Source organism: Lolium rigidum, chromosome 7 (assembly GCF_022539505.1).
Source record: "Lolium rigidum isolate FL_2022 chromosome 7, APGP_CSIRO_Lrig_0.1, whole genome shotgun sequence".
Classification (NCBI taxonomy): domain Eukaryota; kingdom Viridiplantae; phylum Streptophyta; class Magnoliopsida; order Poales; family Poaceae; genus Lolium; species Lolium rigidum.
Genome location: NC_061514.1, coordinates 30,202,280 through 30,274,368, shown reverse-complemented (window position 1 = coordinate 30,274,368; position 72,089 = coordinate 30,202,280). Strand labels below are relative to the sequence as shown.

Sequence of the window (72,089 nt, the reverse complement as noted above, 5' to 3'; positions counted from 1 at the left end):
GATCACTTTGCGTCGTCCCGCTGGAGGTGGTGCTAGACGCGTTTCCGGTCCACGCGGATGCAAACGGTCGCTCAGCGTCCGTTTGCGTCGCGCCGCTGGAGATGCCCTCACCACCGACCACCACACCTTCCTCGTAACCATAGCCAGAGCACGCTGCTCATTGCGCCGCTCAATAGTCTCCGTCTGTCAGTCAGTTGCCTGTTTGTCCCATTCGTGTAGAACAGCTGAGACGTGTTAGGCCAGAGATACAGGCACTAAGTGCAAGTTTAATAGCATAGCCAGCTGCTGGCTATAAGCCATGTGCCATATCATTTGTAGCTAACATAGAGCCAACATGTATAATAGTGAGCTATAATCATGTACTACTTTATCAATGGATGACCCACATTTCACTCTCACAAATTGTTAGGAGCACGTGCTAGAGCTGGCTCTTGCATGAGAGCCCACTCCTTTTCTCTCTCCTCCTCTCTCTCCTCCAACTAAGCATGAATATATTATTTTAACCCTTATAGCCAGCTGATTAGGACTTATTATACTTGATCTAACGGGCATGGTCAGTTCAACGGGCTGAAAAGAGACCAACCCGAACTGAAGAGCTGGCCACTTGCTGCACAAGGTTTTTATTTTAAAAAATGACTTGCAGCACAAGTTGATTGCAGAATGCCTAATAAACGCCGTTTAAACGGCCGTCATTCTTCCGGGCGGGGAAATCAAAACCACCTGCCGGTGGTGGGGACAGAGGAGTACTATACGCATTTAATTATGAAGTCTCTTTTTTAGGGATATTTATGAAGTCTCTTTATTGCAGAATGCTGCGGTTTTCACGGGCGGGCACCTGAGTCGCCGTACGTACTGCACGTACCTGCACGCTTGCTCATCACAGTAGTGCACGTATAAACGTAGAGACGTACGTTATTTTGTTGGATACGAACATAGTAGTCCTGGGCAAACAATTCATTTCAACACACAAAATTTCATACTCGTCGCTTGGCTCATCGAGGTGTACTAGTTGTCGTGGAATCGTGGTGGACGCGTCAACAGGGACGACGCTAGAAACAAATTTCACTGAGTTCATCACTCTAATCTCTCTATTGCATTGGTGTCATCCTCTACAAATTAACACTAGCTAGTACTCTAATTAGTAAAGGATTTTGCACTTCCCACTGGGTCAGCTGACCCCAATGCTACAAGGCAACTCCGTCCCCGCGCGTCAATGTGCTGTACGCCTTTTTTTTTTTTTTGAGCCATCTGTAAAACTTTATTCATCATGAATCATAGAGTCTACAGCAAATGATAAGCCCTCAGGGAGGGTAGCTAGCCAAACATGGCGCCCTACCGATAACGTAGTCGCCATCCGAGCCAACGTGTGCGCTTCGCCATTCGATCGCCGACCTTCATGGCGAAAGAAACAACCTCCTCGGTGTTGCACTGTTTCTTTGATCTCCCGAGTAATGTGGCTGAAGCGTCCCATGCATGGACCCTTGAGACTCTGCACCACCTCGGCGCAGTCCGAAGCCACCATGACCTCGCCAATGTGTAGATCAGCCGCCAGCGCTAGGCTCTCCCGACAGGCCATCGCCTCTAGGCAGCCAGGGTCAGTAACGCCATCGAAGACCACTGCCGACGCCCCCAGGTACTCCCCTGTTTGCGAACGGCAAACTGCTCCAACAGCACCCCTCCGGCTTGTTTTTGCCACTGCACCATCAACATTGATTTTACAGCAGCCCAAAGGTGGAGGTAACCATCGAGGTGTCGCCGCTGCCACTCCTCCTCGTGGCTGCACCCTCGGCTGTTTGCTTTCACCCAGATCCCTGACAAAAGCCTCAACAAATAGGTGAGTTGCCAACGGGCTCTGGTAGATTTCTTCATGGATCACCTTGCGCCTGGCGTGCCAGATTGCCCACATAGTGATCGTCATCCTGCTGAATGCCGCATGATCCATCGTCTTCAGCATTAAGAACAGCCATTGTCTCGCCGATGGTTCGGTCGCTAGGCACATATGCTCAACAATAACTGGATCTGCCAACGCCCACACGCAGCGCGACATATTACATTCTATCAGGGAGTGGCGCCAGGAGTCTGCATGGCCGCACACCGAGCAGCTTGATGACGGTGCCATATTCCGTCTCTGACGAACATCCCCTGTAGGCAGCGAGCATTGGGCCAGCCGCCACAGAAATACCCGCACCTTGGAGGGTACCTTACACTTCCAGAGTTTCGACCACTCCTTGCTTTCAGCTGGTGTGCTCGAAGCCGCTGATCTACTCTCCAAATAGTCCTCTCTGGTTTTCTTCACCGACACCAGAGCCCTATACGCTGATCGTACTGTGAACACTCCAGATTTTTCGAAATGCCAGGCCCAGAAATCATCCTGTACCCGCGTACATAATGGGATCCCTCTGATCACCTCCACATCCATGGGGAGAAAAAACTCCTCCAGCTTCTCCAAATTCCATGTAGCTGAGGTCATGTCGATATAGGCACTCACCAATTCAGGGGCGTCGGCTTTGATTGGGGCAACCGGGGTTAGCCTCTCATCTCGGGGAAGCCAGTTATCCCTCCATGCTGCGGTCGTAGTGCCATCGCCTATCCTTCTGATCAGGCCTAGTTTCAACGTGTCCCGCCCTTCAATGATCGCCCTCCAAACCTGCGATGGGTGCGACCCCAATTGAGCAGTTAGGAGATCCGAAGAAGGGAAGTATACCGCCTTGAGCACACGTGCACTCAGCGTAGATGGCTCTTGTAGAATACGCCAAGCTTGTCGCGCTAGAAGAGCTAGGTTAAACAATTCAATGTCGCGGAAGCCCAGTCCTCCCATGTATTTAGGTTGAGTCATTGTCTCCCACGAGACCCAGCACGTCCTTCTCTTCCCCTCGTGGCTGCCCCACCAGAACTTTCTTATCATAGCATTGATGTGATCACATAACCCTCGTGGTAATTTGAAGCATGACATCGAGAAGGTTGGTACAGCTTGGGCGACGGATTTGATCAGAACCTCCTTCCCGCCTACCGATAGCAGCATCTCCAGCCAGCCCAACACCTTCTTCCACACCTTATCCTTGAGGTATTTAAACGCCCCATTCTTGGACTTGCCCACCCCCGACGGCATCCCAAGATACTTCTCACTCAAAGTCTCGTTCTGAACCTCAAGTGCATTTTTGATACTCTCCTTGATTGTTACTGGACATTTCTTGCTAAAGAAAATCGAAGATTTGTCCATATTGATCCGCTGACCCGATGCATTACAATACTTCTCGAGTACTGTTTTGACTTCCAAAGCTCCCTCATCACATGCTCTGAAGAACAGCAGGCTATCATCTGCGAAGAGAAGGTGGTTTACAGCCGGGGCTGTGGTGGCCACCTGAATTCCTTGGAGTGCTGATGATTCAACTTGAGATTTTAAAAGGCACGAGAGGCCCTCTGCTGCCAACAAGAACAAATATGGGGAAATGGGGTCGCCCTGACGAATCCCCCTGGATGGTCTAAACTCCTCCTGCGGTGCCCCATTGAGAAGCACTGAGAATGATACCGTCGTCACTAACCGCATTATCAAGGCTACCCAAGAAGGACTGAATCCCAATTTGAGCATAATCGCTTCCAAATACGGCCACTCCACACGATCATAGGCCTTCCTCATGTCCAGTTTCAGCGCACAAAAGCGGTGTTTCTTAGCTTTGTTGCGCTTCATAAAATGAAGACACTCGTAGGCCGTGATTATGTTATCAGTAATAAGCCTCCCTGGCACAAATGCCGACTGTTCCTCGGCAATGATCTCAGGCAGTATCCCCTTCAGCCTGTTCGCAGCAACCTTAGAGGCTATCTTGTAGATTACGTTGCATAGACTGATGGGGCGAAATTCCCCCAATTCCTTAGGGCTGGCCACCTTTGGAATTAGCACAATAAACGTTTTGTTGATGATCTCGGGACTATCCTGTCCCTTGAGAATTCTTAGAACAGCCTCAGTCACCTCCCCACCGCACACATCCCAATGGCGTTGGAAGAAATGTGCAGGGAAACCGTCAGGTCCCGGCGCTTTGGTCGGATACATTTCAAATAGCGCTTCTTTGACTTCCTTTACTGAGAAAGGCGCATCCAGCTTGCTATTCATCTCTGAACTAACCTTCCTTGGAACACAACTCAGGACATGCTCCATGCCTGACACTCCTTCCGAAGAATAAAGATGTTGGTAAAAATCCTTGGCAACCCGACCCATCTCCTCCTCATCTGATGTGGTCGTACCATCCTGCTTAACAAGCTCTGCAATCCTGTTCTTTTTCTTCCGTTGGCTCGCCCGTAGGTGAAAGAACCGTGTGTTCTTGTCCCCTTCCGCCAGCCATTGTATGCGAGACCGTTGACGCCACATAACTTCTTCACAATGCAGCACCTCCGCGAGTTTCTCCACCACTTTAATTTCCGCATATGATGGTTCTACTCTATCTGGCTGAGACCGAAGTTCACTGAGCTCCCGCTGGAGTGCACGAATCTGGTGCTTCACACTGCCAAACGTCTCGGAATTCCATGCCTTCAGCTTGCCAGACATCCCCTGCAACTTATCCTTCAGCTCAGACACATTGTGACTCCTTTCTGTTGCATTCCAGGACTCCCCAATGAAATCCGAGAATGTTTCATGCTTTTCCCACATAACCTCGTATCGAAACAAGCCATGTCGACGCTGCTTCTGTTGGTCACTTCTTGGGTCAAGCTTCACCAAAATCGGCAGATGGTCTGATGTCGCATATGCCGCCAGGTGATGTACCTCCGCCTCAGGGAAGCGGGCGCACCAAGATGGTGTAGCCAAGCCACGATCAAGACGTACCCGGCAGAAGGATCCTCCTGCCACTCTCTTCTCGAAAGTCCATGGAACCCCTCGGTACCCAAGGTCACAAAGGCCGCACACATCTACAACCTCTCTGAACCCAGCGATCTGTGTCCAACTCCGCTCATTGACTCCGACATGCTCTTCCCGATGGAGGACTTCGTTGAAGTCTCCAATGCAAAGCCACGGCAAGTCATTTGATGAACGGATATATTTGAGCATATCCCACGTTTTGTGGCGCTCATCTACCCAGGCCTCTCCATACACCACGGTGAGGCGCCACGGTTCCATCCCCTCTTCCTTCACCACAACATCAATATGGTACTGGGAGTAGGGTAAAATTTCCATCTTTATTGATTCATCATTCCAATACAAACCTAAGCCACCACTGCGGCCTGAGCTACTAACAGCAAAACTTTTATTAAAACCAAACGAACGAGCTAAGGATTCCACCCGGGTCTTATGAAGCTGGGTCTCCACTACGCACAGGACCGAAGGTGAAAGTTTCTCCGCCAAGACACGGAGGTCTCGAATTGCCGCGGGGCCTCCCAGACCACGGCAATTTAAACTAAGGATACTCATTGGGACGGGCGGCTCCCCGAACCGGAGGCCGCCGGATCAGTAACTCCCTTTACCTTCTTTGGAGTAAGCTGTTTTTTCGGACGTTTTTGTTCCCTTGCAGACGGAGGCGGCGGAGGGGTTCCAGAGCATTGTGGGTAGCTCTTCTCCTTCCCTTCACCAGCAAAATCAAGCTGCTTCTTAACACCTCCTCCTCCTTCTTCCTCAATCACCCCAGGTTCCTTCCATGTCAGCAACAGAGGGGGACCTGCATTCTCCTTGACCGGGCTGCACTCTGTCAGCCTGGCCTCAGCCGAAGTCCGTTTACGACTATCCGACTGTGAAGCTTCAGCACCTCGCCCCCGGCCACCAGCCCCCTGACCTCGGCCAGAACGACCACCTCGACCGCCACCCCTACCGAGCGATGGCTCTTGGCGAGAGCCCTGTCCGTCGCCAGCTGGCCGATTCGCTGTTCTGCCATATAATCTTGCGCGGTTCCACGTTGTGTCTGCGAGAAGCCAGTTCCCATAGCCAACTTTCCCCGGCGAGTGAACACCGGACCCGCATTCCTCCTTCTCATGGCCGAGGAGGCCACACACAGCGCAGAACAGCGGTATCTTCTCATACTTAACCTTCATTATCACCTGTTCACCTCCTTCCGGCTTAAAAGATACAAACCGCGTGAGGCTTTGTCGAACATCTAGCCAGATCCTTGCCCTGACGTAGTCGCCTCCCTCAGAGCCAGTATTGTTCATGTCAATCAGGATCACCTCGCCAATCGTCTTGGCCAACTCACTTATCAGGTTCTTCTTCCGGTACAACTCCGGTACCTCCAAGATCCGTACCCATGCGTGGATACGATTTAGCTCCACTGTCGACGCGCGACAGCCACCATCATACTTCTCAATCAGCAGTCCATGGTCCCGAAACAGCCACGGACCCTGTTCCGTGATCTTCTTCCAATCCCCAAGGCAATTTGCCTGGACCAGGAACCTGTTCTCTTCCATATCGCGAAACACAACATCCTGCGCCGGAGCCCATGCAAACAACATGGTTTTCTTCAGAGACGTTGCACTATAGGGTCGCGGTGTCAAAAGCCTCATCACCGCCATCCACCTTGATCCTTCCTTCAGCGCCTCCACTTCGCTCTTAGCGACGAACACTCCTCCGATGTCCTCCCCCTTAAGGTTTAGACTCTGCAGCAGATCCTCCAGAGACGGTTCTGATCCCGCCTGCTCCAATGGTCCACCCGCCACATCCTTCCCCTTAGCCGCCGCCATGTCCAGACCTTCTCCCAAGCCCTAGCGACGAAGCAAAACCCGCCAAGGCCGGGTAGCCGACTGCGTCGACCCCTTAATCAGCCCGAGCGGCTTGCCCGACGAGAGAGGGAGGTAGATCAGACGTGGGAATACGATGCCCTTCCGCCGGAGATGTGCGATCGCCGACGAGGTAGGGAAACCCTAGATCGCTTCTAGGTATTTTTCCTTACTTACAGTACTAGTAGACAGCCAATGTGCGGTGCAGGCGGGCCTCGTAACTGCCTTTCATTTTTGCGCTGCGGCACTGATCCAGTACACGATCGACCTCTACTAGTAGTACTAATAAGGCTCGCCTACATTTAGTGAACGGTTCAAGTCAACAAAGTTTGATCAAATGTACATTCTTTGTCTACAACATTGGTTAGATTAAGTTCATAGGCCTTATTTATTGAACAAAGGTAGTAGTTTTCTTCAAATGTGTGGCTCTAATTTTACTATAATGCATATTTGCTTACATTTTGTTTGGGATGGGCAAAATTAACAGCGGCCATTTTGCCATTATACCTAATCTTCACTTGCTTGCACCTATTTGTCCAGATATTTCTTTACACACCGTGATGACCTCATTTGGGTATCAAGGCGACACGGAGGAGATGGGGTGCTAGTTGTCGTGTGGGAGGCGTGGCGGCCTCGCCAGCGAGCGAAAGGTGCTGGATGACGGGACGGGGAGTGGCGGCGCACTAGTATGGATCAAGAGAGGCTTATGCCGACCAGGAGAGATGGACGGAGGGAGAGAGGGTGGGTGTGGGTGGGTCTATGATAGGTGGGGTCCATAGACACTGTAAATATTGTGAAGAGTTCTTGATTTCTTCCCCGGATTTTAGGAAAATTTGAGAAAAAAATAATAATTTGGAGAAAGGTAGGTGTTATCACCAGATTTTAGACAAATCCAGAGGTGGGCCGGGCTTGGAAGATTACATGTGGAAGATTTCTGAAGCGGCCTGGCACGAAGGGTTTGGGCTGAATTGCCCGTGTATCTTTATTTAGTAGTTTATTATCTTAGATAAGGGTTAGAGTTTGTATCGTGCACGATGGGATATTCCCACGTTAGAAAGTCCCCTGGACTATAAATATGTACCTAGGGTTTATGGAATAAACAACAACTCACGTTCAACCCCAAAACAAACCAATCTCGGCGCATCGCCAACTCCTTCGTCTCGAGGGTTTCTATCGGGTAGCGACATGCTGCCTAGATCGCATCTTGCGATCTAGGCAGCACAAGCCCACGTTGTTCATGCGTTGCTCGTACTGAAGCGCTTTTGATGGCGAGCAACGTAGTTATCATTAGATGTGTTAGGGTTAGCATTGTTCTTCGTTTAAGCATGCTTACGTAGTGCAACCCTTGCATATCTAGCCGCCCTCACGCCTATCTCAGGTGTGGGGGCGGCACCCGCTTGATCATTATTTAGTAGATCTGATCCGTTACGATTGCTCCTTGTTCTACAAGGATTAGTTTAATATACTGCAATAGTTAGGCCTTACAAAGGGGGAGGATCCGGTGGCACGTAGGGTGGCGTTCGCAGGTCCTAAACGGGATGTTCCGAGGATCAACTTCATGTTGGTTTTTAGGCCTTGTTTAGGATCGGCTTACGAGCACCGTGCGTGGCCGCGAGGCCCAACCTGGAGTAGGATGATCCGATTATGCGGTGAAAACCCTAAATCGTCGTAGATCTCATTAGCTTCATCTTGATCAAGCGGGACCACCAAGTATTCGTGCACCCCGTACGAATCATGGGTGGATCGGCTCTTTGAGCCGATTCACGGGATAACCCGAGAGCCGATCGAGGCTCGTATTTAATGTTTACATGTATGCCCTGCGAGGAAACTAAGCGAGGCATCCCCATCACCTTCCCGACCGGGTATAGGTCAGGTGGCACGCCCTTGCACTTCGCATCGCCGCGTGTGACCGGAAGAGCATTGCGGGCCGTCGCTCGGAGGGGTCTCAGCCAGCCGCAGCTCTAGGCTCTTCCCGGCTCTACGGTGTTGACAAGGCCGCTGCCCGCCGGTGGGTTTTGGCGATCAACACATTCCGGCACGCCCGGTGGGACAATCGTCTACATCAACCACATCGCCATCTACATCTGAGATGGCGGACGGCACGCCGGTCACCTACGAGGATCTGCCTGACGACCTCAAGAAGCAATACAACGAGATCAAGGCCACCCTCGAAGCCGACCTCATCGGCTCTTTTCAGAGAACCCGTTCCCATGGCATCAGATGGAAGGGGTTCTCACCGCAAGGTGCGCTCGATGGGATAGACCTCTCTACCCCGTCGGAGGAACGCACCGGGGGTCCGCGGCGGAGATCAACTACACGGTGGCTCACTCGCTACACCGCCACTCGAGAACTTGGTCAACGTGTTGGAGCGTGTCGCTCCGCGCGTGATCCAGGAGATCATGAGCCACCAGTACTCGCCGTCAGGACCAGCTCTCGGGACTCATCAAGGAGAGTTGCCACTCCAGTCCCGTCCACCGCTGCCATATGCGTTGGCAGCACCTGCTGAAGTGCCGACTACACCGGCATTCCTCGTCTACGGGATTGGTGGCGACCCTAGTGACTACCAGTTCTTAATGGAGGCGCCTAAGGAGATCCCTCAAGGATACGCGTGCATGTATGTGCCGGATGGTGGTGACTGGGCACTCACAAACCAGGCCACAACATCGGGGACTCCGGCGAAGACGGGAGGAACGTCGGCGACGAGCTTGAGAAGCGGACGTGGCTAACTAAATACGCCACACCGACGAAACTCCCGAGCCCAGCTCCTGCAGTTGGCTCAGAGCTGGAAAAGCAAACATGGCTGGCCAAGTACGCCACCCCGGCGAATCTTCAGAGTGCAACTCCTACGGCCAGCACAGCGGATCATATCAGTACCATACGAGAGACCGGTTCGGCATGATGCCGAAAAGAAGGGCCGTCGGCTATTCCAAGCCGTACCCCGACGATTACGAGATGATCCCGCTGCCACCTAAATATCGGCTCCCGACTTCTCCAAATTCGGTGGATCAGATGGCTCCAGCTCCATCGAGCACGTCGGCCGATATTTGGCTCAACTAGGACCGGCTTCGGTGTCGGATCAGCTACGCGTGAGGCTCTTTTCACGGTCCCTCACGGGATCGGCTTTTGGATGGTACACCTCTTTGCCAGCAAACTCCATCCGAGTCTTGGAAGCAATTGGAAGAACAGTTCCATATGCAATACCATTCAGAAGCTTCCGAGTCTGGCATTGCCGATCTAGCACAGCTACGTCAGAAGCGCGGGGAAACGGTGACAGAATACATCCAGCGCTTCAGGAATCTTAGGAACCGATGTTATTCGGTTCGTATAAGCGAAAAGGAAGCGATCGAGTTGGCAGTAGCGAGCCTTGCAACACAGCTCAAGGACATGGCCTCCCAAGCAGATTATCCCTCGCTGGCGCACATGGTTCAGAAATTATCAGCATATGAACAGCGCCACCCCGACCTGTACCAAGACAAGTTCAAGCGTGCAGTAGTTATGGTCGATACAGAGGAAGATGAAGTGCCTGCGGGATACCAAGAAATAGCAGTGGCTGAGTGGACTCGGGGAGGAACCCCCGTGGCCTGCAAATGGGTAAAGCAACCAGGGCCGCCCAGGGGATTTGATTTTGACGTGACCAAGACTGAACAAATCTTCGACCTCCTGCTCAAGGAGAAACAGTTGACGGTTCCTAAAGGTCTCAAGTTCCCCACGGCGAAGGAGCTAAACGGAAAGCCGCATGCGCAAATTCCACAACTCGCTTTCCCATGCCACCAACGACTGCCGGGTGTGGCGTCGGCACATCCAAGCGGCGATAGAGAAGGGGCGGCTAATTTTCAACCGAGTACGCCATGAAGGTCGACACCCAACCCTTCCCCGCCGTTAACATGGTGGAAATCACCTACCCCGAAGGTTGCCAGCCGGGTCCCTCGTTCAGCATCAACATGGTAGGACCCGGAAACCACTGCGGCAAAGATGGAGATGAGGGCAGCTGCTCTCATAGCAAGGATACGAGAGGAGGCCGCTCCACGCGATCGGCTCCGTCATGATGGCAAGCGCTATGTCACGGAGGGAGAGGTGAAGAATATAAGATATCGGCGACCCCTCTCGATCACCTCCTCAACAAATATGTGAGTCGGTATGACCAACGCCGACGGTCCAATTACGATGATAGAGGAGATCGTCCGGCTAGAGAAGCCGGAAGATATCGTCGGCGAGGATCGCGATGAGGAGGAGCACGAGCGCTGTGCCACGGAAGCATCAAGGGAGCAAGATGACAACGCCGGACATTGGGACTGCCCCTTCTTCGGACACCTGCTCGGGATTCAGGAATGAGCCGATTGCCCACAATCGGCAGTTGCCCGAATGCAATCGAAAAAGAAGGAGGCAGCCAACGTGTCCGTGTTCGAGCGCCTAGGGCCTCTCCCGCCACAAAGCAAACGCGCCGAGTCACCTCGTTGGGCAGATCTTGAGGATTCGGAAGACGAGGGAGAAGTGGAAGAAGACAGGTACCACCGGCCAAGGTGGTGCCCCGACGGACTCAGCCGTTCCCAAAAGCGCAGGGTTCAGCGATTGCGCGGCCCGGAGGAAGCCGAAAGGTTGTACCCGCATACGCTAAGGAAGGCACGGCCTGATCCGGCTGCAAAGGTTCAGCGAACCCTGGATGAAGAGGGTCGTCCACGGAAAATGGAGTGGCGCCCCAAACAGAGGAAAGCCGATGATGAGACATCGGCTGGCACAAACATGGTACTCGTCTTGCCGACGAGCTTAGTGCTCCACGACTCTACGGAGCACTCAAGGTGGACGACAGACAAGCGCATCAAGTCAGAGGTCGGGTTGGTTTTATCCAGCCTGACCAAGTAGCAAGATCAAACCAATGAGCAAACCAGGAGAGGCTGATCCTTGTGATCGGCCCCAAAAAATTTATGAAGGGAACTTACAAAACCTTCAACGAGCAAGCAACGTGGAGGCCGATTCCAGCAATCGGCCAAAATTATCCTCACCCACCATTCTGCTTGGGTTCAACATGTTATCCAACAGAGCCGATACCATCAATTCTCTTGACAGAATCGGCTCGGGGGGCACCCAGGTAGATAAAATACGAGGATATGCAACGGAAGCATCTCATCTTCTGGTATTGGAATATGGGGGCCGATGCACAGGTCGGCCGTAAAAAAAAAATATAAATAAAAAGTGAAAATTCGAAATTTTTCGAGCACAGCCGATGCAGCAGGCATCGACTTAAGGATATGAAAGCCGATGCATGGCCATCGACTCAAGAGGAGTAACTGTTACGATCAGAGGGTCAATGGAGCACAAAAGGGAGATTTTTTATGAAGGAACTCCTCGCAGTTTGGAAGCTCAGATCCTCTCTTCAAGAACAATATCAGGAGCAGCATGGGCGGACGGATCAGGTCAAGGATGGATGACATTAGATTCACCAAAGGAAAGGAGCCTATCCGGCCGGCAGGAACTGAAGAAACTCGGGGGGCAACAAGCCTGGAAGGTGCCCTGTGTTTAATAGCCGATTAGAGTCACCTCGGCTGCGGCTGCGTCATGATCGTCTCAGGGAGGAACTGGGAAGGAAAAGCCGTCGTCCAGTACAGGGCTTGGACTGTGCTTGTTGCTGCAAGAAAAGGAAAGGGACTCGGATTCTCAAAATAGCCGATGAAGTTGTTGTCGGCTAAGGAATTGTGAAGAATTTTGGTCAGATATCTAATCGCAGCCTAAATTGAGAAGCTCTTAGCCTACGAGCTAATTAGAATCCGGTTTCCTCGGCGTTCAAAAGGAAAGAAGTCCGACGCGTTACTATCGGTCTTAGCATGACAAACGGAAGGAATGAAATTGGAGCGATTAAAGGATGAATGGAAAGAACAATTTCATTAATTCCAAGGAGCGGCTTTACAAGAAAGAGCCGATGGCTCTCAAAAGAGGGATCTGGTGCCTAGTGCACTACTACTACTAGTCCTATACTACTAGTCGTCGCTGTCCTCATCATCGCCGCCGTCGACGTCGTCGGCGCTGCTCCCAGGGAGCTCCTCGTCGCTGCTGCCCCAGCCCTTGGCCGGAGCCTCTTCCTCCTCGTCATCATCATCATCCTCGCTGTCCGCCCAGGAGCGGAAGCGCTTGGTCGGCGGATACCCGATGGAGGAGGAGGAATCATCCTCCTCCTCTTCCTCTTCGTCATCATCTTCGTCCTCGCTGTCCGCCCACATGCGGGGGCGCTTCTTCGGCGGGAGCTTGGCGGAGGGGAGGCCTTGGCCTTCGCCGCTTCTCCTTCTTTCTCCTCCTTGTCGGAGGAGAAGGGATTCACTGCGGGGTGGAGGCTGTCCTCGTTCTTCTTCTTCGGCGAAGATTGGGGGAAGAGTTTTGAGAAGGAAGAGGAAGAGGAAGACATTGCTACAGGAGGAGAGGGTTTTTTGGTGCCGATAGCTGGGATGGAATAGAGGATAAAGAGAGCTAACCAGTCGGCACGGTTAAATAATGAGAAGTCTGGTGAAATTTAATGCCATTACAGCTTCCAAGGGATCGATGCCAAAGCTGTCAGAATTTCTAGAGAAACTGAGAAGACAGGGCATAATGATGACGGATGCTGTAACGGCTCTGCTCTGCCACGACATGACCCTTCGAAGGGAAAGCATAATGATTTTGGAAATGTTATTTCCAAAACCAGGGGGCATGTGTTATCACCAGATTTTAGACAAATCCGAGAGGTGGGCCGGGCTTGGAAGATTACATGTGGAAGATTTCGAAGCGGCCTGGCACGAAGGGTTTGGGCTGAATTGCCCGTGTATCTTTATTTAGTAGTTTATTATCTTAGATAAGGGTTAGAGTTTGTATCGTGCACGATGGGATATTCCCACGTTAGAAAGTCCCCTGGACTATAAATATGTACCTAGGGTTTATGGAATAAACAACAACTCACGTTCAACCCCAAAACAAACCAATCTCGGCGCATCGCCAACTCCTTCGTCTCGAGGGTTTCTATCGGGTAGCGACATGCTGCCTAGATCGCATCTTGCGATCTAGGCAGCACAAGCCCCACGTTGTTCATGCGTTGCTCGTACTCGAAGCGCTTTTGATGGCGAGCAACGTAGTTATCATTAGATGTGTTAGGGTTAGCATTGTTCTTCGTTTAAGCATGCTTACGTAGTGCAACCCTTGCATATCTAGCCGCCCTCACGCCTATCTCAGGTGTGGGGGCGGCACCCCGCTTGATCATTATTTAGTAGATCTGATCCGTTACGATTGCTCCTTGTTCTACAAGGATTAGTTTAATATCTGCAATAGTTAGGCCTTACAAAGGGGGAGGATCCGGTGGCACGTAGGGTGGCGTTCGCAGGTCCTAAACGGGATGTTCCGAGGATCAACTTCATGTTGGTTTTTAGGCCTTGTTTAGGATCGGCTTACGAGCACCGTGCGTGGCCGCGAGGCCCAACACTGGAGTAGGATGATCCGATTATGCGGTGAAAACCCTAAATCGTCGTAGATCTCATTAGCTTCATCTTGATCAAGCAGGACCACCAAGTATTCGTGCACCCCGTACGAATCATGGGTGGATCGGCTCTTTGAGCCGATTCACAGGATAACCTGAGAGCCGATCGAGGCTCGTATTTAATGTTTACATGTATGCCCCGCAGAAACTAAGCGAGGCATCCCCATCACCTTCCCGACCGGGTATAGGTCAGGTGGCACGCCCTGCACTTCGCATCGCCGCGTGTGACCAGAAGAGCATTGCGGGCCGTCGCTCGGAGGGGTCTCAGCCAGCCGCAGCTCTAGGCTCTTCCCGGCTCTACGGTGTTGACAAGGCCGCTGCCCGCCGGTGGGTTTTGGCAGTCAACAGTAGGACAATTGAGGAGCATTGTTGGGTGCGGATTTTATATGGTTTTCCACATGCAGACAAATGATGATTATTGTTAGGTCAATTTTCTAGATAACTAGCAAGGTGGCCCTCGCAGTGCAAGGGCATCACTTGTTGCATAGACAATATTATGCATGCCAGCTTCATATTATTTAAGTTAAAATAATTTTTTCCTGTAATTTATTTACCTAATTAAAAATTACATGTTTGTTTAGAAATCAGCACATTTATATATCTTTTTACCTCTTAGTAAGACGATGGTTTTAAAGTTTGGGATATTCGAAGGGCCGAGCGTGCAAGCGTTTACCCCGTGGTGTGACGGAGAACGTAACTTGAAAGGGTATTTTTCATATGGGAGGGGTGATAACTTTTTTTTATTATTTTGTGGAAAAGTATACCGCCATGCAGATTTAAAGGAGCGTCCTAGATCATGCCGCGCCGCTGTGCTAGAACTCTCACGTTTGCCATATATCATGGTCCTAAGTTTAAATTAGTCATGTATATATTTATTTCTAAAAACCCCAATTAAATTATCAATATTCAATAAGTTTGTTTTATTGGCATATTTGCCGAAGAAAGATCTTGTTATGGCCAAGATTGATGTGATATATATACTTGGTGAAATTCACTAACGATCTTTTGTTACAAAATGAGAGTTGTTTATTAGTTTGTAAATCTAGAACTCACTCACATCTACATGTGTTACAATCATATTTTTTAGAGCATGTGAGATGAAAGATACTTTGTTGTTATTTAAAAGATGTGCACGAAGTGTGGGCACGGATGGGAGGCAATGATTATTAATTAAATAGCATGATGGAAGTAGATTGAGAAAATCAACCGTATTGTAAAAATGAGAATAGATGTATTTCCTCCGTTCCAGAAACACGTTTTAGATTTATCTAAATTTAGATGTCTCTAGTTCATATTTTTTCGAGCTGGTATTTTTGATATTTTGGCGGAAACTGTTTTTACTGGTTACTATCGAAAACAAATAATACCGAATGAAATTCTCCGGTATTCAAATAATTTTCTCAACTTTTTTCATAAAGTTTTGACAAAACAGTAAATTTGTTTGACAAATCTTGGCTGATATTTAGACGGTATTTATGGGAAATATCGTTACCCACATGTATTTTTTGCCTACCAAGAAAAATCCATAATCAATATGCTAAATAATGTCATGATATATCTAATTTTAGACAAATCTAAGACATATTCCATAGGATGGGTAGACTGCAATATATGACAGTTTTCTTATTTTTTGAAGATACTAGGATTTTTTCTTTTGTGTCCATGGAGTTGATGCCATTCATAATATGGTTGGGTCGGTCTCCTTCTCACGTGTTATAGTCCAAATCTCTTATTTTAACAGATGAAGCTTCTTTTATTTTGATCCATACACGTTCTTTAAATGTTTTTTAAAACAGACGAAGCTTCTTTTCTTTTGATCTAATGGAGGCATACAACTCACGTTTCCAGCCATTTTTCTTGCAACTATCATAGTACACGTTTTTTTGTTTTGTTAACAAACGTGGCAGTTTAATTTCGATCTGAAGTAGTCCATGCGTAAGATAAGACACCAAATCAATTTTGCTTTTCCTACCAAATAACAAATAACAATATGGATCCACCAACGTGATAGGTTTGTACATCTAAAATAATATGGGCATGTACATGTTACGTAAAACCGTGAAATCCTAGCCATAAATTTTAAATCTAACTGATAAAATAATTAGAATGATGTGGTTTAACGTGGTGCATCTATTTCAGAACCACGTATTGTGCTTTTAGTATATAATAGATAGATGAAATGTTTTTACATATAACTTTTCAAACTTAGCAAATTTTGAATTGACCATGTCTTATATGCGAATTAATATGAATCAAAGGTAGTACAAATTAATCAAATGTCGATATCCTCTAAGTACGTCCATTGTTTTAGGAAACAAAATATGACTATTTTCGATGCAAAACTATTATTGCTAGATTTAACATAAATACATTTTCATAATCTATTTATTTAATGTTGTACATGTTATATTTTTTATTTATATATTTGATCAAATCTAGTAAGATTTAACTTTTGATTAAACTTATATGCATTATTGATAGGAAAGGAAATAATACTTAATATTATAAAAGTACAGATGAATAAACACAATCTCAAATTCAATGGAGAGCCGATTTGAAACACTGTTCGTGCGCGGAGTATGCAGGTTTTGAAACAGAATACCACACGGCTGGCTTAACTAACCGTTAAATCAATCCAATTAGGTTTGTTCAAAAAAAAATCCAATTAGGCCATTACATGCATGCACGTAGGCCATGCACGTGTGCATATAGACGTGTGGGTACACGTGAGCATTTAAATATCTAAAGTAAATTGAAATACTTCCGAGCATGGATATGGATATCTGGATGTGAGCTAAAATACTATTAAAAACGAGACTCACTGGTAGCCCGAGTCTACACACAATCTGTATCTGTTCTGGTACATGTTGACCGTAGCTAAGTTGGGATGAGATTTTGGCATGTGCTTCACAGTCCGGGTTTATTGTATATGCTGAGTTGAGATGTTGTTTTGTGGGTTGATATATGTTCTGAGGCTTATGTCCAGAAATATGAAATTACCCTGAGGTCCAAATTTTACACAAAGGCCCTTAAATAGAAAACAAAAAAGCAATTAGGTCCTTAGATCCCCATTAAGACGAAGCTCGGCCCAATTCCGACCAGTATTCGATCTACTGTGGTGGCGAGCTTGGGACAGATCTCGTGGTCGGGTCCAGTAGTGGAGGAGTGCAACGGCGAGGAAGGTCGTGGCTGCGGAGTTCGGGGGTTTGTAATGGAGGCGTGCTAGGGCACCGACGGCCGAGCGAGAAAGGCAGGGGATGGCAACCCAGGGTGACGAGGAGGGCGGGGGAGCTCGAGGTGCGCTCGATGGGGGTGCCAGTGGCGAGGTAGAGGCAGAGGCGCGGGGGAGAGCCTAGGAAAGAGAGGGGTGCGGGGGAGAAATGATATTCTTCATTTGTGCGGGGTTGTGACCCGTAACGGGTTGTCTTCCCCACACTTAGTTTTTTTTTCCTGAATGGACTCAGCTATGCTGAGTTGAGAAGTTTGAATTGAGATTTTAAACTCGGCAAGGCTGAGATTCCTTTTTCGTATGAGATGACAAGTGCTCAATTGGCCTAACCCGACCTACCAAACAAATAAAACTTGTAATATCTGAGATGACGTGCAAAAATCCATGTTCACCCAGTCTACCAGACACATCCTTAGACACATCCTTACTGACTGACATGCACAAATTATTAAAATACTCGCAATGATCTAACTCACCTTGTCGTCTTCCTAACCTTTCCCAACTCCAGTCTTCGTCAACCCTAACACCTCGCGTTGTCGGCCTTGTCTTACGGATGTCGTTGTTCGCCCCGAATAAGGAGAAGGTTTCGCTCCTTGTCCAAAAGAAGGGTAAGGCGCCACTCCTCGTCGCCAAGAAGGAGAAGGAGGCAATGCCTCCGTCGCCACCATGGGGTGCCTTTCTTTCCGGCCCACCAACAAGAAGATGCCACCGCCGCCGAAGAAGGTGAACCCGGATCCGAAGTACAAATGGATGAAAGGTCTATAGCTATATGTGGTGTTGCGTGCGATGACCCGACCGACTCACCGGGGCTTAGCCAAACTCTCCGCAAGTTCACAAATGTTGCGTTGGTTCTTTGGGGTCTTAGCACGATGACTTCCGTCTGTCTACTACAACAAGATGTAATACGACAACCTTTGCCCGACTTCGGTGATGGAGGGGCGAGGACGGCGGGGCACCTTCGGCCCGCACTAGTGTTTGTAGTCGTCGCTAGGTGATTCAATATTCTATTTGTATTTTTTATTACTTTTAGGGTTGTTTGTTCTGCTGTTGTCCTGTTTGTCAATGGTGGAACGGAACAACTATGATGTATCGTGTTTCCGTTTGGCCCTTGCGTGCTACTAATAATCATCCTTGACTATACGTGGTTAATGCAGAATACTTGACTATTGATCTAACATCACATAATCAGCAAGATAAAGAGCGATATAAAATTTGTACTTCGGCAAGATAGCTTACATAGCTTAATCATAATTTCCACAAAATAAAATGATTAAGAAAATCTTACAAACAAGTAATATTTTATTTAGGATAACATTTTCGGTAACTATAGAAACATATTATTTTCTAATCATATAACAAAAAAATCAAAAATCAAAAACTTCTTTCTCAAAGAGGCGTTGCACACTAACTATGATGCCCTCGCATTTACGAGGGCCACTGTGCTAGTTAAAGAGAAACAATAAAGCAACATGCAGCTCAACGATAAACTCTTAAGACTAGTTCTAGTGGGCAGTTTCATAAAGCATTATCATGCACATGATACCACATCTATAATGCATTGTGTCATGTAGTAGTATCATAATTTTCTTATATTTATTGATTTGTAGTATCTCAAGGTAAATATGTGTACACAATTCATTTGAAATTTACTTTTCTTTTCTAATTCTACGTGTCATGATACTTTATCTACCTATGATACCACTAGGATCTCTCTCAGTATTAATTGTAGTGACACATCAACGTTTTGATGCATTTCATGCATGATACTACTATAATACTCCCATTGCGGTAGCTTAATAGACACCTCATACACTCTAGATTGTTTTTTGGTTGTACATAAGAATAGACCAAAAAGGGGTATACCTTGTGCTTTAAAATTTTATACCAATATAATGAAGGATATATGTGCCCACATACACAGTTATGTGGTTTTCAAGAATTCATTTGCGGATGCATGCCTTTAATTTTAAATTACTATTATTATGAAATACAAGATTAATTGGTTTAATGATCTTTTTAGAGAATTACTTCTCTAAAAGCTAAAGACTAACATAACTTTTGTTACAAAATATGTTTTGAATCTAGCACAATAAAAGTACATTTTTTAGTGGCCCAAGGTAGAACTGTATTGCAATGGACGACAATGATATTTAATTAGCAAGAGCAATACTATGTGGGTACCGGTGCAAATTATGCTATAGAGTAATGCACCTGATAATATTGTAGCGTGAAAGAATAATTGTAATTATCTATGAAATTAGTTATAAAATTATAGTGTAAAATCCATTTATTTTAAACGAAAGAAATGGTAATGCCCGCTTGCAAAAGGACCAGCATATATGTCATCTAGATTTCATCACCAAATCCACCAGAAGTATATATTACCAAATGCTCGATTCACAGGCATCAGGGATGATCTAAACAATATGATGTAGGAAGACAAAACCAGACACATACAACGATAGACATCCATGTACCAAAACACAGCAAAAACACAGCAGTTCGGCGTAGCATGAAAGGCCCAAACAGATCGACAACACTACTAGAGTTCACGATACAGAGATCCACCGCAGATTAACTAGACTACGAAGAAGAGAGCGAGAACAGAACCAGAAAAGGATGGTAGTAGAAGTCCACGTTGGCCGCCGCGTCGGAGTTGAAGCAGGTTGGCGTGCTCCTTCGGCGAGGCCCCGTCCGCTCGACTCGTGGGCAAGGCCACCGGCGCTGCATCTCCCTCAGCCGCCACTACCGCATCATCGACGTGCTCGTCCGCCGCTGCGTCGTCGACGTACTCGTACACCTCCGCTGCGCCCTCGACGTAGTCGACGTCGTCATCCTCGCCCTGGATGTTCCCGCCCTCCGCCGCTGCGTTCTCGCCCAGGCCAGCGAATGTTAGATTATTAGGCAATATTTGAGTGAGTTTAATTACCGAAAACAACATTACAGATGCACTAACATACTTAACCATACACATCAGACTAAGCACATGCATCAAATCTGAACATGGAACCAGTAGCAGTGCAAGATAGGAGAGGGAAAACATGTGCATCGCGACCGGGAAGGTCGCACCAGCAGCAGCACCATGGCCATCGTTGATGCCGCCCATGGTGTAGTCGGATTTGTCGAGTTAGCAGTCAAACCGGCAAAGTAGAACACGAACAACAGCGAGCAGTCACGCCGAGACACTCCACAAAAACCTTATCACCCGTCTCCCGGTGCAGGGTCTCGACGGACGGGGTTTCGGAGGCCTGCTCTCCCGGACGGATGTGCACGCAGTAGCCCGGATGAGGAAGACTAGAGAGTAGCACATGAAAATGAACTTTTTTTTTCGTGAGAGAGGCAGACTAGAGACTTCTGTGTGTGAGAGTTCATATCTGTTCTGTCTCCTGGTATAGCCTGGGAGGAGAGCCGACCCGACCGCGTTGCCACGCGTAGGAAGTCAGGGACACGCGACGAGCATACACATGCACGGTTGATACGTACCCAACTCAGTTGGTGCACCAAGCAAAAATATAGGCTTCCTGAAAGGTGACTCGAACTCAAACTCGAGTCACGAAACGCGACGTGCGTGCGTGGCGAGGCGAGGGGGGGGGGGGGCGGAGGAGGAGGAGTGCGCGAGGGCTCCTTCTCTTCTCACTCACTTGGAAGGACTAGAAGAGCAACCCTTATATACCACTTCCAATTCCCTCCCAACTAGCAATGTGGGACTAAACTTTGTCCCCCAAGGCTGTCCCCAAGCTGCCAACGTGATGGGCCTTGAGATTTCAGAAATTGTAGGCTACATGGGCTACCTTACTGGCCTGCAGCCCATCTACATCCAACAGTCCCCCACCAGATCTCAGAGGCACATCATATGCAACATTAGTTCCATTCACTCTTTAATATACATGCACTTCAGTGGAGACTGTTAAGTTGAACTTTCACCTAGGCAAGAAGCTACACTTAACTACAACTGAACAATGGACTATGCCTTGAATTGTCACCCTTGTGCAGTAAGTTTTACTCAATGTCGGCACGGTACTAGGCTACCACAGCCTTCCCCTCTGGTGGAGCTTATAAGTCATACTCCTCGGCCCTTCATGAGCTTACTAGATGTTCACCCAAATCTCCCACACTATGATCAGCAGTGTCACTCATATAGGAGTGCTCTTTAAAGATTGCCCTGTAGAATGGCGTCTTCGCTCATCAAGAGCCGCACAGAACACATTAAGACATTGTCAACCTGCCTTACAATAACTATGAGAGAATTTGCATCTGCAGCGAAATGGGAGTATGTAAATTTTCTCTCAACTCAGTTGTTCTAGTTTGTTTTTCGAGGTCCTAGTTCACGGGATCTCCGGTTGCATAGGTTGGGTTACCCCCTCGGCAACTCACGTGGGTATCAAACCCATCTCCCTAGATGTGTTTCTTGATAGTTCTTTTGTGAAAGAATTTGACAGATTCTTAGCACTTTGGACATAATCCAATGCTATCTCACCAGAGTTTTTCAGTTTTCTGACAAACTTCAATCTCCTCTTGACATGTTTAGAACTTTTCATATTATCCTTAGAACTTTTCACTTTAATAATCACAGTTTGATTATCACAGTTCATGAGCATAGCCGGTATTGGTTTTTCAACCAAAGGCAAGTCCGTCAAGAGCTCACGAAGACATTCCGCTTCGACAGTAGATGTATCTAGTGGTGTGAGTTCTGCTTCCATAGTTGACCTCGTTAAGATGATCTGCTGGCAAGACTTCTAGGAAACAGCGCCACCACCAAGAGTGAAAACATATCCACACTTGTGGCCTTCATTTTAGCATCTGAAATTCCAATTGGAATCACTAGACCCTTTCAGTCCTCTTGGATACCCGGTTGAAAGTGCATGGAGCCCCATGTGTGGTTTTGATAATTTATGAAAATCCCTATTTTATATTTGTAGGAGTTGTTCATAGGCAATTATTAAACCATATGTTGGCTTCAAGGTTGCAATAAGAAGAAATTGGTGAAGAATATAAAGTGTCAAGTATGTCTTGAAGATGAATATGAATTGAGCCCTCAAAGTTAACTTCAAGACATCAACATGATGAAGAATGAAGAAATGAAGTGCAAGTTCAAGATGAGCCAACTCGAAGAGATCATATGCTTGAAGCTTGCCATCCGTATGGTGATCATAGATATGTGAAGATGCGCCGAATAAGAAGCTCTCCCATGGTGGATTATGGGGAAGCAATCTGTAAGACTTCATCAAGCAAGCACAATCAAGAAATGCGTTCCATCTTGTTGCGGTCAAGATCGTTATCATCGAGCTCAGAACGCGCAAGGTTAAGGTTTTCTCTTGATAGGGTTTCTTTTTTACCGGTCTCATGGTGTAGTTGGAGACCGGTTTATAGTTTAGTTGCGGTACTATCAAGAGGGCTCTCGAGTGAGTAACTCGGCCGTATCCTTCGGAGAGAGCTCAAACCTTTGCACCCTTGCATCATCTTTCTTGGTTGTTATTTGTTTCTTATCCATGTGGTGTCTTAGAGCTTGTGAGCTTGTGCTTATTCTCATGACAAGCTCTAGTTCATCAAAAACGGATTTGGCATGTGACATAGGTATGCTGGCCAGACATGTCGAATAAAGTACCCTGGGTCTACAGGGAAGCATGAATCCCATAGACTCGAAGCTTGGGAGGCCTAGAAGGTTGAAGGCTTTCGGGTTAGGAAAGTAGAGTTGTAATAGGAAACTTGTATCAATATATGAAAAGCCCAATGCATCCCGACAATTTATAACTTGTACGACACGGAAAAGCCTCAGCTTCGCCTCCTATATAAAAGGGAAGCCAAGGGAGACAGATCGAAATCATTGTAACCCTAGCCACCATAATTTTGAGTTGATCCCCTTTGTTCGACTGAAACCTTCGAGATCTACTTGCCTCTAGTTCTTACGAAATCCTAAGTCTACAATACGTAGGCATTGCCGAGTTAATCCCTCGTCAATTGGCGCCGTCTGTGGGGATTGGAGGCTGCAAGGTCCTGATCTCGATGGCATCTTGATGGTGCTTATCGTAACGCCGACTTCACACTGTTGGGGAACCCCAAGAGGAAGGTATGATGAGCACAATAGCAAGTTTTCCCTCGGTAAGAATCCAATGTTTAATCGACCAGTAAGAGAAAGGCGTGACTTCTAAAGGTGTTGCTGGCTGACTAGTGGCAGAGCACACTATCGGCATCAGCAACAACGCGAAACTTGCACACAACACAACCAAAGTACTTTGCCCCAACTTGCAGTGAGGTTGTCAATCTCACCAGTTTGCTGAAGACGAAGGATTAGACGTATCGAATGGAAGGAGATATTTGCAAAAAGTAAACAGAACATGATTGCAGTTGAATTTATCAGTAAAGGAAATAGGACCGTGGTCCGCATGTCACTAGAGGTGTCTCTCCATAAAGAAAATAGCATGTTGGGTAAACAAATTACAGCTGGGCAATTGGTAGAATATCGATCGATACATGACAAGATGATTACTATGATAATTTGGTATTGGGCATTACAACATAATACATAGACCGTAATCCAACTGCGTCTATGACTAATAATCCATCTTCAGGTTAGCGTCCGCACCCCTTCCAGTATAAAGTTGCAAGCAACAAACTATCGCATTAAGCAATGTGTGTAAAGTAAACAATAGAATTACCCTTGGATAAAACATTGTTGGGTTATCCCTAGTAGCAACAACACATCTACAACATTAGTAGTTATGAAGTCACTCTCCCAGGAAACTAGAGGCATGAACCTACTATCGAGCATATATATCCCCATCTTGGAGTCACAAGTATCCACTTGGCCAGAGTTTCTACTAGCAATGGAGAGCATGCAAGATCACAAATAACATATGACATGAATATGTAATCAATCTTAACATAGTACACAATATTCATTGGATCTCAGCAAACCAAACATATAGGATTACATAAAGATGATCTTGATCATGTAGGGCAGCTCACAAGATCGATACATGAAGCACGAGGTGGAGAAGACAACCATCTAGCTACTGCTATGGACCCATAGTCCAGAGATGAACTACTGATGCATCACTTCGGAGGCGGCCATGACGATGTAGATGCCTCCGGCGATGATTTCCCCCTCCGGCTGGGTGCCGGGAAGAGTTTTAGAACCCCCCGAGATGAGTTCTGCGATGGCGGCCGCGGCGGGACTTTTCGTGGATGGAGGCTCGGGTATCCAGGGTTTTCCCGAGAAGATGTATAAATAGGCGGAGGATTCAGGTCGGTGGGGCGCCTGTGGGCCCCACACCTACCCTAGGTCAAATTACTCCTCATAGTCAAAACTTTCCACCCGGGTCACCCATCCTTCACCCCTAGCACGCTTAACATATTCGTTTCTTCCTGTTGAGTTTCCATCTTCTTCATGAAACATGGCTGATAATACTATCATATCAATCCTATTAACACTTAGATCGTGATATCAGAACTCTTTATTATTTTGAATTTTAGACAATTATTTAAATAAACATCAATGGTTAAGTAATAAGAATCTCTACCGAGGATGCAATTATTAATTTATTTTTAATAAAAAAATATAAAATATATAATCTTGAATTTCTGGTAAAAACTAAAATCTTCCCGCTTTTATATTCATTTGGAATTTTGAGAATTTAAAAACTGTCTAACCGGGTAAGCCCGGTGAATTCGGATGTAACCTTTTCCACGATCATTTTGATATATTATACATTTTTTCCGACTTCGAATGCAACCAGAAAACCCGTTTTACCGATGCATGACGCAATTTTGCAAAAATGATGGAAATTCATTTTGTTAAATTATGTTGCAACTTGGTGACATAACACATGGTCATCTCGAAGGATTTTATTTTCTAAAAAAATTATCATTTTCCGGGGGTGGTGCGTGTAGGGAAAAAATTCAAACGCTATGCCGAGGGTGGCCATTGGCGTAGTAAAAAAAAAGAAGAGAAGGCTATGCCGAGGGTGGTCGTTCGCATAGCAGTGACGCAGTGACAGCACCGTCACGGTCCAAGTTTGGTGGGTTGCATGCACAGGCCTACGCCTACGGCCCGCGATATGCCAAGGGCAGCCGTTGGCGCAGCGTTTTCTACGTCGAGGGCATCGCTACGTCGATGGCCCTTTTAGCGGGCTGGTCTGAATGCCCATACGCCAAGGGTCCCAACTTTTGGCCGTCGGGGCAGCGCGCCATTCCTATAGTGGAAAACCAGCTGACCGGACTTGCACCGAGGTAGAACACAACTCCACTAGTGCTCTTCCGATCATCGATGTCTCCATCCATATCACTGTCGTTGTACCCACACATGCGACGAGGAACACCATCTTGCTTTGGGTAAAAGCAACTAAACTTGTCCCACTAATATACTCAGAATGTGCTTTACTGCTGCCTAATGTTCAGTAGTAGGTTTCTCCATAAACCTACTAACAATTCCAACCGAATAAGTGATATCAGGACGAGCGTGTACCAAGTACCTTAGGCTTCTGACCAACCTTCTGTACATGGTAGCATGAACGGTCGGGCTGCTGCTCTGTTTACTGAAGCGCAGTCTTGCTTCCATTGGAGTCTGACCCTGGTGGGATTGCAATCTTGCATGCCACTCTTCTGAAGAATTCTGGCTGCGTATGACTCATTGATTGAGACGCCTTCTTTGGTTTGCTTCACCTGAATACCTAAATAGTAGCCTAACAGTCCCAAGTCACTCATACTGAACATGCTTTTCCTTTGAGCTTTGAATTCTTCAGTTTCCTGTGCACTTGGTCCTGTGATGACCAAATCATCAACATAAACCCCTACAATAAGCTTTCATCCCGGTACACAGCATGCTCAAGGGGCATCTCTCAAATCCTATTGAGACCAGTGTACTATCCAACTTAGCATTCCAAGCACGGGGGCCTGTCGCAGAACGTACAACGCCTTGTGCAGTTTCAGAACTTTTTCTTCTTGCCCTTCAACCGCAAACCCCAGTGATTGTGAGACATAAACTTCCCCACTTAAATCTCCATTTAAGAATGCTTACTTGACGTCCATATGGTGTACTTCCCATCGTTCTTGCGCTGCAATTGCAATCAACAATCGGACAGTCTCCAATCGAGCCACCGGCGCAAACACTTCATCAAATCTATGCTTTGCCTCTGAACATAGCCTTTAGCAACCAACCTCGCTTTGTACTTCATTGCCGGATGGATCCTTCTTAAGCTTATAGACCCATTTTATCCAAATTTCTCTCTGGCCGGCTGGCAGTTTGGACAGCTCCCAAGTGCCATTTTCTTCAATCGAGTCAAGTTCTGCTTGCATTGCTTTCTTCCAGGCAGTACTCTGTTTAGCTTCTGCAAATGTGCTCGCTTCTTCCATTCCAAGCAGACATAAGCTGGACATACCCTCAATTCTTTCTAGATGACTCATCATAGATGTCCTCAAGCAGACGGTACTGTGGTGTGCCATCTTCAGTTGGTGGTGTCGAGGCGTTGCTTGGTGGTGACACAAAACGTGTAGCTGCAAGGACTGCTGCTCTTGCCGGTGTTACTGGTGTAAGCTCACCTCCTTGAGTGTGTGAAAATGACTTGGGCTCTAGTGTATGAGATGCCGCCAGGGTGGCTGGCTCGACCACTGCCTCAATCGAATGTCTGTCAGCTGCAGCATCAATATGTGCAGTGTACTATACAGAGAAGATCTGAGGGTGAGCATGCATATTTTCTACATTTTTTGAATCCCAGTTCCATTGTATTCCTTTTTCAAACACAACATCTCGGGACACCACAAGGTTCCTCGATGATGGGTCAAACATTTTGTATGCTTTACTGTTCTGCTCATATCCAATGAAAACCATCAATGAGCTCTTGTCTGCTAGCTTCGCAAGATGAGCACCCACCTTCTTGAATGCCCCAAACAGCCAAACGTCTCAAGATGCTCGACATTAGGCTTTTTCTTGTAGAGTGCTTCATATGGCGTCAAGTCGCACACACTTTTTGTTGGTGCACGATTTAACTGATACACTGCTGTTGACACTGCTTCTCCCCAAAAAAAAGCCCAGGCATTCCTTTACTTTTCAGCGGGCTTCTAGGTATGCCAATTACAGTCTGATTTCTCCGCTCAACTACTCCGTTTTGTTGAGGAGAATAAGGTGCTGTGAGATAATGTTTGATGCCCAGACTGCCACATAACTCAACAAATTTCTTTGAGGTGAACTCACCGCCTCTGTCAGTTCTAAGAGCTCTGACTTGCAGGTTCAGCTATATTTCCATCGAGGCCCTTATTTTATTTAGTGCATCAAGTGCTTCATCTTTGCTTTTGATGAACACACACCACATGTACCTTGTGTGATAGTCCACAACAAGTCGAAAATAATTCTTTCCAGAGAATGTGGTCGGCGATATTGGTCCACACAAATCACCGTGGAGCAGCTGCAGTGCCTCATCCGCACGGTAGTTTGCTTGAGTAGGAAATGGCCTCCGGCGTTGCTTGCTACAACACTCACAGATCCTGTCAACCTGATCAATCAGAGGCAAATCAGTGACCCATTCTCCTTTTGCCATCTGCTTGAGTGCATGGAAGTTGATATGCCCGAACCTAGCATGCCACAGCCACGGTTCATCTTCCTTGTGAGCTAGCAAACACACCGGTTGTGTAGGCTCAGTTTTCAGCACATACAACCTATTTCTTGTACGTGGCACTCTGGCTAGCAGCTTCCTGTCACGGTCCAGCACCTCCATAACACCATCTTCTGCTGAGTTCTTACAGCCTATTTCATCTAGCTGCCCCAAGCTTATAATATTACTTCTCAGCTTTGGTATAAAATACACTTCAGTCAGAACTTTATGCTCACCGGTGCTAGCTAGTCTCGAAGATCACTGAACCACGACCTTTTATCTCAGCAATGGAGCCATCACTGAACTTCACAGTGTCGTAGAATTTCTCATCGCTGTCGGTCAGATGGTTGCTAGCACCTGTATCAAGGTACCATGACATCTCCCTGTCACCTGACAGCTTGGGCCGCACCTTCTCTTCGTGTAGCATGACCAGCTCACCAGTTTCTTCAGTGATCTGAATCCTCTCACATATCTCAGCCATGAGCAATGCTGGCTCATCATCAGTCTGTTTCTGAACAAGATTTGCCTCTTTTCTCTTTGGCTCCGGGCAATCGGACTGAAAGTGTCCAAACTCATTACAGTTATAACATCTAACTTTTAAAATGTCGAACTTAAGGTGCTTCTTTTCTTTGCCGCGTTCCTTCTTCTTGCCGCCACCGCCGGTCTGGCCGCGGTCACCACTGTCGCTGCTCGGCTTTTTCTTGCTGCTGGAGGTGGATCCACCTGACCCATCACCGACTTTCTTGCCCTTCATCAGCGACTCCAACGCATGGGTGACGAGCATCAGAGCCTCGTCTTTGTTGCCGCCGCTGCGGCGTCTCCCTCGTTGGCTCTCCTCAAACAAAGCCAGTCGGCCGACAGCCTCAGAGAAAGACATGGTCGTCAGGTCGCCCTACTGTTCTATCGTGTTGACGATCTTAGCGAACCGATCTGGGACGGCGCCGAAGAGGTGTTCGATTTCGATCACGGATTCATCCGAGACGATCTCGCCGAGCGACCGGATCTCGGCCACCACCGTGGTGAGCCGTCGATGGCCGACTACACCCCGAGCAGCCGCATGATTAGCTTCATCTTCATGGCCCAGGGTCGAGGCTTCTCTGCGCCCATGGGTGCCGTGGGGCTGGCTTTCTGCCAGCACCTACCTAGGCTCCAGATCGAGCTTGTCCCCTCCGGGATCGGTGCCATGTATGCCCGGTTCCGCTCCCCGGCGGAACGCGATAGTGCAGTCGACCATGGCACCATTGTGCACGAGGGCGTGTCCATCTCGCTGGCGCGCGAGGAAACCGCGGCTAGGGCGCCGCCGGAGCAGTACATGTGCGCCTTTGTCTGGGCATCTCCCTTTCCGCCCGAGCACGTCAGTTTCGAGGGCGTGCGGGCCGCGTTCGCCAAGTTCGGCAAGCTCCTGGAGGTTGATCCTCTGAATCTGTCGGGAGCAGACCTGTCCGCCGTTCGTGCGGTTGTGGCCCTGACGGACCCAAGCAAAGTTCCCCACGACCTGTGGCCCATGCAACCTGGCGTGCACACCCGCATTCCCCACGTGGAGCTGCTTAGGGTTTGGCCCTTCGAGGATGCTTTCGAGAACGGCCGCTACAGGCGGTTCTTCGCCCCACCGCCGCCACCTCCTTTCCGCCGGCTCCAGCATCTGCTTCACGGGCGCCCTGTTGGGGCTAGGGACGCCGCGGCCTCTCCCGGCCGTGACTCTGGCTCGGATGACTCCGGCAGTGGCTACAGCCCGCGCCGCCACGGTGGGGCTTGGCAAAACCCCCGCCTCAGCATCTGCCCTGCTCCCCGCGTGCTGCTGCTGACTGCGCCGCCGCCGTCCCCCACGTCCTCGCCACCAGCCTCGCCGCGCTCCTCCAGCCTCTTCAGCTCCGCCGACGCTCCCTCCTCTCCCGCTCACAACGCTTCGTGCGGCGCCCCTCTCGCTGCGGTTGCGGCCGCCACCTCCAGCGCTGCTGCTGATCAGATCGATGAGGAGCAGTGGGAAGCGGTCGTCGACTCGGCGAGGAGCCGCCGCAAAGCCCTTGGCCGTTTGAAGCGTGAGAAGGCTCGCCAGGATGCCGCGATGCGCGGCGTCTGGCGGAGCGAGCGCCTGGCAGCCAAAGCTCCTGCCCACCATGTCCCTGCCACGACCAAGGCCTCCAAACTTCGCGAGCTCAAAGACTCGCTTGTGGGATGCTCCACCGGGCTGCAGGCTCACGTTGCCACGCGTGGCATCCTGCGCGCGTTCAAGAATCCGCTGGGTATGAAGTCTGTGTCCGACCTGAGCGTGGCTGCGCTCGGCAAGGACGCTCCGGTGCCTGACGGTGCCAATGTTTAGGTCTGCCAAGATCCAAGGCTCCTGTGTCGCGTGTGTGTTCGTGTTTGCTTTCCTTCCAACCCTGTTCGTCTCCAGTTGTTGTGCGTGCGTCGTGTGGTGTGCTCTCGGAGCCGTTGTGCGTCTTTGTGTGCGTCCGTCGTATGTCGCCGGTGTTGTTCTCTGTAATGGATAGTGCCTCCCTTAAAAACCTCCTGTTCTGTTCTTGGAATGCTCGTGGCCTTGGGGACGATGACAAATGCGCCATCGTCAGGGATAACCTTGTCTCTGCAAACCCCACAGTGGTGTGCGTTCAGGAAACAAAACTGGCCCTCCTCTCCCCTGAGAAGAAACGGGCCTTCCTCCCCCCTTCTCTCACCGAATGCGCCGCCGTTGCTGCCGATGGTAGCCGCGGTGGGATCGCCACCGCATGGGATCCGCGCGTCCTCTCCCTCACCTCCTCTATCGCCAAAACCTTCAGCCTCACCACCGTCTTCTCCTCCACTACAACCGCAACCTCCCTTACCATCACCAACGTCTACGCCCCATCCGATCATAGCCGTACCACCGATTTCACCGCTGAGATGGTCGATCTGTCGCCTTCTGTCACAGGCCCTTGGCTTATTCTCGGAGACTTTAATCTGATCAGGAATCAGTGCGAGAAAAACACGCCACGCTTCGATTGTAACCTGGCCGCGGCGTTTAACTCCATGATCCAAGCCATGGCTCTCTTCGAGCTTCCCCTCCTTGACCGCCTTTTCACCTGGACGAACGGGCAGAACCCGCCCATCCTTGCTCGGCTCGATCGGGCCTTTTTCAACCATGAATGGAACGCTGCCTTCCCCACCTCCTCGCTCACCACCCTCCCACGTCCCACATCCGATCACTTCCCCCTCCTTGTCACCGCTAGGTCCTCCATCCCACACACTGCCCACTTCCGTTTCGAGAATGCATGGCTCGTTGACCCTGCCTTCCTCCCAACCACCATACCTTCCTGGACCGCTGCTGTGCCTGCTCGCAACGCCGCCGCCGTGATCGCCGCCAAAGCGAAACGCTTTCGGTCCGCCGCCAAGGTTTGGAAAAGGGAGCACCGCTTCAATCCTCTCCTAGATAATAACTGCAAATTCATTATTGGTCTATTTGATATGTTTGAGGAGTTTCGTGCCTTGTCAGCTGCCGAGATTGCGCTTCGTCGCGCCGCCCAGGACACCCTCCACCGTTCGATCCAACAGCGGGCGGCGTTCTGGAAACAACGGGGGAAGTTTCGCGCGATCAAGGAGGGAGACGAGAACACGAGGTTCTTCCATGCCCGCGCCTCTCAACGGCTCCGGCGGAACCTCGTCCGTGCCCTCGACGTCGACGGTACCCAGGTCATCGACCACGACGGCAAGGCTGCCGCGCTGCACAGCTTCTACCTCGACCTGCTGGGCCGCCGGCGGCCCACGGCCTGGTCTTTTGACCTCGCGGCGCTCTACGCTGGTGCCTCCCGTGCTGACGGCCAAGCTCTCATCAAGCCCTTTACCAAGGACGAGATCAGGGCCGCGGTCTGGGGCATGGATCGCTCGAGCGCGCCCGGGCCGGATGGGTTGGGCCCCAGTTTCTACAGAGCTGCATGGGATCACGTCGCTCCCGACCTGGAAAACCTGTTCCAGGGTTTCCACGAGCGTGATGTCGATCTTGGCTGCATCAACCGCGCCCACGTCGCGCTACTGCCCAAGGCCGAGGGCGTGCTTGCTCCCAAGTCCTTCCGCCCCGTCTCCCTCCAGAATTGTTCGATGAAGACGATCTGCAAGGCTCTTACGACAAGGCTGCAGGCTCAGATTGGTGACCTCATTGACGAGAATCAGACCGGCTTCGTGGCTGGGAGAAGCATCTCAGAGAGTTTTGTCTATGCAACTGAGATTGTCCAATGCTGCAACAAGAGGAAAGCGCCCACCGTTGTCCTGAAACTCGACTTTGCTAAAGCCTTTGACTCGATTGATTGGGGTAGCCTCAGATGTGTCATGGAAGCCCGCGGTTTTCCCGAATCCTGGTGTGACTGGATGGAAGATATCTTTACCTCGTCGAAGTCGGCGATCCTGCTCAATGGGATCCCTGGGAGATGGATTGACTGCAAGCGGGGGCTCCGCCAGGGCGATCCCCTGTCTCCCTATCTCTACCTGCTCATGGGAGACCTCCTACAGCGCATGATTCAGCAAGACGCAGTCCTCCAGCACCCCCTGTCGGACTCTGCGCCCTGTCCTGTCCTGCAGTACGCGGACGACACACTTATCATCTTCCGTCCTGGTCTCCTGGCTGCGCAGCGCATGCGCGAGCTCCTTGATCAGTTCGCTGCTGCCACGGGTTTGGTGATCAATTTCGACAAGAGCACGATGGTTGCCATGCACGTCGAGCCTGAACTCGTCGCGGAGATGCAAGCTGCCCTTGGCTGCCGTGTGGAAGGATTCCCTCAAACTTACCTGGGCCTCCCTCTCACTTGTGACAAGCTGAAGCTGGCTCACTTTGCCCCGCTGATTGCCAAGATCGACCGCTATCTCTCCGGGTGGCGCTCCCTGCTGCTGTCGCCGGGGGGCAGGATCGTCCTCCTCAACGCCGTCCTGGACGCCCTCCCGGCCTATGCCATGGGCGCAATTGAGCTCCCACCTCTGCTGGTTCAAGCCATCGACGCCCTACGTCGCGCTTTTCTCTGGAATTTCGAGGGACGCGCCTCTGGTGCCAACTGTCTGGTGGCCTGGGCAAAGGTTTGCCGCCCCAAGGATGAGGGAGGCCTGGGCATCCGCTGCCTGCGTACGCAGAATACATGCCTGCAACTGAAGCTCCTACATCGCCTCCACACTGCCCCGTCTTCTCCATGGGCGGCTTGGACATGGGGCTCCTTCTGCGGGCCCGTCGCCGCCCGGAAACGCTCGGGTTTTGGCTCGCATTGGGAGGGGCTGGCTGCCCTCATGCCGCTGTACCGCTCCCTCTCTGTCCCTGTCATCGGCAACGGCGAGCGCGTCAGTTTTTGGCTCGATGACTGGTCGGGGCGCGGGGCTCTCCAACAGTGCTTCCCTGCCCTCTTCTCGCACACTCTCAAGCCGCTGGCATCGCTGGCCGCCACGGTGTCTGCCGGCGTGGCCGCCTCGCTCGTCCCTCGACTCACCGTCGTGGCCGAGCGCGAGCTTGGGTGTGTCATACACCTCCTGGGAGATGTGCAGCTCGTGGCGGCGCCGGACTCACGCTCGCTCGTTCGCTGCAGCAAGAAGAAGGGAGCCCTGGACGTGGGAGCCATCTACAGACTCTCCCGGCTCGGCGGCATCCTTGCCCCCTTCCACTCGTTCGTCTGGGACGGATTCGCCCCGTCTCGGGGGAAATTCTTTGCCTGGCTCCTTGTCCAATCCAGAATTCAGACAAGGGCCCAGTTGCTCAAGAAGCACGTCCTCACCGCACCGGAGGCCGTGTGCCCCATCTGCGGCGCCGCAGACGAGGATGCCTCGCACATTGTCTTCCACTGCCCGTTCGCTGTGGAGTTCTGGAACGCGATCGGCGGCAGGTTCCCACCCGACGCCGACGTCCGTCGCCTCCACGAGTACGCTGCCCCCGCGGCGGCGGGCGCCCTCCCGTCCTCCACTTCTACGTTCATCATCCTTTGCTGCTGGCACGTTTGGAAGCACCGGAACGGGGTTGTGTTTCAGCGAGACAGCCCCTCCCTTGCCCGTCTGCTCGTTACCTGTCGCCGTGATGCGGCGCTGTGGCGGTTTAGGGCTTCTGGGGAAGCCCACATCGACTCTGAGCTATGGGATGGCTGCTTTGCACGCCACTGATGTAAAATAAAACCCTCCCCCTCCCCTCCTCCTCCTCTGATCCTCTCTGTACCTCTGCTGTAATCTGGCTTTTGAGCCCTATTATGAATGAAAAATTCAGGTGGGGAATCTCTCCCCCCCGGTGACCATTCAAAAAAAAAAAAAAAAAAAAAAAAAAATCTTCATGGCCCAGAGATTGTAATTCGTCTCCGTCAGCATCGGGTACTGAACGGGAACATTCATCGTCCTTGACGGCAGGTGGACTGCGACGACTCCCTCGTTTGCGCCGGCGCCCGGCCTCTGGCCAGGCGACGTGTATTTTCCGCCGCTGCTGCCGCTACCCTTCGACGGGGTTTTGTCGACCATCGATCACCGCCGCCGCTACACCTTCGAGATCACGAACCCTACGGATCTGATACAAATGTCAGCTTCAGGCCTAATCTACGCACACACGATTCAGCTGGCCACACAAGTATGGCAACGCAGGTGCAGAAAACGAACTGAAGAACACACTGGTTTTTTGGTGACCCGTGCTGTAACGTCTGCGTCTTTTCTCTCTTCATTGCTTTTATTCACAGACATATTTCAGCTCAACGAACTGGCCGACTATACCTCCACGATCCAGCTCGTTCGTGCCATCCCACAAACTAGGATCGTGGCGGACTAGCTCAACGCTCACAACAATAACCTACGATTTGGTCTCGACGTGAAAGCTGCACCTCTCAGACCATACAATTCCTTATTGCCTACGACTCAAAAAACTGAAACTGAACGTGACAACAGGAAGACTGAATGACACAACTAGGTTAACTCTAACTTACTGTAGTACTCTCTCCTTCCTAAACTAAGATGCGTATAATTTTCGGTCAAATTCGAAGTTCTTCAAGTTTAACAAATTATATACTTCCTCTGTCCCAAGTTGAGCAGCTAGGAAGGAAAATAAAATGTCAACACCTATAATTTCAAACAAATCTTTGTTAGATTGGTCATGAAATATTCTTTCATATTATGTATATTTGATATCATAGATGTTTTTACTTCTTTTCTATACAGTTAGTTAAAGTTTAAATAATTTGATTTTGATAAAAAATATATGTGCATCCTATTTTGAAAATGAGGAAATATCTACTATTATTATAAATGTTTCGGCAAAGCATGTGCATGCACGGTTTTAGCCAGTTTTTGGTGTGAAACCATCCCAGACCTTGATTATCTAGTTTGGAGGTTTCGTTTTCTCGTTTCCACAGGTTGAAACTGTTGAAGAATAGAACCGCGACAGCCAGCAGACTCGCGAGCTGACTAATGGCGATGGACCAGTCTTTTAAATGGTGAATTTTATCGTTGAATTTACTCACAAGTGACAAACATGATATGGATTAGAGCCATATGTATTACAACATAATATGAAAATATAATCTCTCCACCAAATAAAGATAAGTTGTCAATCATAATCATGCAAATAACACTTAAAACAATATTTGGGGTTCAATGAATCACAAACTATAAGGGGAATGAAATGAATCTTGGAGACGGAGATGGTGATGATGGTGCTGATGGAGATGTTGATGGAGAGGCCTCCCCCAACACCAAGGAGGAGTGGTGATCCTGCAGAAAAATTAGCATCAAAATGGCAAGGTCCATTGGTTGTGCAGGAGGTGTATCGCTCCGGAGCCATCCGTCTTCGTGGAGACTACAAATGTAGGCCCCATGTGGTTAATGCACAATGTTTTAAACATTATATTGCATGTTAAAAGTTTGTTGGAAAGGTTGAGGAGTTAAACAGAGCCCCGATGCCATAACTGGAAAGAAATATCCCTTGCCAAATACTAGAAATCAATAAAAGTCAACTTTCAGGTACGTAACGATCTCGAAATATCTTTATCTTTTAGGAAAGTTATTATTTTTGGAAAATAAAAACGTTGGGCGAAAGATTTGGACGAACGGAGTCCCGAAAGTCAAAAGAGCCCAGGTGGTGTGCGCCCCTCTATTGGGCGCGCTACCAGGGCACTTTCTCTCTTCCGAAGTCCATTTCACCCCCGTTTTGACTCCAGCGTTTCGTGGTTTGGTGTTTTAGGTGTGTAGTTTGCAATAAAATAAAGTGCAAAAAGTAAATAGCAATAAGTAAATGCTCTCCATGAGAGAAAGCCCAATCATGTATGCAGCAAGAGGACAAGCTCAAGTGTGTGTGTGTGTGTGACCTTATATGTGACAAACGTTCCCAAGAGCAGCATGGATTTACTTAGCATTTAGATTTCTCGCCCAAATAGCTAACTATTCGCCCAAATAGGTAACATAGTAGTAGGAAAAATAGCTAAGAAAAACAGCATTAATATATACAGAAGGAATGTAGCAAAAATTATCATGTAATGTAGCCAACCAGTAGAAATAATGTAGCAAACAATAAATGAAATTGCAGCAACAGAAAGGTAAAATATGAAGAAAAAACTTGCTCAGACAAAAATGACCTATGTTTGTCGGATGCTGCGGTGAAACATTCTCGCCCAAATGATCTGCTTCAGCATCCTCGGATGGTATGGGTGGTGTTGCAGCCTCCATAGCTTTAGGCTGCTCAGAAGCTAGTAAAATAAATTAAAGAACAGATAGTTAGCCGAAACTAAAAGAATAAAATTACAAAACAAAAGGAAAAGAGACAAAGAAGAACAACTTCATCTGGATCATGTGAGAATAAATTCATTGATGGAGGGTTAGGGGCTCTATACCAAGCTTCTACAGGTATACCCTTCGGTATATGAGAATATGGTGAGTGCATGGGTGACCTCACAGGGCTATTAACAGTAACCTATTCACCTACATCAGCTCCACCGTTAGAAGAATCCAACAGAATAGCTGATTGGGGCATATCCACGACGAGGGTGTGTGTGTCCATATCAGCAGCATTTGCTTCGACAACAAATTCGTCGTTCTCTGTTTCTTCAGAATCATCCTCTGGGGTTTGTTCATCGGCATGATTGGTAGTACCTTCATCCTCATTTCCGTCAGCAGCATACTAGATTCGTCTTCAACTCCACCTCCGGTTGGGAAATGGACACTTGGACCATCTCCTTCTTTCATTGCTGCATCTATATCAATAAGCAAAGTTGCCATGCGCTGCGACTGCATTTGTTTCAAACCAACGCCAAATTTCTTGAGAGTGGTGTCAACATCACAACTATAAATAGTCCAGTGTTTCTCATACAGATGCTTGTACGCAGCTGGAACCTGATGACAGAGACATAATACATACATCAAGAAAATGGAGGTGCTGCAGCTAATAATACTAATGAAGCAGAAGAAATAGAGCAATTGTTGCATTGATTATAATACTAATGAAGCTGGGGGTTTTCAGATGATACATGGTAGCACATACCATTAACTATAGTAGCAACATTGTTAAATGTAAAGTAGCAAAACTATATAATCAATGCAACAATTACATGAAAAATAATAGAGGAAAAGGGCTAAAAATCATGTATTATACCTCGAGATCCTGACTACTAGGAAACACAAGCCATTCATTGAGGGATGCAGACGGGTTCACTTCAGGTTCTTCATTAGGTTGCTCAACAGGCTCCTCAACATGATGATGGTTGACAAAGGAAGCAACTCCATAAGGAGTGTTCGACATGTCAAGAAACTACACAACAAAAGAGAAGAAATCAGGATCTTATCGAAAAATTATACAAAAAACCACGGTGCATCAACCTCACGTATATGGGTATGAGTAACTCACCGGACGCCTTCCAAAAACAGTCTTATTGTTCAGGATCTTCCTATCAGCATCATTAATACAATGAACTTGAAATCATTACTGGTCACAAAACATACCCTAGGAATTGAGTAGTTTATGGTATGCTGGTATGGTGGAAAATCCAGGTGATCCATGTAGAAAATCTGTCAAAAAAGGAAGGAAGCATAAACAAAATAGTTACAGCTGCGAAGATTTAAACATGAAAATACAAAAAAAAAAACAGAAATCACACAAAAAAAACAGAGCATGGGGTAAGTTCAACAACATACAACAAGAATGGTGAACCGTCCAGTGATCCAGAACTCATATTTCCTAGCATTTCATGGTACCACTGCCTCTGCTGTCTTGCTATTGATTTTTGTAACCTCCTGCATTGCTAACTCCAGGAAGTGTTCATCCCATGGAAACTCGTGAGTCCTCCGAGGGTCCAACATGCAATCCAAATAGTCAAGGCTAAGCAAACTTGCGCTACCAGGGTCAATAACTGTAGCCAAACATATAAGATCCCATGTTCTGATAATGGTGAGATCATCCATAACATCACATGCCTTGAGCAATTTAACAGAATGCTGGATGAAAGGCCTAGATTGTCCTTCTTCTATGTATATCTGGCGCAACTCAGGATGCTCACCCTTCTTCTGCACAACAAGTCTCTCGCCACATCGAATTCCAAAAACTTTGATCACCATCTCTTTTGTGAAAACCATCCTCTTCTTATGGAACTTGAACTCCCGCAAACCAGGGCTAGTATGAGAGGCAACAGAGTCAATTAGAGAATTAGAAACGTTGAATGGAGATACATCCAAAAAAATGCTCTAAATGCACTATGCTCTGCAATAATACGTCTCTTGGGACCATCGAGATCTGCAGAAAGGGCGTGCAGACGCTTGGCAGCAAAACGATCCTTGAAAAACCAATGAACAATCTCGTCTTCCTGTTAAACATGAAGAACACAAAACACAAATCAAGAAACATTTAAATTATAACGCAGCAAAAATGTACATAGATGATAACAAACCTAAACATAATGACCTATATAGCAGGTAACCAGTAACCTCCAACAACTAATAAGCAAAAACAATGAAACTATGTAGCACAAGCATACAACAAATTCATCACCTAGGTAGCAAACATTACCAACGAACTATGTAGCAAAACTGAACATTGCATGCAAGCTGGATAGCAATTATCACAAGAATGTAGCAAAATTATAAGGAATTTATACTATAATTAGGATATAGCAAATTTTATGAACCTATACAGCAATAACAAGCTCACATGGTAGCAAAAAAAGGAACTACCAAAATGAAACGTATATCCCCCAAGCAAATCCGTGCCAACCTTAACAAGAGAAGCTGTGAAACCTATCAAATCAAAAATCCGCCGACAAATCCCCTAGAAACCTAGCAAATCAGAGGCAGTACGAAACGCCTAGAAATCCTAGTACAAATCCACATGAAAACGAGATCGAACTTACAACAATGATTGCAGAGGCAGGAACTTCCTCAGAAACGCTCGAATCGATGGCCGGCGACGCTTCCCCTTGAACGAGTCCTAGGAAATGAAGGGGAAAAGTAAGGATTCAATGGGAAGCAACCAAAATTAGTTGGACGAAACGAGTTTTAATCACGCGAAAAGCAACGACGGAGGGGCACACCAACGCAAATCATCGGCGGTGCCCCGGATTTGCAAGGCCACCGCGGAGATTTAATACATTCAGATCGGCGGAAAAAACCTAGGGTTGAGGGGAAAAGCAGCAGAAGAGGAAGTCATAGACGAGGAAGAGGTAGGGAAAACTCACCGGAGGAGCGGAGGTGCACGTCGTCCTGTCCGGCGGCAGCAACCGTCGGCGGCGCACGGATTCACTCCGCCGTCGCCAACCTCTCCACTAGGAACAGCCCACGAGCCCCCAGACACGATCCAAACGTCTCGACCAGGTGGTCGGTTGGATGCAGCAAATCCGGGATTAGAGTAATGCGTTGTCCGCAAGGTGGGTGACATGGTGCAATATCAGCCGACGATGGAAACCAATCGGACGACTCTCCACCAGGAGGTTCCGACGCGCGCTTCCCCCGAGGGAATAGGATCATTTTCCTTTGAAGAAGTACTCCATCTGTTCGGCAAATGGTGTCTCCGATTTGTCTAAATTCAGATATATTTGTATACTAAATATTGTCTAGATGCATCTGAATTTAGATAAATTTGCGACATACGTTTTTTTGGGACCGGAGAGTATATTAAATTCCTTGTAATAGGAAATATATATTTGATTGCATGGACATGGAATATAAACTATATGCAAATTGGCTCCGAATGGTGATGTCTGGGCATGTTCGTAAACCACTTAGGACAGGAGAACATAACAGTGTGTATACAACAAACTAGTGCGATTTCCGTATTGGACCGGTGGACGTCTGCGGACATGTCAACTTGTTTACGCGGACTCCGCAGACACGTAAATTAGCTAGTCCATATCGGTAAATTAATAATTTAGAGCTACACGTTTTAAGACCAATAAACCGATATGAATACGTATGTTTCAAAAAAAAAACCGATATGAATACGTGGCTTGTCACTTTGGCAGATAGATCTTGTATGTTTGATCTCACAATTTTTGTGACCGACAAATGTAGATGACCGTGCACTGCTTGGTCTGATCAACATGCTTTGGTCACACTCGTTTTATGCCCGATGAACTCGTTTAATTTTAATCGGAAAAACAGAAAAGATAATGCTAACTGACGTAGAACTAAAAAAATGCGAGTAATTAATTACAAGATCAAGCGACTTGGCCAGAGCCGTGGCATACGTCTAGTGAGCGGTACTGAGAGCATATGACTTCTGAAACTCTTCGCATCCCTCGGCGCCGATCTCTGTGAAGGCTGCCAGGAGGCTGGGCAACATGTTGGCGAGCGCAAGCTTTAACCCGGCTGAGCATTGTTGTTCCCTAATCGCTTCGGTGGCATGGGCATCATCGACAACGCATCCCCGCAGGCACGCATTACATGTCATGAGCACAAACCTTCCCTGTCGGCGGAAGTGGTCCTTGACGAATTCCTCAAATCCTTGAGGCGGCCGGTGCAACACATGGAGTATGGTCCGGAGGCTGAGAATGTAAGCATTCTCACTGTAGGGCAGCGCATTGCGACGACCCTCTGGTTTGCCAACTAGGGTCTCATATCCGGCCTCGTTGTAGTATGGTTGGTCGTTGAGGACAAGGCCTTGGATGGAGACAACAACTTGGAGGAGGCTTGATGTCACTGACGACCAAAGCTCGGTGCCTTCGCCATTGAACGTGTTTAGCAAACTGAGGCACACGGTACCAGACTCGTAGAGGTTTGGATTGAGGCGTAGGCCGTAGGAGTGGTAATACACTCGGGGTGGCTCAGCCGGGAAGGACGATGGCAGCTGCAAGTCGAAGAAGAAGAGTCCGTGATGGTATGGCGTCCCGCTCGCGCCCACCATCACCACCCGGAGCAGGTCCATGCGGTCCTCGAACACTCGTGTATAGATGGTTTCTGCACAAAAAAATTGTTATATGTACTTATTTAGAATCATGGACTATGAATTTAATTTGTGATGTACTCTCATACCTGGTAAGTCGTTCTCTAGAATTTTCCATTCCTTTTGCACTGCCTTGGCCCAATTCTTCCCATGACTACCGCCCTGCATTCCTTAGAAAGAAAGTTTGTTAAGGTTCTATGTATATAAATCGGTGCTAGTAAATGGTAGAAAAAACTCGTCATATATAGTTAAGCAGATGATGGGTTCTAGGGACAGACAAAACCATATCTATACTGCGCATGTATTTCACTCTAATCTAGAATTAATGCCCACAATTGTTTATTTTCTAAAAGTAAAATATTACCTGGTCTGCGTCGTCAAGGTAATGGTGATCCTCAGGGGTGATCTGTAATACATCGAAAAGTGGGAAGCTGAACGATTTGTCACATGCAGCAGCAACGTTCTCCGTTGCCTCACCACCAATGATATCATTTTTTTGAAACGGGGCACCACAATTGTTATCATCATTCGTGGGCGCAGGTACCTCTGAGCTTGGTAGCAACGATGAGGGCGGCGGCTGGCGATTAGTCAGGTATCTCTTACCTCGAGCCACCATGTCACCGGTCAATTGGAACAATGACCGGACTACAAAACCCAAAATGCTTGTCGTCGTCGCTGCTGGGTCTTCGTTTTCGACATCGCTATAGTTGGCTGGGTTATGCGGATCATTATTGTCCTAAAATCAGATGTAAGATACACATATGTTAGCACAATAAAGGCCGCACCAATGATTTCTGAAGAGGAAGGTGCTAGAACTTAGAAGGATATACATACCGTGCTAGTAGCCTCTTCATCTAGGCCGTCAGCCTCTACCCAGTCGCCCATTTCATTCGTCAACTCCATGTAGTGCCCCTCGTTGACGACAACGATCTCATGTGGCGACACCTGCAGCACACTCGATCAAATCAATAACTCGTTGAGTAGAGAGTGTATAAGTACTAAGTTGTAGGTCCTTGAAAAAGTAAATGGATTGTTACTATCTCATGTAACAACTCGTTGGGTAGTGTGTGTATACATACTAAGTTGCAGGTCCTTGAAAAGGTAGAGAAAAAAATATACATGTACATACCGTTGACATACTACCATCACCCCACTTGACTTGGACATGTCCATCAGGAAGGTTAACAACATGCCCCACCCATGAAAGGTCAACATCGGCGGCAATCTTCTTCTTCTTCTTCTTGCCATCTAAGGCCACACTAGCACCACCGTTGTTCGTTGATTCTGAACGAACAAGGCGGACAACTATATCTCCGTAGTAGGGTGAGTAGTTCAATTTGAGATCATATGCGCTTATGGTCTCAATGCACTCAACCTCTCTAGCCTCGCCAGGGCATATCCCCGCCTTCAACCATGACACACAAACCGTCTGGTCCTTGCAGTCCAGGCTCCTGACGATGCCCACACGTTTTGTCGTGCCATCTTTGTCACCATTAGTACCAACGGTTGTATCATTCTCAACGACGTGTTCTCCAGGGAAGAACTCTTGCTCATTCATTACATCAAAGGGGACGAGGCTCGCTGAAGGTACGCCATGTTGCAGGGTGCCATCCTGCCATAGCACGTCGACAGAGGTGTTGGTGCTGACGACGGTCATGGGAAACTCCACCTCCAAATGCTTCCTGACTTGTGGGCGTCGCTCCCGCCTGTGCCCCTCAAAGAATACCTTCCTCAGCTGCTTCCCGTAAAAGATCACACCGTTCTGCTTTGTTGGTGTGGGTGGTACGTCATGAGCACTTGGTGCATCTTGGTCAAAATCAATCACATCCTCATTGTTTTCAGAGCATGGGTCGTCGTTTTCCTCCTCCTCCTCCTCCTCCTCCTCCTCCTCCTCCTCTTCCTCCTCCTCCTCTTGATCGTGAGCTATAGCCACATTTCCATTATCATCATCAGTTTCGGCCGACCTAGGTTCTCGAAAGAAGCATTGGTCAGATACCCACCAGCTGCAACTAGACGCGGCGCAGAAGAATGTCAGTTCATCAGGGTGCTGGTACGCTGGTGGAGCGGATGCCTCAACGAGCTCCCTGTCCGTGCCACAATGCATCGATGCAATCCAGTAGACGAGAACGCCGGACATCTCCACCTTAATGATGGTGCCTCTGTCGCGATCAGGATTCCAGTAGCCGTTAAGCCATCGTGCCGCTTTAAAGATGGAACACGAGTTCTCCTTTTTCACCCTCTGCCCTGGGTAGAAATCGCAGTTTATTTGTTGCTGATGCCTGAGGCTGCCGGTGGCATCCACTTCCTGTAGAATCTTTGAATCTGCGTTGGTAACCCTGCAGACAGCGCCATCATCGAAAAGGACGTCGACATCGACAGATACCTCGACAACACGGCCGAGCCACGGCCCAGACACAACAAAGTCGCCAAGACTGAGGCTGCTGATTCGGCGCAGGCTTGACGGACACACGCCCTTGATGACCCCGGTCGCCATGCCCCGGTTGTCATGCTCGGCCAGGACCAGAAGGGTGGTGACGCCGGTGACGACGCCGATCTGGCCGGCAATGTCGGACGCCGACCCAACAACCTGGCCGGGGTGTAGGTGGTTCCTGTCGAGCACCCTGATGTCCCCGGCGTTCTTATGCACGATAGAGTTGTCGATGAGAAGGATCCGGAACGTGTCGACGGGGAGAGAGCTGTTCTCCACGGTAGCGTCCTGGATAACTGTCCCTTGGCGGAGGATCCCGCGCCCAAAACTCACCAGGTCGTGCAAGTAAATACTTGGTGATGCCACTGCGACGACGTCCATCTTCAACTCTTGATCTAGCTATACAGATCGATCAATGTGTCGGTAATCTGTCTATTGGTTGTTGAGGGAAGCTGTATATATATATATATATATATATATATAGTTCAGTATTCTTCAAGCCGTGCTGGGGGAGACTCGTATACTAGACAAACACGGACTCCTCCTCCTGTACGAGTTCTGATTGTACTCGTACAACCGATCGGCTATATATATAAAAGGATCTGTCTAGCGGGCGGACAGCTGCCCGATAGTAGTTTCTGGCACGCACCCGATTTAGGAAAGTTTCCGCCGCTTCAATAGAAAAGGAAAGATGCTGGCTCTCTTGTTTCTTATCTCGTCTTTTCCATTCGCGAATCGCCTTCGCCCAATTTTCCCCTCCAGCGAAGAGCATCACCCCCGATCGCCTCGCGCGCGCTCGACCAACCGTGCTCGCCGGCGGCCTGCCATCTAGACGAGCGCCTCCGTCGCCGGCCTCCACTCCAGACGCGCGCCCCCGCCGCCGGCTTCCGTCCAACGCGCGCCCCCGCCGCCGGCTTCCCTCCAACGCGCATAGGCCGTTGTCCAGGTTTCCGATCCCCACTGCACAAACTGCGCGCCTGGATCCCTTCGGCCGGCCTCCTCCCGCACGCCGACAAATTCCAAACGCGACCACGCGCCTGTCCCAACCTTGCAGCTCCCTGGAACCTTGGCGGCCATGCCACTCCACTCGATGCAACTCCCGCTCTAGCACATGGCCTCTGGTCCGGAGCAACCTCCCGCGGTGGGGCTCCACTCTCCCGGCCTCGAGCTCGGGCTAGAAACCATGACGGCCGGAATTGCCAGCGGGCGGCGTTAGCTGGATGAAATTGGGATAGATGCCTGGGAGTAGGAAGAAGATAGCGGAGAGAAAGAGATAGACATTGAGTGGTGGGTCCCATGTAAATGAGAAGTTGCTACCTGCCACGTGAAATATAAAGAAGTACAGTATTTGTTGCCTAAAATCATATAGTAGTTGCTAAAAATGCTAGTTTCTTGCCTAGTCATAGTTTGTTCCCTAAAAATCATGTATAGATGCAAATTTGTTGCCGATAATTACATAACAGTTACTAAAAATACTAATTTGTTACCTTAAATCATATAATATAATAATTGTTGACTAAAAGATTACCGTAATTGCAATTTTTCCTAGCTCTCCCTCAACTCGCTCTAAAAAAATGGGATTCTGCAGTATAGTTACAAAAATTTGAAGTTGAGTTCCCATGTTATGAAATTGCCTACGAATGTTGTGAAGTGAGCGTCGCCATTAGCATCGATGACGATCGATGTTTCACAAGATGTTAAGAGCGACCCGCGGAAAAGTTCGGGCAGGCGCTCGAGAACTCAAGTGCGCAAAACTTGCGCCATCAGGCACCAAAGTCGCGTTATCGACACCAAATTTGCTCTGTTGGGCACCCAAGTTGCTATTTGAGCTACCAAAGTTGTGTTGTCGGACACCGGAGTGGCCCATCGGGCGCTAAAAGTTAATTGCCGCTCACTAGAATCGCTCCATCAGCACCAAAGTTGCCCTTTCGACACCAAACTTGCACCGTCGGACACCAAAATTACTTTGGCACGCATTAGAGAAAAAATTGCCGCACGTGAGCATTGCACCATTGGGCATCAAAGTTGCTTTATCGCGCACCGGGTTGCTCTATTGGCACCAAAGTTGCTTTGACACGAACCAAAGTTGCTATGCCGAGCATCGAAATTGCTCTGTAGGGCTCCAAAAGTTACTTTACTGTACACCAAAACTAGGCCGTTACGCATCAACATTTTGTCGACGGGAACCAAAGTTGCTCCCATAGGCACAAAAATTGCGTCGTCGGGCACTAAAGTTTCTTTGGCGCAAGGCACACACGGAGAAGGGTGGCGGGATTGGCCGGCTCTATTCATTATTTTTCTTAGATGGATTGCTCGAACATAGGAAAAAATATCGCACGTTGAGAATTGCACCATTGGGCATCAAAGTTTCTTTATCACGCATCGGGGTTGCTATGTTGATATCAAAGTTGCTTTGCCACGAAACAAAGTTGTATTGTCGGACACCGAAGTTGCGCTATCGGGCGATAACAGTTGATTGTAGCTCACTAGAATCACACGGTCGACAACAAAGTTGCTCTTTCAACAAAAAAGTTGCGCTCGTCAGGCACCAAAGTTGCTTTGGCACGCATTAGAGAATTTTTTTTACCGCGCGTCAGAATTGCACCTTTGGTCAGCAAAGTTGCTTTATGGCGCACTAGGGTTGCTCTATTGGCACCAAAATTGCTCGAACCAAAATTGCTCTGCCGGGCATAGAAATTGCTCTGTAAGGCTCCAAAGTTGCTTTGATGGACACCAAAACTTGGCCGTCACGCACCAACATTGTGTTGACGGGTACCAAAGTTGCTCTATCAAGCACTAAAATTGCTAAGATAGGTACAAAAATTGCGTCATCAGGCACTAAAGTTGCTTTGGCACGAAGTCCAGCGAGCGTTGTTGTCGGAGATGGTCTGCGGACCGTCCATCTGCGCCTCGATGAAGGCGTGCTTCGCCGCCTTGTCGGCCCTCTGGAAGAGGCGGTCCTCCTTTTTCGTGGCCTTCTGCGCCGCCTTGCGTGTGGCGAAGTGTTTCTTCTCCGCGGCGACGTTCCCGCGCCCACTCGAGCCGTACGCGCTCGTCCCGCTCAGCGATGAGAACGGGGCGCTGCTCCTCCTACGTGACGAGGCGCTGCAACGGCGCGAGGTCCTCAGCCTGTTGGTGCGTCCAGACGTCGCGAAAGTTCATTGACTGGCGCGGGCGCCCGATGCGCCAAGCCACGGCGTCGTACACGTGCTGCCTCGTGCGCGGTCTCCAACGTGCCGAGGGCGATGCACTCGTCGCTTGTCCGGATCTCCATGTAGATGTTCCGTTTTGGCGCTCGCGGACGTCGCGGTACCCCGAGCTTGAGTGACATCGCAGCGACATGACGGTGGCGCACGAGAGCAGTGGGGGAGGAAATGTCAGACGGTTGGAGGGGCCGTTTTATAGACCGCGCTCTCAGCGGCGCCCGAAAGAAAGCGCGCGTGCCGCCGCTTTTTCCCTCGCGCGGTAAATTTTTTGGGCAACTCACAGGGAACAAAGGTGACATAAACAAATCCTATTAAGAGAGGTTAATTGACTAGGCAACAATTTAATAAAATTAAGCAACTAATATATGCAATTAAGCAACTAATCCCAAAAGGTGAAATTTATAGTAATAAATTTTTTGGAGGATGATTACACTAAATAATCAAGTCCAACATTGTTTTTTCTCTTCTCTCTGCATCTGATACGGATTTTCTCTTCTCCTCTCCTCCCTCTCCATTCCCAAACTCAAAGCCAAAGCCCTCACAGGGATGCCGCTTAGGCTTAGGATCCAGCCGAACGAAGGAGGAGGCCCGGAGGTAGGAGGAGACGTGTCGTTGCTGGCTTGCTGCCATTCGGATCGCTCCCCTTTCTCTAACAACCACCCCGAGTCCTGCCCATCCATGGAGATCCCTCCCATGCTCGGCTCAAGCGGGGCCTCAACTCGATTCCCGTCGGGGCCACCACGGCAAAGGCGCCGCTCCGGCCAAGCATTAGCAGCCAGAGCGGTGCAGCTCTTAGATCGATTGGGGAGAAGGAGACGTCTGGCTGTCTGGGGCCATGGATGGGAGCGGAGGAGACCGTCTGGCGCGGCGGACGGGCGGAACCGCGGAAGAGATCTGCTGGGGCTGGGCTTGGTGGAGACCGATTGGGGCGGCGCTCGCGCAGCTCAGGCGAGGCTGCGTGGCCCGTGGATTCCGTTTGTCGTTTATTGTGTGCGCTTGGTGCGTCCGTCTGGCACGCGCGTGCTCAGAAGAATTTGGGTATATAAAAAGCTCACCAAGGATCAATATATCGGCAGCCGGCATAAAAACAGTATAGCTGTTTCGCTTTCCGACCGTGTGTCGCTAAATCCGCTGATTAAGAGAGGGCGCCGGCCCTAATCTGATGGAGAAGAAACAAGACGTCAGGTATGTATCTGCTTCTTCTTAGTATGGGTTAACTTTATTTATTTATTTATTTATTTATTACGAGGGAAGATGTGTAGATTTAATGTTTTGAGTGTGTCTAATAATATTGATTTGATGTTGTATAGATTTATAGTGTTTTCTAAAAACTTAGTCGTTATTTGATTTTTTTAAAATTTATACACCTTGCTTAGTAGAACAGAGGAATTAGTAGTATACTATGTTGCTACGATTTGTCGTGTGTACTCCAGTGAAGCGTGGAGGTTTACTAGTATTTCACTCTCTCACTGTGTACCACACCATGTTTGTTGTTCTCTAACCCTCTGTCACTCCACGGCCCACCACATGTAAACATGTGTAATACCTCCGGTTCATATTAATGGATTCAACTTTATTTGAATACACATGTATTTAGTCTAAAAAAAACTTAACTAGATATATATAAATCTAGATAAAATAGAGTCCACTAATCTGCATGTGCATCATGCATGAACTTGCTGTTCCAGGAGGGTAGACTCTCTGCATATTCTTGTTGATACGGGTTTAGTTCATAGCAACGATGGACTTTTTAATACTCCGTTTCCTGGCAGAGTACTGTTTGGAACTGCTGGTTCGAAACCGTTACTTCCTCTTGTCCTTCATTATAGTACTTCGTCCGTGTCAATCTATAGAACTCTGTCTGATCAATAATAAGTGTTGGGTGTTTTAATTTAAATTTAAACTAAAATCTCAACATTTATTATGGATTCGAGGGAGTAGTACTACTATTGATTAAGCTGATCATCAATCTAGTACGACTAATTAATCAAACTCGCTCCTCTAATGCCACGTATATCTTATGTTGATATTTCACAGCGACAGCCATCGGGGCAACAAAATCAAGATTCCAAGAAAAAGTTTTAGACTTTGCCAGCGTGACGAGGATGGTACTTTCTCATATACCAACCGTTATCTTAAGCTCAAGACCACACCCTTGTACCGGGAAAGATGCCAGCGTATCGATCTTAGATTGGCACTTGACGACTACAATGAACTGGTTAGGAGAGGTATGCTCATGTGGGAAGCTTACAAGGAGCGTCGCTTCGCCATTGACAGGTCAATACAAATCATCAGGGACAGCATCCGAAAGTACAAGGAGCGTCGCTTGCATAGGGGACTATTTTACATGGCGCCGTGTCCAGATCGACCGGGGATAACAACCCGGTCACACTTGTACACTATGCCTCTTGGGGAAGCGCTGAAGAAACGGCGACAAAAAATAAGAAAGAGGAAAAAACTGCTGGATTCCTATAACAATTCCAAGAAACAAAGCATATCCTATGGGCAGGGTCTGTTCATGAATACCTTCTCCTCCATAGTCTTAGGATGTGCCTTGATATTTACTTTGAAAGGTGGTGCATAGACGGGAGTATTGGTTGATTTTCCTATGTTAAGAGGTTGTCATCTCCCAGATTTTCAGTCTTATAGTGGAGGTCATTTTTCTGCAAAATTAATTGTACTGAATTTTAATCCTTCATCGCATGTTTTCTGCTAAAAATTTATTAATCGCTGCAAGTCAATTTCATCCCTACGTGTGAACTAGACGGGCAGTGGCTGTCCGTGTTCTTCAATCCATGCCTCAATTTGTGTCACCCTTGCATCTGTGTGCATCAGCTGGCGTGGTGTGCAATTCTCATGGTGGCATTATATTGTGATTTAATTCACACCCCTGCTCTGAATAAATGTGTGCATCCTTGGTTTGATGCTGCTTTGCGTAGCAAGGGCATCTCCAACGGGACGATACAAACGGACACTAAGCGACCGTTTGCGTCCGCGGTCGTAAAATGCGTATGGGCCTTGCTCTAGCGGGGCGACGCATAGTGATCGGCCGTCCGCAGACGCAAATCTGACCCAAATATGCGTCGTGGATGCGTCTCTGCGGACGCTGCGCGGACGCGTAAAATATCCGCTCGTGTCTGGTGGACGTTTCGTCAGGCCCTCCTAGCAGCGACCCAGGCTCAATATGTCTTCTCAGGTGTCATCCCTTCGGAAGTCTGCGACAACGTAAGGGTGATGCCTCGCGTGGCGCGCGGCCGTCTCCTACCTCTGCACACGAAGTAATGGCGATGTCACGCGTGTCGCGGCCGTCGCCTGCCTCCGGCCTATATAAACATGGACGCGGGCATCTCATCTCCTCCCACACAAAACCCTAGCCGCAGCACAACCTCCACCGTAGCGTCTTTAATTTTTACCACGCTATTATCTTTAATTCCTACGGCTTGTTTATGGGTTGAATCAGCTAAGTGAAGTCTTAGCTCAGTTATTTTGAATGGCCCCAAATTTAATTTATCAAATAAGTTCTTCGGAATAGTCGAGACGCTTGCACCAAGATCACAAAGTGCATCAACCTCATGTACTCCAATATGAATTTTAATAGTGGCCTTAAATATATCATCAAGTTTAGCTGGGGTTTTTTCAGCTAGCTTCTTATATTGTTGTTCTAAATCATGAAATTTGCATGCTACTTCATGAATAAATTGCCGGTACATAGTACCGTTACCTTGATTAATTTCAGGATTCTTGACGGTTATCATCGATCTTCACAAGATTTTCCACGGAATCGTCCGGTGATGGAGCATTGCTATAATCCAGCTCTTCAGGTTCTTTGTTTTCTTTCTTGATTCTCACCATCTTGAGATCTTCAATGGAATTTGGTTTGGGCTTCTGTACAAATCTTGCAAGTATTATAGTTTGGCTTTCAGCTATCTTGCCTAACTGTGCCTCAATGGTCTTTGTCCTTTCATGTAGAACTTGAACATCACTCTTGAGAGAAATAGTTTGGTTAGAAAAATTCTCTAACATAGTGCTATGATTCTCAGTAAGTTTTGTAAGGCTATTGTTTTATTCAGTTTGAGCATGCATAGATTTTTTGAAAGTACTTTCATTAGAAACATTACCATTGCTCACTCCACTACCATTATAATAGTTGTTATTTTGAACTCCTGCAGGATTAGTGTATTTCTATTGAAAATTCAAGCCAACGTTTTGACTCTTCCATGCAGGGTTATAAGGATTTCTAGCTATGAAATCTACTTCCTCAACATTAGAATTGGTGGTGGCACTAATTTGGGTATTTTCCTTGCCCTTCAAGATATTTATAAGCTCATCTAACTTTGAAGTAAGCTCTTCATTATTACCTTCGGTGATTGAATGTTAGTTGTTAGGCAGCCGCTGACGCCCCTGGCAGCCACAACCCACGGCGCCGCCACAACGTCCATGCAACTAGACGGTTTGACCATTCAAGCACGTCCAACATCCGGATACGTAGGCTTCCCCGATGGAGGACTAGTGGATGGAGCCTGTTGTGGGTATACTTCATGGGTGTACCATCGACAGTGCCTAGATCCGGGTGGCCCATAGACGGTGATGGTGGCATGTGGCCCATCGGGTGGCCCAATTGCTGTAGATCAAGATGGATGAAGTCCAGCTCAGGAACAAGGAGCCGGATCCACCGACCAACTCTGGAAGTCGGATCTGGCCTGGCCCATTAGGGTTAGCCGGATCCAATACGATATGTAAGGAAAGGCGGATCCTTGACGTGCACGTCAATGTAATGTACCATAGTTAGGCAACTTGTATTCCGGCTAGGACTCTCCATGTAAACCCTAGATCCGTGCGCCTTTATAAGATGGATCCTCGGAGCCCTAGAGGGACAACCACAACTCATTGTAACAACGCGAAAGCGCCCAGATAATTCCAGACAAGCAGCAGTAGGCCCTGTCATCGTGCAGGTGTTCCGAAGCTGGGTAAATCGCGTACCACTGTCCCGAGGACTCTCCGCCCTATGGCCCCTACTTTTTCTTCCCTCCATGAGGATCCCTCCTCTGGAGTACCGTCGAATAGGCAACGACAGGGCCTTAAGCCACCGCCTGCGAGCCATAGCAGAGAGGGCCATGGCCATCCCCAATCTAGCCGGTGGACTGCTGGAGGAGAAGGAAGCAGATAGGCGTTTGTCCCTGGAAATTGCGGAACTATGACGGAAGGCGATCAAGAATATCAAAGTGCAAGGGAGCAGGACCCAGCGGCGGAGGTAATCCCAAATTCCCCTGCCCTGATACCTCTACAGGAATGGCGCTGTAAGGGTATATTGCCCCTATGTGTGGTTTTGGTAATTAATGACAATACCTATGGACTAATGTTTTCATTGAGTTTTTATATGAAGAAATATTCCAAAGGTACTACTTGTAGTCCATGTGTTAGATTCAAGTATGGATGCCATGATGATAAAAGATATACCTTGCGTATCGTCATCAAGATCATCGATTTGAAGTCACATATGTGATATGATGAAGAACAAGAAATGAAGATGGACTTCTTATGTGGAACTCAACATTATCCATGTTCTAGCTTATGTGTTAAGCAATGAATGATCAAGATCTTGAGTGCTTGATTCCAAGTGAAGAACTCAAGATATGGCTCTAAGTCGGTGTCATGATAGGCTCATAAGTTGAGCTATGGTTGACTAAGATTTTGAGCATTCAAACAAATGAAGAGTTCTTTATACACCTTAAGATAGTATGATAGAGCATGAGAAGATACAAGATTGACCAATACAAAGAGTGAAGAATAGATTCAAGTTTGGTCAACACATGAAGCATGAAGAATTTGCCACGTGAAGTCATGTGGTATGGTAAGCCTTGTCAATTATGCTTTATGAACTAACCCATCATATATGTACTCTTGTGTTGTCTATGTGGGTTAGGTATCTTTCCATGGGCATGCATCAAAAGTGAGATCTCATATAGCCCATGAGAGGATGACATCAAGTGGTGATCGTCATCAAGGTTGAGTTGGGCAAGTTCAAGTTGAGCATCTCAAGAGGATCACATGCTTGAAGCTTGTTGTCCATTTAGTGATAATGGACATGTGAAGATGTGCATCAATGGAGCTTTCCCATCATGGTGTATGTGGGAGCATTTATGAGTCTTCACGAAGCAACAATGATCCAGTAAGGCATTTCGGCTTGAGTGAAGCTTGAAGAGTTATCATCAAGATCAAGCGGGATGCGCAAGGCAAAGGTATGGCCTTGCTAGGTTTTCCTTTTACCGGTCTCAAGGTGGTTGTTGGGAAACCGGGTTATAGGATACATAGCCGCACTATCAAGAGGGGCTTTCGGTTGGGTAACTTGATCACATTGTTTTAGGGAGCTCAGCACTTTGCATGCTTTGCATTCCATAAATCTTGTTGCTTCTTGGTGTTTTTCTGTGTGAGGTTCTTGAGCTTGTTGCTAGCTTTACAACAAGCCCAAGTTCATCGAAAACGGAATTCGTATGCATCTTCTATCGCGTTTTCATGTTTGAAGGTTTTACCGGTTTGATGTTTTATAGATAGGTCAAACCTTTTATATTATTTTTCTTACTCAATGGTTGGACTATGATGTTTCTATGCATAATGTTGTAGAGCTCGTTGTATTAATTCCAACGAGCCCAAGATCATCGAAATCGGAGTCCGGATGCAAAAGTTATCGCGTTTTCGGCATGTTGCTCTGTATACCGAGGGCTGCTACCGGCTACCGATAATTCCGGTACAGTGCCGGGTTGGCTCGATTTTGGGCCTAAACGGTCATATTTTGGAGGGGTATAAAAGGGGATTCTTTCCCATTGTTCTTAGGGTACTTAAACACGTTTTTTACCACCATTGTTGAACCTTCTTGAGCTTGCTTCCTCTCCCTTCCCTCCAATGATTCTTTCATATTATTGGGGTATTTGAAAGAGGAGATCTAGATCTACAACCTCATCCAATCCATTCCTCCTCTAAGTGAGGGGAACTCTTGGGATCTAGATCTTGGAGTCATTTGTTGATTTCCTCCATTGTTCTTCCTCTCTAATTCCATCATAGCATTTATTGCTTTGGTGGGATTTGAGTGTGAGGTATTTGAGCACCTTTGGTGTTCTTGCTTTGCATCATTGCATAGTGTTGAGCTCTTCACCACGATTCGTTCGAGTGAGAGACCGTGAGATTGTTACTCTTGGAGGGAGACCTCCTAGTTGGCTTGGCGGTTGGTGCTCCGGTGATCTCTTCAAGGAAGATTGTGATGACACCTGGGCTTTTCCTTCGTGGAGCTTGTGAAGTGGTTTTGGAGCTTGCCATATCCGGAGTGGAGGAAAAGCTAACCATAAGGAAATGGCCATTTTCCTTCGTGGGTTTGGCTCGGAGAAGAAGGCGAGCCTTCGTGGTGTTGGGAAATCCTTCGTGGGATCCACACCTCTCCAAACATGACGTACCTTCTTGCAAAGGAAGGGAACACGGGAATACATCTTCGTCCCCGCGTGCCTCGGTTATTTCTATACCCGAGATTACTTTCCTTTGTGATAGCCATCGAGCTTTAAGTACTTATTATATCTTGCTATCACTTGTTGTTCATATATATATTGTGCCTATCTTGCTTAGCACTAGTTGTTGTTGTTGCACTTAGTTGAGCCTAGCATATTTAGGGTTTGTGCTTGTAAACTAAACGTTAGTTTAATTCAGCATTCTTACAAGCCAAATCTGTAAGAGTTTTTAATCGCATGTTCACCCCCTCTAGGCGACATCTCGTCCTTTCAATTCGTATCAGAGCAAGGTCTCTCCTTGTTTAAGGCTTCACCGCCTTGAGAGTAAAGATGTCGGCTAGTAATATAGTGCACAATGACACAATTATCTTTGATGGCATAAATTATGTTTTGTGGAGAAATCGCTTGCTTTGTAATCTTCGGACCTTGTGTCCAAATATAGAGCGATTTCTAGATGTAGGTTTTTCTCCTCCAATGGATCCTCAAAATCTATCTTCAGAGGATGAGAAAAATTTACATCTTGAAGCTCAAGTATCTAACGAGTTTATATCCTCTTTGAGCCTAGAATTTCATTCGTTCTTGAGAGATATCAAGTTCAAGTCATCTCATGATATTTTGACCAAGATTAGAGGAGCATTTGGTGGGTCCATGTATCATATGGCTGGTGTATCTCTGATGAGCTCTCTTCCCCTTCACATCATGAAGAGCTCCAAGTTCCTTCCACCTACGGCCGTGATGAGTTCTCATCTTCTTCCACTTCACCAACATGTAGCAAGACACAAGGTAATGATATGGTGAGTGGTGAGGAAAATTGCAATATTGATATTATCCTCAATAGTGATGATTCTTCATCTCTATCCCATTGTAATGTTTCCTCTTTGGACTTAAACACATCTAGCATTGAAAATAATCTACATGCTTGTGTTGATAGTCCTTGCATATCATATACAAACTCCTTACATAAATCCCATGATGATATGCTTACTTTGTCTTCTTGCCATGAACAAAATGCTTCTATTTCCTCTAGTTATTTGTTTTCTAACAATGTAAAGGAAATTGAACAATCTATGAGGCATGAGACTCTCATGAATAAAGATTCCAAAACATCTTCGTCGTCATCCTCCGATATGCACATGTGCCTTATGGCAAAGGGACCAAATGTAACTCCTACCTTGAATCCCAACACATCTTCTAATGATGATAGTGATGATGATTATGTTGCTATGCTTAAAAGCCTTTTCTATGTTAGATGCACCCTTCATGGTGATGCCCTTGTCAAATTCAATTACTTGATGGACTCCCTCAAAGAAAGAAATGAGTCCATTGAGGAGTTGGAATCTCATATTGAAAATAAGAAACGGAGATTCAATCTCCTAAGACAAGAGCTGAAAAATGAAAGGTGCATAACTCATGGTCTTAAGCAAGAAATGGAATCTTATGTGCTTGAAAAAGAAAAATCTATTATTGATGCTTGTGCTACTAATTCTATTTCTTGTGAAACATCTATCTTAAAGGAGAATGTTGAGCTAAGGGCTCAACTTGATTTGCTAACTAGAAATCACAGGGAATTGGAATAAAGTCATAAAAAGCTATCGGGCTCTCATGATGATCTCATAATCTCCTATGATGGGCCAAAGTTGGCTCTTGAGGCTAGTATCACTAAGGTACCATCTCGTGAGCCTCATGTGGAAATTAGCACAACCTCTACTCAAAATGTTACATTGCCTTGTGCTAGTCCTAGTAATCCAAATACTCATATCATTGATACATCTTGTGTTAGATTACTTGCTTCACCTTGTTGCTCTAATAATGAAGCTTCTACTTCCTCTAGTACTTGTATTTATACTAACCATGTAGAGGAAATAAGAGAGCTCGAGGCCCAAGTCCTTTCTTTAAAAAAGACTTGGAAAAGCGTCATGAAGGGAAATCCACACTTGAAAAGATGTTGAGTGCGGAACAATCCCCCAACGACAAGAGTGGACTTGGATTCAACTCTAATATCAAGAACAAGTCCAAGAGAAAGAGCAACAAGAAAAAGGGCCAGGACAAATTCAAGGATCCGGCCAAGTTGGTTTGCTTCAACTGCAAGGTTGAAGGGCACCATGTTAGATCATGCCCATTGAAGAAGAAGCACTTGAGTAAAAAGGAACAAGGGAAGCGGCCTCATGGTAAAGGCCAATCACAATCTCAACTTCAAGTTGAAGATAGGACACTTCCCAAGAAGAATCAAGATAAAGTTCCCCAAGTGAATAAAACAATAAAGAAGAGAAAGGGGAACACTTGCTACATATGTCGTGAGAAGGGGCACTTTGCCTCTTCATGCTTAAACGGTACCTTATCTAACCCTATCATTATTAATGATGATTACTCTCTTGGGAAGGATAAGAATGGCAATGTGTTTGCCAAGTTTGTTGGAACTCAAAGTGGTTTTAAGAAAAGAACCATTTGGGTTGCCAACCCTATTGTGACTAACCTCTTAGGACCCAACTTGGTTGGGGACCAACAAGCTCAAACTTGATCAATAGGTGTATTTGGAGGGCATTGGAGAATTGGCTACTTCATGAAGAATTATGGGATCTTCATTTATTATATTTTGACCAAGCCAAGTCATATGTATTACCATCTCCCTATCTTATAACCAATGTGCCTCTTTGCGGTAGCTTATACTTCAACTCTTCATATTTATTGTAAGTTACTTGCCCCTTCGCATGTTTGGTTTTGTACCAAATATGTGTTTGTATGTGTTGTGTCTTACTTGCCTATCTTGTGTATTCAAGTATGTTTGACTCATCATGTACTTGAGTATTGTTTTGAGCCTAATGCATCTTGACGATATCTTATTTGGCTCTCTTTGAGTGATTAATGGAACATCCCATTTTAGGGGAGTGATATGCCTTGTGCATCTCTCTTTATTTAAAAATGTGTGTACATGGGTACCACCACTTAGTATTTATATTGCAAGATTATCTAGTCACTATGTGGCGTGTCATACTCATGAGAAATTCAAATTCTAATGTTCATTATACATCTCTAGTCGAGTTTTAATTGTCTCTTGTTTAGAATAATTTTTTATCACATTATGGGGGAGTAATATGTTTTGTGCATATCACAAGCCTAGAAAATGTGAAAATATGAGGTTATGCCACTTAGAGTTGATACTCATAATTATCTTGTTCCTAAGTGGCATGTTTGCTCAAACAAGCTCCACTTTTATTAAAAGGATTTTATTGCCCATCTTATAAGTTCTTGTTTGAGTAAGAAATTCTTGGTGCGGTTTTGCTCAAATACATATCTCTATATCTTATTTGGGACACCGTTTGCTTCATGTTACTCTAATCATTGTTGTGCGTGATTGTTTGACTAGTTGAAACTATCAAGGATCTTCATCCGTGCATAGTGCTAAATCCTATATATATATTTATCCTATGCCTCTTATTGTGAGTTGATCCTCACTATCCTTGGCAATATACCACCGGAAATTAATTCCAATATTCTCATTGTCTTTGACAATGAATAACCTTGTATGTGGTAACATCTGTGGATCATCTTCATCTTGGATTGTCGTTTTATTTGCCACTTAAAGTTGATATTGTTAATTATCTTATTCCTAGGTGGCATGTTTTCTCAAACAAGATCACTCTTATTAAAAGCTCCATTTGCTTATCTTTTGGTTTTTGTTTGAGTAAGAGATTCTTGGTGCAGTTTTCTCAAAAAACATATCTATACATCTTATTTGTGAAATCATTTTCTCCAAGTTATTATAATCATTGCTTTGCATGATTGGATATATTGAGAATTTCTATTTGTGAATAGTTCTTAATTCATATATTTAACCATATGCATCTTGTGAAGTTGATCTCGAATCCTTGAAATATACCACTGGAAGTCAATTCCAATATTCTCATTGTCTTTGACAATTCATAACCTTATATGTGGTTGAATTTATGGATAATCTTCACCTTGGTTTGCTTCTTATTGCCTTATTTTATTCCCAAGAAAGCTTTGATGCTCCCATGTGTCTTCCTTGTCCCTTTGAAAAATCTTTTGATAAATTCTTTTAATTCATATCAAGTGTTTGTTTTGGAAGACAAACCTTTTATTTACGGTACATTTTGCCATTGTGAAAAGTGTAGAGGGTTTGGTTTATTTGTTCAAACCTTGCTCTTTTGGGAGTGTGTTATCTCATTCCTTCTTACATGTTTTATTTGCTTGAATGGGATAAATCTTTGAGCATGTGTGGCTTTATTCATCTTTTATGCTCAATGATTTCTACTTAGTTTATTTGTTGAACTTTTTTGAACAATTTTTTTGTGATATGCGTCTTTGATATAGTTTGGACAACAAATTTGTTTGATCACACCTTTATGCCTTCTTGAATTCACTTGGTGTTTTGTCCAAATTGTATCTTCCTTGGATCTTTAAAGTCTTTGTGCATGCTTATATGTAATTTGTTTATATTTATAGCATGCTTTCTCTCTTTGATCCATTATATAGCGTATACTCCATCAAATCCTAAATGGCTAAGATGTGCATGAAATTCCAACTTCATCTATAAATATGCACATATTGATATGGAGTGTATCCTATTTATTGTGGTTAGTCTAACCATTTTGGACCCAATAAGTTTGGAGACCAAGATGTACTTGAATGTTGTTTTTAGGTACGTTGGAGATGCAATGGAGGCTTGTCTCATCTATAAGGAAGGTGTAATCACCATATGAGAATTGGAGTCAAGCTAGGATGATCGATGAACTCTTATCTACTACATCATGCCATTGCTATCTTGGTAACAAGTATCTTATTCATGCATACTCATATAGCATCATCCAACCTCTTGTAGGTTGCATCTTGGCATGAAATTCTTTATTTAGAAAATATTTTGGTTTCTTGAAAAATCAATTTTAAAGAAAACTTCTTATTGTACATTTGAGTAATTTGAGAAGATGCATACGATGGGAATGTATGTAAATCATGTTTATGATTCACCTATCCCAAATATGCCTTCTAGCAATTTATTGCATATCAATTCCTCGAAGAGCTCTTATGTGCAATATTGATGAAATTGTGAAATGAACCCCTATTTGTGATACTTGTTGCCTTTCTCAAAACATTCCAACTAGCTTTACTTCCCTTATTGTTAGTTGTGATGTTTTTGAGATTTTCTTGATTGAAGTTCATTCATATACCCTAAGTGAAAATTGGAGCCATAGGCTATATATGCTTTTAAGCAAACATCCTTTCGTACACTTTATGACTTCATCTTGGATATCATGTCTTATTCATTTTATTAACCTCTTGTGTATGCATGTTTCTTTATGGATCATCTTGTACACTTTAGAAACTTATATACATGAGAGCGTTAATCCATCACCTTGATGTCATGGATATGACCACGACAGGTGCTACAGGGTGCATCACTTCGTTGATGCGGGAGCAATGAGACATAGCCATCTGCGGAGCGAGGTGCACAAGACGCAAGGTTTTACCCAGGTTCAGCCCCTCCGGAGAGTAAAAGGCCTACGTCATGCTAGATCTATTTCTTAGTGGAGAATTACAATGGGGAGGCTCAGTCGGCGGCTACGCCAAGAGCAATGAGGGGTAGATTGGATCTCAAATGATGTGTCCCTCTAGGGTTTAGCCTGGGGGTTTATATAGGCACCCGCGATCTAGGGTTACATGAGGATAAGTATGAATCACGTCAGTTGCTACTAATCCGGGATTCGTTGCTCTTCTTGCAAGTAATCTCCTTCTCCAGTCGCCGGTGCCTCCCGTCCTGTCGGCTCACCCGAGGATTTTAGCCCAGTCGCTCAGGGGTCTGGGGGTTTTGGCCCAGTCGCACCAGGGGCCGAGTGCCCAGTCGCTCAGGCCCTGAAACCCTCCTTGAGCTCCTTACTCCGTGGCGAGTGGGACTGGTGACACACCCCCGGGAGCATATCCCCATCAGTAGTCCCCGAGTGCGGTGATGATGTAGCACGGGTCTGAGGTAGAACTTGAAGGGATCTGGCGATGGATCGAGGCGAGTCGTCACCGGGCTCCTGAAAAACAAAGTTAAGAATGGGATCCCAGTCCCCAGTCGCCAAAGATCAGTCGGTGCTAGCCAGTCGGCGTAAGACAGTCGGCGTAGGCCAGTCGTCGTATGCCAGTCGGTGTCTGTCACCCAGGGAAGACACGTGGAGGTCCCAACAGCTAGTTCCATGTTGACCGAGGCGCGGGCCGTTACCGCGTGTTTGACTGTTGGGCTTGACAAGACCGTTAACGGCCGCGCAGTTTAGTCCGGCGCGAATCTTGACTGTTGATCTTCGGGCGGTGATTTCGGAACGGTATTGAATGGTGGATCTTGTTCCTTAAGTCGAGCGAGTGCGACGGTATAAAAGGTTGTTCCGGGGGTTAGGGCTCCTCACTCCGCCGCATTTCCCCCTTCTTCACCTCCTCACCTCATCCTGCTCTCCTTCGACGTTTAAGCTCAGAGCGCATCAATGGCGGCCAAGAGATGGACCAAGTCCAAGGTCACTCGAGAGTCTCTCCTCTCGTACATCTCCGCGGGGATCATCCCCGAGTATAGGCATGAGAGGTGGAGGGTTCCGGTGACGAATGATACGGAGCTACGGCCGAGGGCGGGGGAGTTCGTGATCTTCATGAGCTTCTTCGACTGTGGCTTCGCACTCCCCACCTCCGACTTCCTGCGCCAACTCCTGGCGTTTTACAACATCAAGATCTTCGACCTCGGGCCGCACAGCGTCCAGCAGATCGCCCTGTTCGTGGCGCTGTGCGAGAGCTACCTGGGCTGCCCGCCCTACTTCCCGCTGTGGGTAACAATCTTCCATGGGCGGGCGACCTGGGTGAGAAAGAGCGACCAATCGCTCATCCCCAATGGTGGGATCACGTTCCAGGTGAAGTCCGGGGAGAGCTTCATCGACATGGCGCTCCCGAAGAAGGCGCAAGCACAATGGTGCAAGGTTTGGTTTTACGCCCAGGAGCACACCCGACCGGGGGAAGTCCACATCCCCCAATACTCGCCCGAGCCGAGTGTCCCCTGGCGCCTCAACGTGCGGTCGCTGCCGCGCGACCAGGAAGAGGTGGTGAAGAAGATGTGGTCGTTGATCCAAGCATTGAAGGACACGGGATTGACGGCTGCCAACATGTACAACTGTTGGTTCGCCCGATGCCTGATTCCTCTGCGGTGCCGGGGACACTACATGTGGGAGTACCGAGGGCAGAAAAACTGCACTCGCTCCACATCGGTCGAGTGGAGTGAAGATGAGTACCGAAGGGCACTCGCCAAGATCACCACGGGCATGTTCACCTCCTTCGACGTCGGGCTGCAGCCCTTCTCCGAGGACAAGCCGACGTCCCAGGTACGAGACGACTTTGCCTTTCTTTGCAAAGGGTAGACGGAGTCGGCGAAGCTTATGACGTGTTCCTTTGGTCGTGACACATAGGTGGTAGAAGATTGCCAACCACCTCCCCCCACTCACTGGGAAGGAGCCCCGGAGATGACCGAGGGCGAGGAGGTTGATGAAGATGAGGTCGAGGATGACGGGGACCGCACAGAGTCGGACTCCAAGGCGCGGGACTTTATCCAGCTCCCCCGCGACCCGAAGAGGGGAGCGACCTCCTCGTCGCAGAGCCCTCCAGAGGAGGGCGCACTAGAGGAGGAGGAGGAGGAGGAAGAGACTACCTTGCCTCCGGAAGGGAAGGGGCCCGCCAAGGAGACCGACGAGCCGCGAACCAAGCGGCTGCGCCAAACCATCCTAGAGGGCGCAACAGAGCTTCAACGGCCTCTCCATGCTGCACTCGACACTGGGGCGCGGGTCGGCCCTGGTGTGAAGGCGCTCCCAACGGTGAGGTAAGCATCGCCTGCTCTGCCTTGTTTATTCGTTGCTTGTTGGACTGTCGGAGAGTTCACGGTGGTTCCGCGTAGGGCCAAGCAGAAGGTCCTAAAGAAGGCCGCCCCAGCGCGTGGGGCAGCGGCCACGAGGGCAGCTGAGGCAAAGAAGGCTGCTGGGGAGAAGAATGCAGCGGCCGACCCCGCGGACATGGCATCGTCGCGAGGGCAAACCGCGGCTGTGAAAAAGACTGCTGGCGCGACCGCTAGCTTGGCAAGGCCAGCCGCCGGGGATGAGGCCTTGGTGAGTGCGATCGATACCGTGGCCACGAAGGCGGACACCGAGTCCGCGATGGGAAGGGGTCCAGAGGATGAACGCCTAGTCGCCCCTCCCATGGTGGAGAAAGAGCAAATCTCTACCGAAGAGGGTGGCTCTCCGGCGGCGACGCTGAGGGAGCGGCAGATGAAGGCGGTGAGGGATCCCGCTCGTCACGACGAGTCTGTCGTGCCGACGGAGGGAGCCCCGTCGACAGAGGCGATGGTGCATGGGGATGAGGTGCACGAGTCCCGCCGACCGCCACTCAAGGAGGAGGTTTCTTCAACATAATTTACCTTCTTACCTTGTGAAGTCCTTTCAGTGTGCCATTCAGAGTAGTTGATCATCATATTATCAAGAAACTTTGTTGCGGCGCCCAAAGTGATGGACATAAAAGTACCTCCAGCAGCTGAATCCAATAGGTTCCGCGAAGAAAAAATCAGTCCTGCATAAAAGGTTTGGATGATCATCCAAGTAGTCACTCCATGGGTAGGGCAATTCTTTACCAAAGATTTCATTCTTTCCCATGCTTGGGCAACATGCTCATTATCCAATTGCTTAAAATTCATTATGCTACTTCTCAAAGATATAATTTTAGTAGGAGGATAATATCTACCAATGAAAGCATCCTTACATTTAGTCCATGAATCAATATTATTTTTAGGCAAAGGTAGCAACCAATCTTTAGCTCTTCCTCTTAAGGAGAAAGGAAACAATTTCAGTTTTATAATGTCACCATCTACATCCTTTTACTTTTGAATTTCACAAAGTTCAACAAAATTATTAAGATGGGTAGTAGTATCATAAGAACTAACACCAGAAAATTGCTCTCTCATAACAAGATTTAGTAAAGCAGGTTTAATTTCATAAAATTCTGCTGTAGTAGCAGGTGGAGCAATAGGTGTGCATAGGAAATCATTATTATTTGTTCTTGTGAAGTCACACAACTTAGTGTTCTCGGGAGTACCCATTTTAGCAATAATAAAAAAAAGTAAAGTAAACTAAATTAAGTAAAGTAAATGCAAGTAACTATTTTTTGTGTGTTTTTGATATAAAGAAAGCAAACAAGACAGAAAGTAAAGTAAATAACTAATTTTTTTTGTATTTTTGATATAAAGAAAGCAAACAAAATAGAAAATAAAGTAAAGCAAGACAATAAGAAAGTAAAGAGATTGGATGTGAGAGACTCCCCTTGCAGAGTGTCTTGATCTCCCCGGCAACGGCGTCAGAAAAAGAACTGCTGGCGTGCAGTTGACGTGGGAATTTGAAATCTCCGTGGTGTAATTTTCCTTCACGTCCCCGGCAACGGCACCAGAAAAAGAGCTTGATAACGCGTGAAGCACACGTCCGTTGGGAACCCCAAGAGGAAGGTGTGATGCGTACAGCAGCAAGTTTTCCCTCAGTAATAAACCAAGGTTATCGAACCAGTAGGAGATGAAGGCCACGTGAAGGTTGTTGGTGGAGGAGTGTAGTGCGGCGCAACACCAGGGATTCCAGCGCCAACGTGGAACCTGCACAACACAATCAAAATACTTTAACCCAACTTAACAGTGAGGTTGTCAATCTCACCGGCTTGCTGTAAACAAAGGATTAAACGTATGGTGTAGAGAATGATGTTTGTTTGCAAAGAACAGCAGAGAACAATGATTGCAGTAGATTGTATTCAGATGTAAAAGAATGGACCGGGGTCCACAGTTCACTAGTGGTGTCTCTCCAATAAGATAAATAGCATGTTGGGTGAACAAATTACAGCTTGGGCAACCGACAAATAGTGAGGGCATAACAATGCACATACATATCATGATGACTAATATGAGATTTACTTAGGGCATTACGACAAATAACATAGACCGCTATCCAGACATGCATCTATGCCTAAAAAGTCCACCTTCGGGTTAGCATCCGCACCCCTTCCAAGTATTAAGTTGCAAACAACGGACAATTGCATTAAGTATGGTGGGTAATGTAATCAACACAAATATCCTTAGACAAAGCATTGATGTTTTATCCCTAGTGGCAACAAGCACATCCACAACCTTAGAACTTTCCGTCACTCGTCCCGCATTCAATGGAGGCATGAACCCACTATCGAGCATAAATACTCCCTCTTGGAGTCACAAGTATCAACTTGGCCAGAGCCTCTACTAGCAACGGAGAGCATGCAAGATCATAAACAACACATATATGATAGATCAATAATCAACTTGACATAGTATTCCATATTCATCGGATCCCAACAAACACAACATGTAGCATTACAAATAGACGATCTTGATTATGATAGGCAGCTCACAAGATCTAACCATGATAGCACAAGAGGATAAGACAACCATCTAGCTACTGCTATGGACCCATAGTCCAAGGATGAACTACTCACACATCAGTCCAGAGGCGATCATGGTGATGTAGAGTCCTCCGGGTGATGATTCCCCTCTCCGGCAGGGTGCCGGAGGCGATCTCCTGAATCCCCCGAGATGGGATTGGCGGCGGCGGCGTCACAGTAACTTTTCTCGTATCGTAGCTCTCGGTAATAGGGTTTTCGCGACGGAGAGTTTAAGTAGGCAGAAGGGCAGAGTCGGGAGGCGCACGAGGGGCCCACACCATAGGGCGGCGCGGGCCCCTCCTTGGCCGCGCCGCCTTGTGGTGTTGCCACCTCGTGGCCCCACTTCGTATCTCCTTCGGTCTTCTGGAAAGCTCGGTGGAAAATAAGACCCTGGGCTTTTGTTTCGTCCAATTCCGAGAATATTTCCTGTGTAGGATTTCTGAAACCAAAAAAAGCAGAAAACTGGAACTGACGCTTCGGCATCTCGTTAATCGGTTAGTGCCGGAAAATGCATAATAATGACATAAAGTGTATATAAAACATGTGTGTATTGTCATAAAACTAGCATGGAACATAAGAAATTATAGATACGTTTGAGACGTATCAAGGCGCGCGCCGGGTACGTGAAGGAGTCGCTATATCGGGAAGCCGACTTTCGGGCGCCGGAGTGGGAGGCTTCCGCGAAGCGGGCGAAGGCGGAGGTCACCGACCTCACCAAGGTCCTTGAGGGGAAGAGCAAGGAGCTTGAAGATGTCATCGCCGAGCATCAGATCAAGCTCGCTACCGCACTACAGGAGAGGGACGTGGCTCGCACGGCGACCACAGATGTGAAGAAGCAGCTGGCGGCGTTGGAGAAGAAGTATGTCGACGAACTTGCCACGAGGGAGGCGTCAGAGTCGACCCTTCTAGTTGTACAGAAGGAGAAGACCAGCTTCGAAGTGTTCGTCGGTGAGATGTCCCGGCAGCTCCTCGGTAAGTGCGCATTCCTTTTTTGCTATTATTTCCCCGTTGGAGTCGCTAGTTCTCGAGCGAGGAGAATCCGCACGAGGAGCCCAGTCCCCGAGCGCAGCGAGTCCGCTTGGGGGCCAGTCCCTGAGCGTGACAAGTCTGCTTGAGGGGGCAGTCCCCAAGCGTGGCGAGTCCGCTTTGGGGGCTAGTCCCCGAGCGTGGTGAGTCCGCTTGGGTACCAGTCCCCGAGCGTGGTGAATCCGTTATGGGGGCCAGTCCCCGAGCGTGGTGAGTCCGTTTTGGCGATTGCTGACTTTGCTTTTGTCTTTCAGGGACGTGCGACTTCGTGGAGACGGCGACCCCCCGTGAGTGCTTAGAGACCGCGACGAAGCGCATAATCCAGTGCGTGGGTGACATACTGGCGGCGCTCCAGTACCTGAGCCCGCGGGAACGGATCCCGGGCGACGCTGCGTCGGTTTTCAAGGCCGTCACCGACGTATTGGCGGTGATGGACTGGCTGTGCCGCTCCTCGTGCCGGGTGGGCATCACCATGGCCTTGAGCATGGTGCTCACCCACTACTCCGAGGGCTTCGACGTGTAAGAAGTGACGGCGGGCTTCCTGTCCGAGACCGGCGACTTCGATGTCGCGGAGGTGCTGCGCCTTATGGACGCGGTCCAGGCGACCATGTGCTGGCGACAGCGGACCTGGAGACGCATATTACCAGCCAGACGGCGCCGGAGGACGCTGAGAAGGAGGGGTCCGGGGAGGAGCCGAAGGACTTTCTGGCCGTGCGCCTGTTCCATGCTGCCGCCAACAACGCCTTGTCGACCTACCCGGTCGTCAAGTACACGCCAAAGTTCCTCCATGGAGATAGTGCTGCGGAGCCGGTAGTTGACCCTGAGGCTAGTTCCTCCAAGTAGAGTAGCTCCATCCTTGTGGGCGGAATGCCCCCCTCTTACCTATAATGAAACATTTAGTTCCCGCGAGTCTGTGGATGCGACTCGCGGCTATTTTGGTTAATGGCAAGTTTATGTATGTAGTAGGTTTACCTTAGCTGGCAAACACGAGTTTATTTTGGTTATTGTGCATTTATTTCTTGTTGAGCCTACTGGCCGTGGCCCCAAGGGCCAGTCGCTGGGCGACCCCGATGAAGGCTATCGACATGACTGTTTTCCTGTTCGAGCTGGGAGTTCGGTATGCGAAGTACCCAGTTGCAGTACGTAGTCGTATGGTGCGAGTAGCTGCTTCAAGGGTAGGGAGAGTGGCGTTTGTTGCTGCTGTTTCTTATAGCATGCCGCTCGTCGTGGCCCGTTGGGCCAGTCGCGTGGCGACTCCAAAGGAGGTTCTTGTTTCGGCGTTTTTCTTTAGCGAGCCGCAGGTCTGTTTTGCGGAGTCCCTGCTCGTAGTACTTAGCCTTTCCAAGTCACCATCCTAAGGTAGAGGAGGGCGAGTAGATGTTGTATAGAGTAGCATTATACGGTTAACAGGGCCCAAAGGGCTGGTCGAGCGGGCGACCCTGCTGCAGGATCCAGTCATTGTTTTCGCTTTGGCGGTGTAAGGAGCGGGGGATGTGCCAGTCCTGGTATTGCGACTGGCTTGCTCACCGCGTCCTTGTTAGCCGAGATACTTAGCTGTTCCTGGATTGCTCTACCAGCAGCAGGACGCGAAAGTCTCCCGGTTCCTGAGCTGCGCGGCTTGGCGACTGGCTCGTATCGGCGACTTGGGAAATATGTTCGTGTATTGCACGGTTATGTGTAAGGGTCGGCGAATGCGAGTGGAGTAAGTAATATCTTTATTGATTCTCTGGTGTTGCTTACATGGCGACTAGGTGTAGAACCGGCGGAGGAGATTGATGTTCCAGGGGCGTTCGACCTCCCTGGTGAGTGGCTCGCCGTTGTCGTCTTTGCGAACATCGGTGAGGTAATAGGCATCGTTGCCGAGTACGCGGCTGACAGCGAATGGCCCTTCCCACGGAGGGCATAGCTTGTGCATGCCTTTCTTGTCCTAGATTAGTCGAAGGACGAGGTCGCCCTCTTGGAAGGAGCGACTACGGACGCGGTGACTATGGTAGCACCGGAGGCCTTCTGATATATGGTTGTTCTGGAGAGCGCGAGATCTCGTTCCTCGTCAAGGAGATCGATGCCGTCTTGGCGGGCGAGCTTGTTTTCTTCTTCGGCGTAGTTTGCGACTCGTGGGGAGTCATGATTGATGTCGGTTGGCATGACAGCCTCGGCGCCGTACACCAAGAAAAAGGGCGTATAGACGGTCGACCTGTTTGGGGTTGTGCGAATGCCCTAGAGTACGGAGGGAAGCTCTTACGCCCAGCACCAGGCCGCGCTTTCTAGAGCTACCTTCAGTCGTGGCTTGATTCCGTGCAGGATGCTCTAGTTCGCTCTCTCTGCTTGGCCATTCGACTCGGGGTGTGCGACTGAAGCGAGGTCGAGTCGGATTCCGTTTTCTTCGCAGAAGTCGGCCATCTCACCCTTGGCGAAGTTCGTGCCGTTGTCGGTGATGATGCTGTGCGGATATCCGTAGCGATATATCAACTCCCGAGAGGACTTGGTGGCGGTCTTTCCGTCACATTTCTTGATGAGTTTTGGTTCCACCCATTTTGTGAACTTGTCAACAGCGATGAGGAGGTGGGTGGACCCACCGGGGCTGTTTTGAACTTCCATACCATATCCATGCCCCAAACGGCGAATGGCCAGGTGAGGGGGATGGTCTTTAGTGCTGAGCCCAGCATGTGCGACTGGCTCGCATACTTCTGGCACCCAACGCACGCGCGGAAGAGCTCGACTGCGTCGGCGTGTGCTGTTTGCCAGTAGAAGCCTTGCCAAAAGGCTCTGGCCACTATCGAGCGTGCGCCCGCGTGATGGCCGCAGTCCCCTGCATGGATGTCGCGCAGGATTCTGTGACCTTCCTCGGTGGTGACGCATCGCTGAAATATTCCAGAGATGATGCGCTTGTAGAGCTCGTTGTTGATGATGGTGAAGGACTTGTTCGATTTTCACTTTTTTCCCGAAATTTGAAATTTTCCCGAATATCAAAATATTTTAAATTTGAACATTTTTTAAATTCAAATAAATTTGAATATTTCTTAAATTTGAACATTTGTTTAAAATTGTATATTTTTGAAATTTTAACGTTTTTCGAATTTGACATATTTTCAAATTTTCAACTTTTAGAAATTGAACAAGAAAAATAAATAGAAAAGGAAAGGAAAACAAAAAAAGGAAAAAAACAAAAAAATTGCAGAAATAGGCCTGGTGCATACCCGACCAGGGGTGTGCGGTGCCCGGTCGGTGTATAGGAGCCACCCTCTTGCCGGCTATGATAGCTTTTACTTTCGTGAGTAGCCATTTCACTAGTAGAAAATGGGGCAACCATCTAAGCCTTTAGTACCGGTTCCCTTACGAACCGGTACTAAAGGGTCATTTGTACCGGTTTGGGGGCTCAGGTGGGCGAGGAGCTTTGGTAGCGGTTTGGGAGGGGCTTTCGTACCGGTTCGTGTTAGAAACCGGTACGAAAGGTCTTCGGCCAAAATTCAGGCGCGCGGTGGGGCCAGGGCTGGACCTTTGGTACCGGTTCATCTAAAGAACCGATACTAAAGGGTGCCTCTATATGATCCCTACCCCCCAACCCGATCCTTCTCATTTTTTCCTCTCTCTCTCACATTTCTAAAAAAATTGCACCTCTCACACTCCAACAAATTTTCATTTTTTCTCCACCATTTTAACAAGATTAACGACCTCCATCTTTCCAAGGGTTAGCAATATCATCCTTTCTTCCGGCGTTCCTAATTTAGCTCATATCTTTGGTAGTTTTAACTCGTACTATTTTTCTAGTGCTAGCAAGGTGTTTGATGAAATTCCTAAGTTAGGGATTTTTTATGCAATTTGAGATTAGATTAAAGTATGTTTTGTAGGTTTTAGTATCATCCCCATCCTCACCACCGTCGATCGCCAGCGTCATCCCCTAGCCGGCACCGTACCACCTCGGTGAGCCTCTTCTTTTTTATACAAAAACTTAGTTTTATGTGATGAACTTGAATATTAATTAAGTTGGTTAGTCATATATCCATGATGTTGTGTAATTAATGATTTTTGATATACATATATAATGCAGATGAGTCGACAAAGGATGTACGGTGACCGGTGCCATCCCGATCTCATTAATGGCATGCATTATTTTCTCAACGTGGCTGAGGCAAATAGGCGGTCGAATGGTTTCATCTATTGTTCATGTAGTTCCTGTAAGAATATGAAGGATTACTCTACCTCAAAGATCCTTCACGTCCACCTGCTGGAGAACATTTTCATGCCCAGCTATAATTGTTGGACCAAACATGAAGAGAGAGAGGGGTTATATTGGAAGACAACGAAGAAGAAGAGGATAGTGACAGCTATCCTATGTTCACTGAAGGCGGTGATAGTAGAATGGGGGAAGACGAAGCTGAAGAAGAGCCCATTTTTGATGAGCCGATATTTGATGACCCCGATGACGATTTGGGTTGGGCCATTCTTGATGCGAAGGTAAACTACTGAAGTGAAAAGGAGAGGTTGAAGTTGGAGAAAATGTTAGAGGATCACAACAAACTGTTGTACCCAAATTGCGAAGATGGCCAGAAAAAGCTGGGCACCACGCTGGAATTGCTGCAATGGAAGGAAAAGAATGGTACTTCTGATAAGGGATTTGAAAAGTTGCTGAAAATAATAAAGAAGATGCTTCCAGGGGAGAACGTATTGCCCTCTAGTACGTACGAAGCAAAGAAGGTTGTCTGCCCTCTAGGATTAGAGGTGCAGAAGATACATGCATGCATCAATGACTGCATCCTCTACAGCAAGGAGTATATGAATTTGAATGCATGCCCGGTATGTAGTGCATTTAGGTATAAGATCATGCGAGATGACCCTGGCGATGTTGAGGGTGAGTCCAACCCCAGGAAGAGGGTTCCTGCGAAGGTGATGTGGTATGCTCCTATAATACCACGGTTGAAACGTTTGTTCCAAAACAAAGAGCATGCCAAGTTGTTGCGATGTCACAAAGAGGATCGTAAGAAAGATGTGACGCTGAGACACCCTGCTGACGGGTTGATACGTCTCGGACGTATCGATAATTTCATATGTTCCATGCCACATTATTGATGATATCTACATGTTTTATGCATACTTTATGTCATATTTATGCATTTTCCGGCACTAACCTATTATTGAGATGCCGAAGAGCCAGTTGTTGTTTTCTGCTGTTTTTGGTTTCAGAAATCCTAGTAAGTAAATATTCTCGGAATTGGACGAAATCAACGCCCAGGGGCCTATTTTCACACGAAGCTTCCAGAAGACCGGAGAGCTAACGAAGTGGGGCCACGAGGTGGCGACACGCTAGGGCGGCGCGGCCTGGGCCTTGGCCGCGCCGACCTACTGTGTGGGCCCCTCGTGACGCCCCTTGACCTTCCCTTCCGCCTACAAATAGCCTTCGTCGCGAAACCCCCAGTACCGAGAGCCACGATACGGAAAACCTTCCAGAGACGCCGCCGCCGCCAATCCCATCTCGGGGGATTCAGGAGATCGCCTTCGGCACCCTGCCGGAGAGGGGATTCATCTCCCGGAGGACTCTACACCGCCATGGTCGCCTCCGGAGTGATGAGTGAGTAGTCTACCCCTGGACTATGGGTCCATAGCAGTAGCTAGATGGTTGTCTTCTCCTTATGTGCTTCATTGTCGGATCTTGTGAGCTGCCTAACATGATCAAGATCATCTATCTGTAATGCTATATGTTGTGTTTGTTGGGATCCGATAAATAGAGAATACTATGTTATGTTGATTATCAATTTATATCTATGTGTTGTTTATGATCTTGCATGCTCTTCGTTATTAGTAGAGGCTCTGGCCAAGTTTTTGCTAGTAACTCCAAGAGGGAGTATTTATGCTCGATAGTGGGTTCATGTCTCCGTGAATGCGGGGGAGTGAGAGAAACCTCTAAGGTTATGGATGTGCTTGTTGCCACTAGGGATAAAACATTGATGCTATGTCCGAGGATGTAGTTATTGATTACATTACGCACCATACTTAATGCAATTGTCTGTTGTTTTCAACTTAATACTCGGAAGGGTTTCGGATGATAACCCGAAGGTGGACTTTTTAGGCATAGATGCATGTCTGGATAGCGGTCTATGTACTTTGTCGTAATGCCCAATTAAATCTCACAATACTCATCATATCATGT

General features: G+C 47.7%; 1 protein-coding gene across 1 annotated transcript; it reads right to left on the bottom strand.

Annotated features, from left to right (window-relative positions):
• Window positions 1-35,516: 35,516 nt before the first annotated feature.
• LOC124671102 (probable ubiquitin-conjugating enzyme E2 23) lies at window positions 35,517-44,136 on the bottom strand. Its single transcript, XM_047207530.1, has 15 exons — window positions 43,663-44,136; window positions 42,457-43,599; window positions 42,162-42,272; window positions 41,692-42,063; window positions 41,417-41,489; window positions 40,649-41,341; window positions 39,301-39,377; window positions 38,624-38,757; window positions 38,153-38,567; window positions 37,901-37,966; window positions 37,554-37,709; window positions 37,443-37,448; window positions 37,055-37,294; window positions 36,541-36,640; window positions 35,517-35,680 (listed from the first exon to the last, which is right to left on the bottom strand). The coding sequence occupies exons 1-15, from the start codon at window positions 44,134-44,136 to the stop codon at window positions 35,517-35,519; spliced, it is 4,224 nt and encodes a 1,407-aa protein (XP_047063486.1).
• Between the last annotated feature and the right edge of the window lie 27,953 nt (window positions 44,137-72,089).

Excerpts from the sequence above, each read along its gene's own strand:
- LOC124671102 (XM_047207530.1), bottom strand. The coding sequence starts at position 44,136 with ATGGACGTCGTCGCAGTGGCATCACCAAGTATTTACTTGCACGACCTG. Across the intron at positions 42,273-42,456 it reads GTGATGGTAGTATGTCAACG|GTGTCGCCACATGAGATCGT; the intron begins GTATGTACATGT and ends AGTGTGCTGCAG. Across the intron at positions 36,641-37,054 it reads TGACGGAAATGAGGATGAAG|CCTAAAGCTATGGAGGCTGC; the intron begins GTACTACCAATC and ends GCTTCTGAGCAG.